General features: G+C 40.9%; 1 protein-coding gene across 1 annotated transcript; it reads right to left on the bottom strand.

The window, feature by feature from the left end:
• Positions 1 to 12,583: 12,583 nt before the first annotated feature.
• Positions 12,584 to 66,683, bottom strand: ENPEP (glutamyl aminopeptidase). The gene is made up of 20 exons (XM_077814406.1): positions 66,067 to 66,683; positions 58,419 to 58,560; positions 55,249 to 55,380; positions 50,272 to 50,392; positions 47,459 to 47,613; positions 46,698 to 46,811; positions 44,559 to 44,693; positions 32,414 to 32,479; positions 29,343 to 29,408; positions 27,265 to 27,416; positions 23,581 to 23,660; positions 21,734 to 21,870; positions 21,552 to 21,607; positions 18,007 to 18,157; positions 17,093 to 17,172; positions 16,905 to 17,006; positions 16,630 to 16,800; positions 14,965 to 15,105; positions 12,997 to 13,075; positions 12,584 to 12,721 (listed from the first exon to the last, which is right to left on the bottom strand). Exons 1-20 carry the CDS (start codon positions 66,681 to 66,683, stop codon positions 12,584 to 12,586), a joined length of 2,835 nt encoding a protein of 944 aa, XP_077670532.1.
• Between the last annotated feature and the right edge of the window lie 5,406 nt (positions 66,684 to 72,089).

Below are 72,089 nucleotides of genomic sequence, written 5' to 3'. Positions count from 1 at the left end.
TGGTGTTCTTCATCTTGCTGGCTGTATTTCTTGGAGCAACCCAGAGATATGGATAGGGAGCTGTCTCAGCACTTAACTGAAGGGGAAAATGTTTTGAATTTGTAACCAGCCCGATTCAGCAAGGTAATTAAGTATGTGCTTAACTATAAGCACGCAAATAATTCCATTGAAATCAATAGCCCTACTCGTGTATTTTAAGTTACGCTTGTACTTCATTATCTTGCTCAAATGGAGGCTCCAAAGAGCTTTTCTTCCAACTATTTGTTCAGCAAAAGAATTACGCAGGTGTTAAAACTTTATGTGGTCTGAATAAAAATTACATCCCCTCTCAACTTACTAGGTTTCAGTTCCTTGGTCTCTGTTGTCACAAACCTACTACTGTAATTCTCCAGCCTCCATAGTCATCCAGGAAAAATTGGGTAGCCAGTACTTCAACTTCATATATAAAATACAAACAATCTCAGGCCTTCTTCGTATACAACAGGCAGCAGAGGACACAAATCCATTCCCTCCCCTTTTGCAGGTTACCTTTAAGAACAGAGTGGATGCCTTAAATCTGCATTTCCTTGGGTTTGCCACACTTTTAAAATTCTTCCATAGTAGCAAAGAAAATACATTCACTCCAATCTTTAACAGAGTTAACCACTGCAGTGCTGTGCTTTTCTTCTTTCCTTTCAGATGATTATATTTCAGTCTACGGCCACCTGTGATTAATGGCATCAAGTCCCAAGACACTGACCCACAGCTATGGACCTGTGAAGTATAATTTCCTGGATCTGACACAGTATATTGAAGGAGCCCAGAAACAAGAAATGGCCATTCATACAATGAGCGTAATACCTTCTGAGGGGTAACAGGCATTTTGTGCCAGTCCATCCTGTGGAGATGTAATAGCAAAAAGTTCAATAACATTAAAAAGCTCTGATTTCTGTTCAGAGTATGGAGGCAACAACAAAAACAAAATCTGCTATGATTGCTACCACCAATTATAAGTTAGCTCTTCTATAATACCACATACTCTGACAAGATTATGATGTTCATATGTGTATAAAACATTAACACTTTTCTGGGCTCTGATCCTGCAAGCTGTTTCACATATGGGGCCACATGGAGTCTCACTGACGTCAGTGGGGCTCTGTGCGAATATAAGGATCTGCCTGTATGAATTAGATTGCAGGGCTGGGGCCTCGCAGCCTTCTCCAAACCCCATTGAAGTAAATGGAAAGACTCCCTTTGACTTCAGTGGGCTTTGGCTCAGGCCTCTAATGAGCATATGAAATGTTAATGTTCAGATAACCTGACAATTTCAGTTCTTTAGGGCCTGGTTCACAATAATATTATTTGTAAGGCGTTAGCTCATAGAGTCCTAGGTCTGGATCAGGACCCCACTATACCAGGTACTGTACACAGAATAAAATAGCGCTGAATGTCTCTTTAAATAAAAGTTTCCATGTACTGTTTTGAACCATAATAGTTTTAAAAGCCACATTTCTTTTTTAATTTTGAAAAGTAAATAAGCAACCCTTCTTTTGAGGTGGGACCTTATGTGTCAAGGGGCAGTCTCAAATGAATGTTTACTGTTGAGTCATAAACTCTTACCGTTAAATAGAGAGTTTATAATGAAAATGTTGACAGACCCTGAGCTCTGGTATCACTTCTAAGAATCCTGCTTGATGGATCTTGGAATTTATTTCCATTTACAACCCAAACAAAAAAACCCAAACAAATAAAGGGTGTGTGTATATGCATCTGTGCACTTGTGTACATAAATCTGTGTTTTAAATAAAGATGAAACTTCCTGTCAAGTTTCAGCAGGGTGACTTTTTGCAGCAGAATTGCTGGAAAAGTGGGAGTTTCTAAGGGAAATGAGGACATGCCTATGAACTGCATAAGTCTTAACAGGCCGGGAACCTACACAATAGTTTTTATATTTTGTGAATTCCTTTTCTGTTTATAAGCAATTGTTTTAAAAGTTCTGAAATCTTTCAAACTAATGCTGCATTCTCACTGAGATATTCCCTGTGTGCTGTTTGTCTTCAGAAATGTCTTCTGATGTTTGACCCCATCGGTCCTTGCTAAGTGTTGAGCTAAAACTGATTAATATTTCAAAATAAATTGCTCCCTCTAGTGAGATCACAACAGTACTGATGTCTGGCAGCCATGACTAAATTGCTTGTGTTTTGCTATAAGAGCTGATTATATATTTTACTTGTTATGGACACAATCCTGCACACCTTATTCAGACAAAACTCACAGTGATCTCAATAAGAGTTTTGCTCAAGCAAGGAGTGCATAATAGGGCTTTATACATTTAAGATTATGCTGTTTACAAAGGTTTATTCCTCTCACCTCATCTCAATACATTAGGGCTAGTTTGAAACACCACTAAAACCTTCCCTTAAATAACATGTCAATTGACTAGTGGACCTTTGAAGAACCACACTAGCTAACACCCTGCTAAAGGCTTTGCTATGGATAAACTTCATAGTAGATACAAACAGCACAGTCATTAATATCCACTTCATTTCTTTTATCATAGAATCATAGAATATCAGGGTTGGAAGGGACCTCAGGAGGTCATCTAGTCCAACCCCCTGCTCAAAGCAGGACCGATCCCCGACTAAATCATCCCAGAGAGAAAAGTATCACAGAGAAAAGGTTTTTTTTAAAAAAAAACAATTAGTTAGAATCTGGTCATATTTAACAAAACATATAGTTTGCGCTTCACATGACTTTCCCCTCAATCTTTTTTATGTAGAAAACTAATCTAGAATAATTATTTTAAAAATGCCAGAGCAAGACATTAAATTAACCAGAATTACAACAACAACAAAAATCAATTCTGCTGGGGTTTTTATTCCATGCTCACCATTGTGATACAAGAGTGCCTTCAGAATTAGGACACTTAACAAGGAAACTAATGTCTATTATAACTTTAAGAGTGTGTTGCCCTTTTGATTGGACAGCACTAATCTGGAAATGCTCAGCAGCAGCTCTTCAATGCAAGATGGGGGTGCTAGGCCTTTTGTCTGCCAGTTCTTGTAAATGAATAATTAGCAGCATTATCATCGAGTTCGGCATACGGTCAGTTATGGATGACATATAATCCCCTTCTCAGAATTGTTGCATCATGCAACCCTAACATAAGAGGCTATCTGGAGAGGGGCCCCCGAGTGGGTGTCCTTTGCTAAGAGAACATGCAGATAACTCCCAGAACTCCAGACTGTAAGGTGCAGGGCTCCACCAGGGAAGGAGGACAGTCATCACAAACTCATTGGCAGTGATAACACCTCCCACTCCCTCTTAATAGATCAGCTGCTCCATGACTCTGGGTTCAGCAGGCTCTCCTTGCTTTCTAATTTAGGGCTTGAATGTGCACCATTTCAGTGAATGCTGAGCACAATCAAACCCTGAAACTTCTTCTCCCTGGCTAAAGCTGGGCTTTGACCTTCTGGTTTTTCTCCTTGATTTCACTTCCTCTCTGTGGTGCCAGCCAGCCAGCACTGACCATTCTCAGCATTCAGGGGGAGGAGGGCACGGCTTTGTGAAGGTATTTAGTTATTGTTCTGCTTAGCACTTTAAGGCCTGAATCCCATTTTTCCAAAAGTGACCTAAGAATCAGGTGTGGACCATGGAAAAGGGAGTCTGCCCCTCTGAGGAGAGAGGACCAGGAGAAGGGGATGTGGAGAGGCAGCAATAAAGAGCACAATAAGAGAAGTGGACTTAGGGAGATACCAAGAAAGGAGAGGGGGAAGGCAGGGAGGAGCCAGGAGACCTAAGGAGATGAAAGGAGTTGGGGGGAAATGGATCCAGGAGGTGGGAAAGACAAGAGGGGACATTTGGAACAAGAAATAATTCTACTTACATGTGTTTCTGGCAGGATAAACCTGTCTTTTTTTTTTTTTTTTTTTTTCAACCTAAAAAAAGAATAGCTCACCAAGAGCAACTCATTTGATTTCGCTAAGGAAAGGTCTCCCTCCTCTGTCACTCTTCACACCAGATGTCTATCAGTGTGATAACAGTTGTGAAGCCCCACCTCCAAAGACAATATGTGAAGAGCTGAAAATCAAAACTACCACCCTGTATTTTATCTGGGTACCATTTAAGGTTAGTGAGCATCATTGTAACTGTCTTTCTGCATATGCGTCAAATGAGAGTGCTAAACAAGCTCTGCTCACCCTTTAATGTCTTACACAACATATTCAGGATTCAATTATCATGTTATGTTCTCCTTACTGAAGCTGGGCTAAAGCTGACATCAGAAACTGTTGCTTCTTCCCTCCCCCCAGTTATTACCGTCATCTCTATGGATGTTAGGAGAAGGATAGTGCAACATAAAGGGGTTTCCCCAAATGGACTGTGATCTGCTAGTGTGCCTCAAAGCTCCATTTAAACACTAATTGTAAAATTAAAATGGTATCATTGGAGTTTAAGTTATGCGTCTGGATCCCACATCAGCTTATGCATGTGCTTAACATTGCTTAGGTGAGTAGTCCTTTTAAGGTAAATCATGTGTGTGTTTGCAGGATAGAGGCCATGATTAGCAATGGGCTGAATTGCCTGCCTACCTGATTGGGTGCTGCAGGCAAAGTAGACACTCCTCTGCCTATCTTCTCCGTGTTTTTGGATCACACGGAGGGTTAGGTGAGGATATCCGCAGTAAGGAAGCAGTATGCATGCTAGAGGCAGAAACATAGGCCTCTAGGGAACTTTTATTGTGAAAATTTAGTTGTTCGAATGCGGTTAGGCACCTACAGGTTTTGGTGGCAGCCAAGCAGGAGTTTTGTGGCTCACAGTGAAGCCTAAAACTGGGACTTAAGTGCCCAACTACCTTTGTGGATATGGGCCTCAGATGCTGTTTATAAAACCCACAAAACATTTTTTTATTCAAACATTTCAAGAAATATTAATACATAAACACAGGCAGTGCTAGCAAAGCCAAGTATTATTAACTGTAATGACTTCTACCTGTCACTAGAGGCTGCTCTTAATACATAATGATGAAACATTAATAGGAGACAGTTCATTCTGCTTTTTTCACCACAAATATAGATTACTTACAATTTACTGAACATATTCTGATAAGAAGTTAGCAAAGTTAATTTGTATTTCCAAGGTGTACTTATGTGGTTATCTCTACTTATTTCCATTCCTCAAATCAGGTGCTATATACAGATCCATTCAGTCTGTCTGTTGTAACTCTTAAAAACTCCGATGGGACTATCAGTATCATAGGAAGGGATCCCATGTTCCAGACTAAAATCCACACTTTTCTATAAGGCTCAAAATAAAATGGATTATAATGTTCAAAATGCTATGTAAGTAGTGGCTTCTATGTTTTAGCAGTAGTTGGATGATATTTCCTCTAATTTACGGTGGACAACACATATCTACAATCTATAAAAATACACTGCATTAAGTTACTGGAAACTTAAATATACCAGTAAAATAATTCAATTATTTTGTCGTCATCTTCTTCCATGCAACCTCCTGTGCTTGGAATCCTTTCCAAAATCTATTCAGTCCTCCACTCTAACATTTTGCAAGGAACGCCAGAGGATCACTTCTGTAACGTTGACAAGAAAAGGTGTGTTTATTTTTCAACTGTGACTATTTGAGGTGGTTGCTGTGTATCTCTTTTTCCTGGTAATCTGATTTTTTTGAGTTAACTGGCCTTTCCTCTTGTTGTAGTGTTAGGTTATGTTAGATGTTTCACTTTTATTTTACTTCAATCCCACTGCAAAGTCATATTGTTGTCTCTGTGTTTCATCCCTGTGTCTATGGGGAGCCACAAAGGCATAGCCTCAGCTCCCTGCACTAAGTCTGGCTTTCCCCTGTGCCTACAGCCTCCAGAGGGACCCCCTCTGCTGCCTTCTTTTGTGTGCAGCCAGCAGTTTTTTTCAGTTTCCCACAGCTCACCGCGCACCTCCCTCTTGAGCCTACTGTCACCATCACTTGTTTGACTTAAAATAAAATGAGTTAACAGTTTTAAGCATAGTCCTGCACCTCTTGCAATTTACACCAGAACAAATGACTAATCTTAGTGTCTTCAAGAAAAGGACACTCACACAATATGCAACCACCTTCAGCTTCTGGGTCTTGTGCTCCCCTGCCCATCCAAGCCTACTGAGAACATACAACTCACATGTTTCAGAGTCCTGGGGCATTACAGATGGGGTGAGACCTGCCCACTGACAGAACATAACCTCTTTCTATCCTGGGAGGCTGCTTCACTGGGCTCGATGGTTCCCTGAGTACAGTGTGAGAGCAGCTGCGAGCATGAAATACAAGAGAGGAACTCTGCAGACAGACTGACCTCTCGCCTTGCTTTGGGTGATGCTCATCCTGGAGGAAACTATTCTGATGACTAGCCCTCCAGCCAATGACAATCAAAGTCCTCTGTGCAAGTGGTAGAGTGGCTTCTAGTCCATGGAGGGGGGTTCCCTGGCTGCAGGTGACAGTAATATACATAGTTGTAACATGCCTTCCAAATTGACTTATAACTCCTCACAAGTAGAGCTGTGTGAATTTTTTTTCCAAACAAACCTTTTTTTTTTTTTTTGGGGGGGGGGGGGGATGATGACAAAAAAAGAAGATTCAGCAACACCAACATATTTTGAGAATTTGTGTTGATTTTTGCCAAATGATTTCAGTCAAAAACACTTCAGAAAAAATCAACGCATTTCGTTTCAAGACACTTGCAAAAGTTTCACACTTTTTTATGCTGAATGGCTTTTTGTTCAGAAATTTCCTTTACTTTTATTTGAAAACTTTAAAAAAGTAAAAATGCTCAAAATTAAAATGCAACCTTTTGTTTGACCCAGAATGACTATTTTTGATTTTTTGATTCACTAAACATTTTTTTAATTGTTTTCAGTTTGAGCTGAAACTTTGCTTTTTTGGGGGGCAGTTGCCAGCAAACAGAAAAGCTGTTATTCACCCAGCTCTGCTTATGCGTGTTAAGGAGAATTCTGCTGTGCGCTATAAATCCTGTTGTGGGGATGTGATCACCTTTCTTACAGCCCTGAGACCAGTGGACCTTTTATTGTCTGTCCTGAGCTTGAGATTGTCCCAAGTGTTATGCAGACCTATTGCAATACCAGCTAGCCATAAACTGCTGTCAGGGGAATCTCTGTGTCTGGCATCCGTCTGTAAAAAAATGCGTGGTCAATGAAGAAGGGGAAGGTGATGTAGGGCAGTTTTCTGGGGGAGAAGCATTATCAGCAGCAGTTTGTAGGTGCTACCTGTACACAGGATTGCTGCCCTTTTGGATATTTCATGGTGGGCATATTTTGCAAGCCACCCCACCTCCCCTGCAACTTTTGGGCTAGAAACTAGAACTTCCGTGATGGTTACAGCCTCTTGTGTTTTTCTTTCTTTGTTTTTAAAATTGGGTAAATTTCAGACACTTTTTTTTTTAAATATAAATTAAGCTGCAGTAACCCAGGGAGATTTATCTCCAGACCAGCTCCCACAAAGGCTCAGACACATCAACAGCAATGTGCTCTTGTGGCTGCTTCGGTGCTATTTTTTTGGGGGGGGGAAATGATTTTACACTTGTATCATATTTTTCTATACCAATTTTTTTACCTCTTGGGACAGTTTCTTATCTTATATGTGTGGATGTAAACCTGGAGTAACTCCAGTGGAGAATGTAAAGTGGGGCCCCGTTACAATGTTTCCCAATTAAAATATAACCTTAGCTTGGTTAATGTTTTCATAACCCAAAATATACAAGGGCTTTAAAGCCAAGACATAAACTTGGGGTGAGATCTTGATCCCTGTATACTTAACAGGAGTTTTGCCATTGATTTCAGTAGGGGTAGATTTAATCCTTAGTACCTCTTTCCAATATATCTAGTACAACCTGTTGATATCTGTACCAATCACTGGTTAGCTTCTCCCATTTCACCCGGATGCCAGTGAGCTGTTACTGTACTGTTAGAAGACACAATAAGATAGAGGCAATTGCCAGTAAAGTTTTCATTCATGACCTATTTTACCATTGGGATCCTCTAATGGTGCGGTTTTTAACTGCTTTATAGTCCACTTCTCCATTGCTGCTTCTGTTGTTTCAGCAACTGACTCAAGAATACTTACACAGCTGCAACATCTAGGGCACTGCAGAGATGCTTTTCATTTCTTGTTCCCTTCTTCAGAGTAATATTTCCAATTGGCCCTTTAATAGGAGCAGCAAGAGAAAGCATCTTCATTTGCCTATAATTTCTGCAGCCTTCTGGGCCTGAAGTGTTCTCATTCTGTGAGCACTTGCATCTGTGTTTAATATGAAAATTTCTCAGGCCAGAGTAAGGCGACATTGAAACAGTCCCAAGTGCCTGTTCTAACTCTGTAAATGCCAAAGTACACTGTGGTGATTACTCCAGGCATTTCTCTTACTCACTGTATGCAATAGTTTTTGTTCTTTTGGCAACCCAGAAAATGAACCTGGTGTAATAGGAACAGCAGAGTCCTAAAGAGCTGCACAGAGCTAAAAAGCCAGCCAGTTCTGCACTCCTTCACTTTATCAGTGGAAATTCCTTCCTCGCTGATCCATATGACCAAGGGAAAATTATCTCTTTTTAAAACAGCTCACATTTCTTTGGATTCAGTTTCAAATTGTCATTCTTAACCTTATCGCAGACCATTTATAAAATGCACCAGTTCCTGACCAAAAGATTTAGCATGTACCAGATTTGTTATCCATGTATGACGAAGAGTCTGAAAGAGGTGCATGCCACAGAGTACATTCTCCATGAGCCGTTTAAAGGTTCCAAGAGGACTGCATAATCTAAAGGACATTACTTGAAATTGCCAGAGCCTTTATCCTGCTGTAAAAGCAGCTTTCTTCCTGTTTTTTTGAATCTATTTCTGCCTTTGCAGAGCCAATTCAGATCAACATACCCTATTAGGGCACCAAATGTATCTGTTTCTGACAAAGGACAGAAATCCTCTGTGACTGTAACAGAGTTGCTGGCCCTTTAAATGAAATTTGCCTCGTCCAGTCCAGGTGTGCCCTAGTTTGGTGTAATGAGCAGGGTTGGTCCGCCCTTGAGCATTATAAATGAGAGTTGAGAAAGGGCAGTTCAGAACTCAAGTCATCACAGAGAGCCTAGAGGGAGTGTTCAGAAAGGGCGAGCCCCCCAGCACTGACAATAAAGAGAGCTCAAAGGAAGAGCAGAGCTGAACTGAGAGCTTCAGGGAGAGGTCCCACTGAAGAACAGGGTGGTGAGAGGTCCTGGCTGAGCTCTGGAGCCACAACAGGCTGGTGAAAGCAGAAGCTAGGAAGGCAGTCAGAGAGTCACCTACAAAGTTCTCCAGGCTGGAGAGCTAAGCATGGCCAGAGACGAGTGGAGAGGGAGATGCCCTCAAGCTCAGAGAGCCAGCAGGTCAGAGAAGGCTGAAGGCTGGGGAACGGATAGGGCTGAGCCCTCTGATGTCACTAGGCAATAACGAGAACCCATACCTGGGAAGGAAATAAGGCAAAGAAACACTCCAGCAAGAGGAGCTGGCTTAGGCATGGTGAGAGATACCAGAGCTATAACTGGGAGCTGTGCTGGGGCATGGTCAGAGACGGTGGAGCCATGCTTGGGGATGGATGGTTGGGGACAAATGTACTGTTTGGACTGCTCTGAGGGGGATTTGGGGTAATAAATTAAAACCACAAAAAAGGCTATTTATATACTCTGAAGGGTGCAGTGAGTTTATCTGAGGAATCGAGAAGGAAAGTGAGGCAAGGTGCCACTTGTTGGGCTGCCCTGAGGCCATGACGGAGGGCTCCCAGTGACCATTTAATTTTCTATCGTCCACACAGAATCTGTTATCCATCATCCTTTTTCCCAAACAGAAACTATGGCTGATGCGAAAGGTTCAATTATCTCTTACAGACTAGTAATGAAATGGCAGGAAAACTCTTCCCTATCAGAAAATGAGAGTCAGTGAGGTACTTGCCTGAAAAATGTGCTTCTCCTCGTGTCTGTCTTGCTGTATCTACTAACGCAGTGAAACACTTTATCTTGGTTGATTGAGGGAATAAATTCAACCGGAAACTCTTGTCAAACCTTTCTACTGCTGCTTGTATCAGTGTCCAACATTGCACTGGATCAAATCTACTTAGAACTTTAGAAACTCCTCTCCCCCCCCTTCCTACTAGGTGAGCTGCCTCATATTTTCTCATTGTTTAATTAATTAGAACATAAAAATCTGTATTTTTCAGACAGACTTGAAGCTAATAGAGCTGAACCATCTTGTAAAACTAATTCTCTTCTCTTTTTGATAGGTGTGAATGTAACCCATTGCTCAGTGTATGAAATGGGTTTCCTTCTGTGGCTGATCCACAGAGGATATGGATCTATTGCAATTCTCAGCTTGAGAGGTTGGCCCTTTCTCATGCTTTTCATGGTAGCAGTCTCTGGTTCAGTTACAGATGAGACCTCACTTATATGATAGCTGACACACCAGGGATTGAACTGAGGACCTCCAGAGCTAAAAGAACAAGGTGAAGCTAAAATGCTCAGCTCTTAAGATGAGCGCTATAATAGATCTCTCTCTCCTTTGGCTCAGCTACAGAGGGGAATACACAATACATATTAGCCAGTTAGGATCAAAAACATTTGGCTAAAAATAGGCAGTGTGACTGTGTGTGTGTGTGGGGACGACAGCCTGTGCCATTGAGTATTACTACATATTCTATATTGCAGCGTGCTAACGTTAAATCAGCCCACAGGAGAAGAGCCACCATATTTATTTGCTTTATTCACCATATTGATTTGCTTTATTCAATCATAAAAATATTTAAAGGTACAGACATAAGATGATAAGACAAGGACTCCATTATAAATATGAATTTTTTTCATATGGGGGGGAGTGAAAGTTTTCTTTCATGTTCTGTGCATATTTTGGTTCTGTACAATTGCCTCACTTTCATTGCTGGGCAAAGGCAAGAGCACTGAAGAAGTAACTTGGCTCTTTGCCATGTTCCCATCACAACTGGAAGCATATAACAGCAGTGGGTTGTAACCATTGTAGGTTAAAATCCTTAAATGTTTATTTGTGGAATGCTGGCTGACACTTTCCTTTCACATAGCAATTGACTAACAATCACTAGAATTTTCTGACCTCAGTGGATGCTACCTGCACAGCCTAGGGTGAATTTGGCCTGAAACATGAGTAAGGGGTCAATAGAGCATGAGAAAGCATCAGTTCTGCTTCTCAAATCTCTGAAAGTGAAGAAACTGCTTATTCTTTAACAGCTGGATCCAGATTCACAGTTGTTCTGCACCCCCTTTTGCACCAACTAAGGTGGAACAAATGGGCTGGAGGGGTGTCATAAGGCAGGAGTAGCCCCACAGGGGCCCCCTGTTCCTAGGGTATTTCTCTATTCCTGGTGCACAGCCAGATCTGCGCCATCTCTTCAGCAGCCTCACACACCCTCCCTCCTGCTGGGGGCTTTCCAGGGTGAAAGGAGGTGTGCTTTTACTCCCCCTTGATTCTGCCCTCCTTCAGTGGCCCATTGAAATAGTGGATAAGTTTGGCCAACTTTCAGGCCTACTCAGTAGCCTGCACTGGGAGACAAACTGGCCTCCAGTTGTTCCTGGATAGAGGAGGCCCAGTCTGTTTCCCCCACGTTCCTGGGCCGGTCCTAGCTCCAGCACAGGGATGGATTTGCCCCTCCTCGGGCTGCAGGTCTCAAAGTGATTGCCAAATCTGAAATTCTTTAGAAGCAGTGGTTGATGTTTTTCAAAAAGGCAGTGGTGGCCAGTCTTTTATTTCCTAGTTAAGAGTGAGCGTTTCATAGTTGTTCTTGTTTGTTTGTTTTTGCTCTTCTTATGGAAAGAGAGGTAACAGGTACCCATTTCCTTGTCTAAAACTTATAGTGACTTCTATCCTAGGTGCTGTTACTTTGGCAGGATTTAGAGAGAAAAACAAAAAATAAAAATTACAGAATCCCAAATAATAAACTTAAACAGTAAGCTGGTAATATTGATCCCTTGAATACCAATAGTTAAACTTTTAAAGAATCAATTGAGAAACAAAATTAACTGACAAAGAGTCCTGTGGCACATTAAGCCACAGGACTCTGCCGCTTTTACAGATCCAGATTAACACGGCTACCCCTCTGAAAATTAACTGACATTTCTTTAGTACTAAGAATGCAAAGCTAAACCCACATGATGTCTTTTTTACAAGTATAAACATAGAAAATTATTTTAAAACAAGTTCAAATTATTACTTAATTCCCTTGGAATAGACGACCTGTAAAATACACTTGGAAAGGTATCCCTGAGTGTTTTAAATACTCTTAAATGGGTTTCTTTCTACATAAACAAAGGGGTGCATTTTTCAAAGCAGTAGGTGGGAGGTACAAATAGGAGTCCAATCCTGCAATTGCTTATAACATGAGTAACTTTCCTCTTACAAGTAGTCTTATTTATCTTACATGAGTAAAGTTATTCAGGTGCATAAGTGTTTGTAGGATTCAGAGACAGCATTTGTAAATGGATTCCCAAATGTTCATGTAAGAAACAATAAGTGCATAAAATTAAGACAATATCTTTTTAATTCTTCGCAACTTTGAAGTAAAACATTAAGTTGTTAGCCATGCTTCTATCTCTCCCTTGTTTTGTTTTAGCCATTCAATATTGTTCTTTACTGTTTCGAGAGCCTGTTTCCTGGGTGCTTCTCCTGCTCCAGCATTAGGGTATTTTTCAAAGAAATTTTCCATCTTGAAAAGAGAAAACAAAATGAATTCACAGGCAGCAAGTACTTCTGTTGTATTTAACATCAAGTAATTTTTATAAGGCCCAATTCTATGCTCTTGAAATCATGAAAAGTTTTATTTGAGAAAGGACTTCAGGATTGGACTGGTAGTACTTGAATAATAATTTTATAGCATCCAAAATTGTGCTAGGCATCTTAGCGAATAAAAGGACAAGTTTCCTGCCGAGGAAGATCTTACAACTTAGTGGCTTAAAATGACTATAGGCATCATCTCCATACCTGCCAAAGCTGAAGGTCAGTGTTGAACGTTTGGGTTATTGATACTATTCGACCAAGATTTCTATCATTGATAGTGTACCTGAAAAAAATAAATAGTATTTGATTGCTTTTTTGGAGTGTTTGTTCCTTTATTGTTAATAAACTCTTTTAGTTCTTAATCTTTTAGCATCATGAAATAAATGTTGCCCCAAATTTCTAGATGTTACCAGAAATATCTGAAAAAACATATATGATTTTTGTACTATTCTGTAGTTTAGCTATACCTGGCAAGGTCTCTGATGTAAACATATTCAAAGAACGGTGTCTTCTGCCCTTGAGAGAAATTTCCATTACAACACCCTCACATGTCTCTATCCCTTTGTGGAGCTACAATTGTGTATGGCCAGAGGACCTCTGTAAATTGGCAGGCTTATTGTGATTCTATGCCCTCATGTGAGTTTCAATTAGATTCCCTTTCTAATGTCCTACTCTATTAGTAGGAGTGAAAGAGCACCTCAGGAATCGGTGTGAATAGACAGGAGCAAAGCTGGAAGCTGATTTCATTGTTAGTACAAGAGGGAATAAGAAAAGTACAAGACCCCCCTCATTGTAGATTGCTGTGAATAAAGAGAATATTCTGTATTAGGCCAGATTGGGGATTGACTGCTGCAGATTCCATAGAACACTACTCCCATAACTGGAACTTGCTACAGTTTTCTCCTGGCATTGGCTGCTAGTGATCATTTGGGGATAGAAATATACCTTGTGGAATAAGTCTTAACTGCTTTTATCTACATCTTTTTATTCCCCAAGTTGATATTACAGTTCTTTACCACACAGATATATGGTTCAAAAAGCCCAAACCGTAATACAGCACACCTCTAGGAAACTGTCGTGTATGTTCTCTCTCCTTTTCCCCGAAAAATACTTGGCTTTTTATGAGTAAATATTAAAGCAAAAAGCTTCCTGACTGATTCTTCTGGTGCTGTCACAACTTAGTGTGGGAGAGATCACAATTCACTAAAGGTGATAATCAATATGCCTGCAGAAAACAAGAATGGGCAGTGTCTATGTGGGTGAAATGACTGGAAATTCTTTTTTTTTTTTGCGCGGGGGGTGGGGGGAGAGATGCAAAATCTACTTAGGGCACTGGGCTACAATGCATTTTTTTCTGTAGGTGTTGCACCAGCCTATTGGTTGTCCTAGCAGGTGCAGCCCTTTCACACCACTTGCATGGGAGTTAGTCACTGAATCCGTGGAATTATTGCTCGCCTCTGCAACAGTTTATGATGAGCTGGTGTGATAACTCCCTCTGAAGTTTGTTTAGTTATTCCACTGGTAGCCTAAATGGTATGGAGGGCCTTATACAGCCTTTAGTCTGCAAGGATCTGAGTATTGTGAAAGCAGTGGCAGATTAGGGTGTTCAGTGTCTCACAGGACCAAACGTTAATGGCCGGATTCTCAGAAAAACTGGTCTCCATAAACCAATGGGATTCTTCACATGCTTAAAGTCAGGCAGGTTTTTAAGTAACTTACTGAACTAGGGCCTTAAATGTGCTTCCTACGTTATGCAGTGTTTAAAAGATCTGACAGCTAGTTACTTTGTCCAAAAGAGAGAGAGGTAACTAACAATCAAACCAACTCCTGCATTGTGCTACTCAGCTCTCAGCAAGTTTTGATTCAGACTGGAAATTTAGTGTAGGATTTTCAAGTTGGCAGTAACTCTTCTTTTTCATCACAGGCTGCAGTAATATTTAAAACATTTTCAGCTCTCTGTCCAAAGGAGTTGCTTCTTAGAGCCATTTGCTTCCACAGAAATGGGTAAATCCAAAGATATCTGCAAGTTTTGTTTCACATTAAGAGAAATGGATTGATGTGTTCCTGCACCTAATGGTGACTGTGTAGCGAGACTTAAGTAAGGTGAGAGAAGGAAATAAAGAGCAGGAGACTTAGAATTAAGTGTAAAACGTTTGAAGGATGTTAACGTACCTGCTGACTAGGTATTCCCAGTTGAGACGTATCCAGTCCCAAGCCATGGTTTTGCCATAGCTGTTATAGGAGATGTATTTCAGGACTGTGAACACATCCTGACTTTTAATAAGACTGGTGTTGTAAATATATTTTAGATACCTAGGAGAAACCAGAGGGGGAAACAATTAAACAGACTTTAAAACCTTCTATTAAAGATTGTGAAAAGTGAGTTGTAAAGAAACTATTCAGGCTACTGAGACCAACCTACCATCTGCAGAAATATTTATATTTTCCTATGGAAAATCTAACACTAGAGACTTATTTTTCCTAGACCATTTTAAGGATGAAATAGACTGGTCTAAAATGTGATTACCTATTAAGGATAAGATTTTTTTCAAAAGCGACAGGCATGTAGACATCGCCCGTGTTTTAAAATTTTTTTTCTTCAAGGTGCCAGGGCTCAAGCAAAAACAATGCATCTTCCACATATCGTGACCTTGCATGCACCATATGTGCAAGCTTATGCCTGGCACGCTACTCACAGAAGAGGTGCTGGAGCTGAGCCCCAGCACAAAGTAAGTTCTGGGCATCTCATTGAAAATCAACCGGGCTTAGGGCCTAGATCATCAAAGATATTCAGGCATCTAGTTCCCATTGATTTCCTATTTCACTTGAAAATTTTACCCTAAATCTATCCGTTTTCTATCCCAGTGAGTGAGCTCAAAGTCCATTAGTCTAATAGGATGAAATCTTGGGAACTACAGAAGGTTTATAATGCAGTAGGTCAGGGGAGTGACCAATAGGTCCATAAAATGAGTGGACTCACTGTCTCACAGACACACATTTAAGGACAATATTAGGAAGCTACTCCTAGCTACAATGTACAGCAGCAGCTGCAAAGAGGTTCCTCTTCAGATACTGTAACTTGGGGCTGAGGGTTCTGTTCTTCAGCTCCATAAACAAGTAGCTGAGTGCACAGCCAGCTTTCTCAGTGGTGTGTTCTTTTTTTCCTTTATTTCATTAAAAAGGTTGATTCTGGGAAGGGCCAAATTCCACCTGTGAGTTACCTACAGTGTGGATTTGTTGTTTGTTGTTTTTGCTCTGCAGATTTGGGTTTGTCTGAATAATCCATGTTTTACTCATAGACGTGATGACTGTGTAGGGGTTAGTTACGAAATAACCTTAAATGATGATGTGCACCTGTGAAGTGATACACAATGCTAACCTCGGTCACCACATATCCATATTACCGTTGCCCTCGTCCCCACTCTTCTAGTTCTTCCTATTGTTAGTTATGCTCATTTGTTTAATCTTGTCTTCAATTGTAAACTCTTCGGGGCAGGGACTGTCATTTTATGTGCTAGCACAATGGTGCCCAGATCCCAACTGGGACCTTGGAGGATACTGTCCTGATAGTAGCAGTAACAATTAGGGTAGTTCTATGTTTGCAAGAGATGAAGGGCTATAAAAACCATCACCTGAGCATATTCTTTCAAACAAGGGAACAATGACTTTGCCTAGTTACTGGAGGTATAATCTCAGGGAGGACTACTCAAGAGTGATAGCAATTGACAATCTGCTGTGTTCTATATCATACTTTATATATGACAAAAATGGTAATGCACATGAGTGGGTGGGTAGATGGGAGAAGGAAAATAAGTCTTTCAGCGTATTTTCAGCAACCTGTCCAAAAGGGTGATGTCCTTCACTGATGCCAGACCATAGAGCAACTTTTCTTTTTCTTGAGCTAATGAAGTACTTTGGTATTTCTGAAACATATAGTTCCATGATGTCTCATTGCCGGAGTTCTGCATCCCATAGCGATATACCAAGAGCCGGAGATTTACAGGTGGACTAAAAAACATAAAGCAATATATTATGGTTGCCACCTTTTTTGAGTTGCATTATAATACCATACACAGTACTCTTAACTGAATGCAAAAACCATGAATATTCACCTTGAGCCATCTAACCAGGAATAAAATAAGCTAGATGCATTGTTCAAAGCATCTGGTTCGTCCATTCTGCATGCAAATCCTAAAACTTCTGCACGAAGAAGCCTTTAAAAAAAAACAGAGAGAGGAGATTTTCCAAGTGTTCAACAATCTGAGTCTATATATAATAATGTATACAATAAATTCTTAACCTCATCACATGGCTTCCAGTTTCATCATCGTTCCAACCCAGCTTATTTGCAATGGGTTTAACCAAACTGCGAAAGTATGCCTGAAATAAAGAGGTTTTCTGATTACCCTTATGGGTTTCATGATGTAACAAGGTTTTCATATTCATAGTTTGCCTTTTTAAAAATACCAGTAATAACAACAAAAACCCCTTAACCATACTCTGGAAAAAAAACTTTCAACAAAGTCACCATGTCATGAAAGGTTCAGAGTAGCAGCCATGTTAGTCTGTATTCACAAAAAATGTCATGAAAGGATGTGAACATCATACTGCACCTTTGCTTTGTACTGCTATGATGTGCTGACACAACATGAAGATGTCCCATCATCCTCAAACCTTGTGTACACTATGATAATATAACAACTAGTGTAAACTAGTACACTCTCTGCTCAGCTTGATTCCCTGACATAATGCTGACTACAATTTGTGCTGACCATTGAAGTATGTTCCACCCCAGGTCAGCTATCTTGATTGCTGACAACCTCAGTGAGACACAGTTACCTTGCATGGTGTAGGTCAGGCATCAGAAGTTTTGCTATCTTGAACAATCTTTCTTGTAATACACAAGACAGCCCTGGCACAAAAACAACTGTACGGTGAACAATCAAATAGGTGGCAACCATAACTGGGAACACTCCCATTTTATTTCCAGTATATAGTCCCAGACTGTATTTTATAATTCATGGGCCTATATAAATCAGCTCACAAAATATATGTTAAGACTATAATAAATAATACACATCTTCTAATGTTGAAATTATACATAAAACAGTTTCAGCAACTTTGAAAATCACTCAGCTTTCAATATTATCATTATTATAGCTCTGAACTGTAAGATTAATAGATTATAAACACGACTTTCATTGATTGCATCACCTTAAACTTGGGGTAGAGCTCTGTATCATCTCTAAGCATGTCTCTGAGGTAAGATACAGCTGATATAACTCTATGCCAAGGTAAATAGTCCTCTTCATTTTGTAGATATTTTGTTAGATTCAGTGGAACAGCATAATTCAAAAGTTCAGCCCTGAGGAAGGAAGAGAGACAATTGACACAACTTTACAAATCCTGCCTCGTTTGTAACTGGAACACACAGAGAAGTCTAGTGTAGTGTGTGTTAATTGTAACCATGTTCCATGGCTGCATCATTCTTGTGAGGAGGAGCTCTTTTCAGAAGGAATTCGTTGTATGCAATTTGAAAACTTGCTTGCCTATTTTGGAAACAGTCTAATATTTTTGAGGACGACAATGTATCGATCCTATTGTACAATCTGTAGGAAGCAGGACTTGCCTCAGGAGCATGTGCCTCTCTAGAAGCAAACCTGTTCAAATCCCAATTTCAGAAGAGTCAAGTTAGAAATCAGCCTTCTACTTTTTTCAGTGTCTGTTTGCCTTAGATTTAATTTCTTCTTCCCTCTCCATCTAATCACTGTCCCTTTTCTCTCTGTCCTCCAAATCACTCATCATTTCTTCCTCAATTGTGTACTACACCCAGTCTATCTCTTCTCTAATAGGAAGAGAGAAGGACAGAGTGGGCCCCCAAACAAGCAGCGTCCTCTTTTCCAGTTTTTGCAAACATGGTTGGGAGGAGAAGTTTTCTTGTCTCCCCCATTCCCCCCACTGCCACGAGATAGGGCTGATTAGGGATTCTGGAGAGCCAACAAACTGTCTCCTCTGGGAGGGAACAGGGGCAACATCTTCCTTTCCTCTCCCCAGACAGTAGGAGGTGGGGGCTGCTGTGGCTTTCTTATTCCTTTCCTCCATGGGAATGTGCTATATTATGGAACAGGCACTCATGAGGATTCAACTTACTGTCTGGTCTAAAAATAGACTAGGCAGAGCAAGCACACCACCATTCAGCACAGTGCTCTTGGGAGAGCAGCAATAAGTAAAACTGGGCAAATAGCTGATCGTTCAGTTCATTGGCGGAGGGGGAATCAGACAAAAATTCATTTCCAATCAACCAGATTGATGCTTCAGATTTTTTTTTCAATCAAAACAATTTGGCAAATTCAACCCGAATTCACAGAATGTTTGTTCACCTGAATCTTTATTTTTTTTCCCACTGGAAAAAGTTTAATAATTTTGTTCCGCTTTAGTGATAACCTGATTGACTTCACAGCCTATTCTGGAGAATACTCTCTTCCCTCCCCATTACATGGTGAAACGGTCCAGGTCTGTATAAAAGTTGGCTTCTGTACACCTGCTTTTAATGTAGACTCTCGACACTTACCACCCCACTTACGTGTATTGGAGATTTTGTGCTATGATGGGACAGCTGAAAATAACACACTTTTAATTGTGTTGCAGTCATGGAAGTGTTGTAAATTTAATTGGTGAATATGTCCCAGTGGGACTGTGGATGCGTGGCTCATCTAAGGATTGTTTTTCTCTTTTAGTTTTGAAACCTGTATATTACATCAGTGACTAAAAGTATTTGGCTACAGGTTTATCAACTCATAGTAAAATGCAGAAAATCTGCCTATACTATTCGGAGTATCTGTTAATAGAGGAGGTTGTTTCAAATCAGTAAGCAATTACAATAATATCTAGCGTTAACATTGTGCTTTTCATCAGTAAATCTCAAAGCACTTTGAAAAGGGTTAGTATCATTATCTTCATATTGCAGCTGGAGACACTGAGACATCGAGTGGTTAAAGTGACTTGCCCAAGGTCAATCAGCAGGCCAGTGGCAGATCCAGGAATACAAACTGGCTTGCAAATCTTTTTATGACCCAGAAATAAACATTGAGGATCTAAACATGGGGAAATAATTTTAATGTTGGGGGAAGAATCCAATGAATTCAGTGGGACTGCTTTTGTAACTGTTCACCAGTGGGAGTAATGGATTCATACTCTGGCTGTGAGTTTGTATTTTCACAAAACAATGGGTAGCTAGTGGTCTGATCACATGACTGAGAGCCAGAAAGCCATACATTCCAATACCGCCAATTCACTGTTTGGTCTTTGGCAAATCACTTAACACTTGTGTAGCTCAGTTTCCTTATCTGCAAAATGGGGATATTAATCCTTACCCATTTTAAAGGGTTGTTGTGAAAATTAACTAGTATTTGTAATGCAGAATATTAGTGACATAGAATATTTGTTAATGTGAGTCCCACAGAAGGGACAAACTAGCTCTAAATATTTAGCTAGTATGTTTAATAATCATGGAATCTTGTATGTTGTGGGTTTTTTTTTTATTGTACATGGTATTGAACATAAAGGGTTTGATTTTAAATGAATAGGTGTACAATTCATGCACACACTTGCTGTGATTGTGTGTGTAATTCAGTCATGTGGGAACAAATGATCATAATTAATCCTTTGCATGCACAACTGCAATAATTACAAGTAAATTGGATGCAAAATTGTGTATATATTTTGCTTATGCAATTGCATTCTTAACGGGTTTAGTAACCAGGCCCAAACCATCTTTATTTTCCTGACTTTTTATGGAACTCTTATCAACAGTCCTTCTAGTTCTCACAGTGTTTATCTCTTTTATACACAGCTACTCAACTGCACTCCCACAAGAGCCCTTCACTTCATCCTAAGGCAAAAGGAATTGTCTGTATTGTGTGATAACAGCAATTAAAGTGCTAAAGAGATTATTATAGCACCGTGTTCTTTAAAAGGGCTCCGATAATAAACTTGGGAAAAAGTTATGGAACATACACAGGAGGCACTTTCCAAAGAAAGTTCTGAAGGATTATTATGATTAGATGTCATGTACAAGAGCAGAGCAGCTCTGAAGGAGCTCTCATTACCATTCTAGGGCAATCAACATTGTGTAGTTACCTGCTTTTATTCACCAAACAAACCTTGAAAAGGTACACACAGTTGTGTGACCAACAAAGAAGTTATGTCTCATTAACTGTCCTAATGTCTCAAGATTCAGAAGGAAATCTGTTGGATTTTGGGATATCTATCGAGACATATACACAGAGGGACAGACCCCTGTGACTCTCTTTAGACACTTGGTTTCTTCTGGGAATGCTTCATCTGGAACATTTCTGTCATGGCCTTGCCATCCACAACAGGCTCAAAAAACCAAGAGTTCTTCAGGCAGAGATAGGAAATAAAATCCTTCTCCCATTGAAGTGAATGGCAAAACTCCCATTAACTTCAGTGATTTAGGATCACACCCTAATATTGGACAGGTAAGGCCAACTCTAACTGATATCAATAAGAGTTGTACCCACATTTGAATTTTCTCCTTATGGAGGAAAATGTAAGAGAAGAAAAGGCTGCTGAAGACAAACCAAGACTTGATTCTTCCTGGAGTTACAATAAAATAATAGTTTAAAAATTCTCATTACCACCATCCAAACCAAGAGAATGCCAATATAATAACCATGGGAAGACATGAAAGCTATTTTGAAATGTCTATAATGTGCTAGTTTCATTATAAAACCTACCTTGCCAAAGAAAACACATCATCCACAAGCCCGGCACGATCAGCAGAAGAGAAATACTGCACGAGGGGAGGAAGAAAAAGAAGCAAAAAGACGTTTATATTTGTAGAAGAAACAATAATTGTCAATAGATCCCAGAAACCAACCAGCTTGTAACCAAATCCAGTTAATTTAATCAGACTCACCTTTTGGTTGTTAAGCAGATTATTGGCTATGTTGTTCCAAGTTTGTGTTTCATAATTTACACGATAAAATCCAATGTGGTCTGGATTTATTTTCAGTAAAGAATTAGGGTTGCTGGGTGTTATAGTAATTCCGGTGGCTGTAAACAAATAGTAATGAAATTTTACATGCATATAAATACATGGCTGGGGGGAAATATATTCACTCCAGAAGTCATGTTTGATTTTTAACCCATATCCACAAAGGACTCAAAGCTTAATTCTAGGTTGGTTGCTCTAAAATGGCAGAGAGTAAAGATATTGATGCTACCTGTTAGCTTAGAATAAGAAATAACTGTGGTAACAGTGTGAAATCTGTATGCAAATGTTCATTATTAAAAATGGAGACTACTGATTTTAGAATAAGCATAAAGAAAATTAAGTGTTTATTGCAAAAAGAATAATCATAAAAATTATTCCTATTAATATTTATTCCAAAAGCCTCTATCAGTTCTCAGTGTTTGTATTAATCTGATTTTATATTTTACCTATTTATCCTCTAAATGTTTTTCCATTTTAGGTCTATGCATCTCTTTTTTAATTCCCCTTCCTTGATTCAGGTCCTATAGCTACAAATTAATTAAACTATAAAATAAACCAAGCCCTTACTCAAGTCTTGAGGTTCATGGAAACTCAGAATGAAGCCTAACCCTTGAGGATGATGTTCCATTCTCAAAAGTTAAACTGCTCCCACTGTGGTCAGCAGTTTTGAAAGTTCACTTAGTGCCTATTCCAGTGTCTGAAGTCAGAAGCCTTTTACTCCAATGCGTATTGACTCAGTAAATAGTATTTTTCACTTTGGATGAGCAGTGCAAGATATTTCAAGTGACTGTTCTAATTCATTGGGACAACTCTCAGTCTCCAGTGTTGTGTTGGAGAGAGTGGTGAGAGAAAATTCTTTCATGCAGTTTTCCGTTATGCATCATAACATAATGGGTAGGCTTACTTGCATTCAGAGTCTAGGATGAAAATTAAGTTAAACACAAACTTTAAAGTAATTTAAAAAACCAAAACAAACTCAACTGCAAGAGGGGAGACAGGTGCTAAATACAAAAAGAGAACAGAAGAGCTGGTAATATATTTCTGAATTTTGAAATTTTGTTGAGCAGTAGAAACTTTTCAAATTTTGAAATGTAGAATTTTGGGGAAAAAACCTAAAACTTTCATGGACATCTCCTGGGTTTTTTTGAGCAGAAAATAGCTTCAGCCAATTCCAAATATAACACAGTACTGCAGCTCCATCCACCGAAACTAAGCGACTCTAGACTTTATCACTGCAAGAGATGTATTTAGCACTATCCAGATCCAGCTTCTCCCTTAGGCTGAGATTCAGGAAAGTACATACTTAAGTCCCATTGCTGTCAGTGGGACAGCAGGCTTATAGCTAAGCAGTGTGTAGGTGCTTTTCTGAGTAGGGGTGGATTTAAGCATGTCTTAAATATTTGAATATGCAGTCCTTGCGCACACACACGCAATCATTAAAATTAAACTGAAATCTTTGTTTTAATGTGCCCCAAATTCCTCTAAACCAAATGACCAATTTTATAATAGGCTGTGTCATATTGTTTGAATAAATAAGAATAGATTTTAATTATTGGACGTAATTAGCATAATCCTGTTTATGGGAGGGGCTTATTCTCTTTCTAGGGAAGGATCTTAACTCCTTTATTCCCAAGCAGTGTGTTTCAAGCACTGAAGAGCATAAAAGTTAGTTGTTACTTTTAGTTCTTACTAAGGATATTTTTAAAGCTTTGCATGATTGTCACATTGAACCTACTGTTATTCAGAAATGAAACATTACTGAAGTTTACCTGCAGATTCTGATTTATTGTAGAATGTAACATCTGTTTCGTTCCCAGCATACCATTTCACTGGGATATTCCATGTGTAACTGAAATTATTTTAAATGAAAAAGTAAACAACTTTTGAAAGAGAACCTAAAATAACACATTTAAAATATTTTATCTATTATTATGATGATTAATAAATAATACATTTATTGTAGCACCTATAGGATCCAATTTTATTGTGCTAGGGACTGCATAAACTTACTTCTTCATAGTCAGTTTCTAAATATGTACATACCTGTGTATCTAGATATAGATATCCACTAATATATGACTAATTATCACAGATAACAAATTTTTGTTTTTTTTACCAATAGCTTGATTATTTAAATATAATATAAATTGCTTTAGGGTATCTTTCTGGCAAAAGCAATTTATAAAAATCTTGGATACAGGCAAGCTAATATAGATACTTGGTTATTTTTATTGAGCAAACCCTGCATAATTAGGACAATATTCTATTTCTAAGTTAAAATAAAAGGTTTGAAGTATCTGATAGCATTCCTCTTTTAGATATGGAGAATAGAAGTAGTTTAGTCCCTAAAACTATGAAATATGCATAATTGCTGCCAGGCCTCTGGCAGACTGAGCACAGGACTGGGAGCTATGGATTACTGAGTTTTAGTCCAAAATCTGGCATTGACTATGTGTGGTATTAAGCAAGTAACTTATGTCTTGATTTAGCAAGGTATTTAGTCACATGCCTAACTTTAGCCATAAGAGTAGTTCCATTGATCAAACCATTTTTCTGAAATCCATGGAAGGATTCACATGCTTAAATACCTTTCTGAATGAGGGCCTTAATGTCTCTGTGCCTCAGTTTCTCCATCTATAAAATGGGAATGATATTTACCCAATATCAGAGGGGTGTTGTGTGGACTAGCTAATTTCTGTACCATTCTATACTGTAAATGTGTTTGTTATAATTATACACAGTTGGAAATAGAGTCTTGTCAAGTAGTATTTCTGTATCATATCATGCTAATCTAGTAGATCACAAGGCATTTAGTTTCATGAAGTATGATTATATGCAGATGGGTGACCTTAGCATTAATGTAGAGGTTTACATGTTCAAAGTTTTGTACAGACATTAACTAATTAACCTTCACAACACCCCTGTGTGGTAAGTTGCTAAGTATTACTCTACCTGTTTTACAGATAAGAAAACAGAAGGTGATTCTTTGACAACTATACAACAAATCTGTGTCTGAGGCAGAATTAGAACTCAGGACCTCTTGATTGTTCCAATCCTGTGTTTCTTCTTTTAGACCACATTGATTCCTCCCTCCCTCACTGGGCACCAGATTGTGATATACCTTTACCCACATTAAGTAGTATCTTACTCTTTGATAAGTCTCATTGAAATCAATGGAGCAGTTGGGAAGTAAGGTACTATATAAAGTAAGGGTATCAATATCCACCCCAGAGATGTTTTTCTATCATCTTAGATACCATGTGGATAAACACCATACAAAAATTTGTGTCATTCTTCTGACTTTACTGCATTAGAACCCAGGATCAAAGGAATGATAGCTTCATTCTGGCAAGTAAGAAAATGAAGGAAGTCATGTCTCTTTGCTACCTACCAGGAGAAAGGTCAGCTCTTGTGTTACATTTTTAAATACAAAATATTTTAACAGATTTATACATATTTAACTTTTATTAGCTGTCTTTTGGAGAATTATTGCCATGGAGTTTAAAAGGGTTATTGCTTGGCCAAAAGCCTGGCTGTTGCATTTCTCCAGGAGAAAGCTGATAAAAGAGTTCCTAATACTTGTTTTGTAAATGCACTTAGTGGAGTGATTTTCCTTCAGTGTTTTAATATGTTCCTGAGATCATGTACATAAATACTTCTCTTGGGCATTAAGTACAATATCCATATCCTGTTAAGTATGTGTATTGAGGATGTGTTCCTGACATTCTATATTGCAGCCATATACTTGCCTAGCAGCACTATTTAAAGAACATGAGTTCTTGAAGTTGTATTTCTCTTTTGAGTGTTAATATACAGAACAGGACTTTCTCAGGACAGGGGCACTGTAGCCAGCTAGGGAGACCACCCCTGCAGGCTTCAGAGAACAAAATTTTATTAGACTCTGTGTCACAGCTTAGTCACAAACCCAAACCTGGAGCTGAGCTGTCACAGTTCCACTGAGGGGCACAAGGCCCCAGTGGTCTCCTCTCCCACGTCAGCACTGGCTGAGGAAGGGAGTAAAGTTTTACAGTGCACTTGGATCCTTTGCAAGGGATGAAACCTATTCCAATGAACATAATATTAGGACTTTATAATAATAATAATAATAATAATAATTAATTATATATAATAGTGTATTTTATCGCTAAGCACTTAATTAAACTTTACTTATCTAGAACTAATTTCCCCCACTACTGAGATGCAGCTGTTTCTGGAATGACTGGAGCAGTGCACAATGTACATGACTGATTAGGGCAGGACTCACGTTGGGATTTACATTAAAAGCATGATGAACACCAAGAACCTGGTGCTCTAATTCCTTTGATTATGAGGAAAGCTGGGCTTCTGGATTTGCCCACTTCTGAGCATAATGCAATGAGCCAACTTTGTGAACAGGAAGGAGCTGTTAATCTTCCATATGGCACAGAGGGAGAATTTGCAATAATGAATTTGTTTTTGGTTCAAGTCTGCACATTCTCCCCCCCCGCCCCAAATTCAAATCCAGACCAGGGCACTAGTGACCAGAAGTGTTTTTTCTGGCTGATGGCTCTTTGATCTGTGTGAAATTAGTTGTTGTCCAACGTCAAGCCCCACAAAACCACCACCACAGTTGACACCGTTTGGCAGCCTTGTTGGCAGTCTTGAGCAGAAAAGGCAAGAATTGTATCAACATGGGGACAGAACTACTCTTTTGCCTTTACAGATGGTGCTCTGTGGGTTATTGCTGAGGCACACTTGCTGGGCAGCCTGGGGAAGGCTGCATTCTTCTGTCCATGGCTGTACCTGTTTTGGTGGATAAAGTCTCCAGGGCTATAAATACAGCATTTTCAACCATCATGAAATTCACTCAGAAATATTGAAAAAAGAAAAAATATCCATATGGAACTGAAACTGCTGTGTGATCTCCATTATGCCCCGTCCTCCATACCATTTGTCCTCCCTTCCTTTTCTTCCTTTTGGATTTAGACATTTGGTGTTGTACACTGAGAGACAAAGAGCTGATGCAGTAGTTGTCCTGGGTGTGGGGAGGTATTATATAGCATCTTGTTAAGTTTTCTTGTAATTTTACTGGTTGTTGGGTTTCCCCCAAGACCTCTTCCACTTGGTCTCCCAAGAACTCAGTTCACCTCCAGTCTTGTCACTCAGGTTCCTTTTTTTGGCATAAGGCAAAGTTACGTGGAGTTGATTAGACTCAAGCAAAGGGGGTGGATGGAGTGTACCACGTATCCAAAGTTACACAGCATACCTGTTCCTTTAGACATTACATTTACTATACATTGCATTACATGTTTTGGGAGGTAACTGTACACTGAAGGTAGGGAGAACTGGTTGGGGTGTGTGTGTGTGTGTGTGTGTGTGTAAGAGAGTGAATGAATCCACATGAACATATCTATCTACAGCATCTCTCTTTCTGCTGTTCGTCTACATGACAGGCATATACAGTAAAACCTTACCCTAGTGCAGAGGTCGGTTCAGAAGTATTTGCTGAGGGGTCCAACAGAAAACGTTTCTGTGTGACCTTCAAATTAGCGTCCACACTCAATACAGGGTATCCCATCTGCCTGGTCCAGGTGTCCATCACTTCCTTCACTGGCTTACCACTTGTCTAAGAATAACAGCAGATGGTCTCACTAAGAAAGCTAAATCAGACTGAAGAGGGAATAAAACTCTCATCCTGACTGGATGGGAGACCAGAAAGGGAACAGGTTTCCCTCATTAATGTTAGGGCTTTGTTCCTAACAATTCATCAAATAAGACGGTAAGATTAGCTCAAAAATATTTTATTTGTTAAACTCTTTCATGGTGCATGTAACAAAAGAAAACTAATGAGCTGTCAACAGAGACATTTTAAATACTCTTGAAGAAAATAGGGTTAAACTAGGTCAGGGTTCAGGCAGTAGGAGGGGCAAAGAATATTCCCTGCCCTTGTGGCTTGCTCCTCTCTGTGTACTTCAAGCTCAAATGATTTTCCTCCTCTGCTGCCTTCTGAGGAGGGAGTAGAACACAGGAAGGACTAACTGAAACTCTAGCACTATTGGCGAATCTCCTCTACAGCAGAATTCCCAAACTGTGGTCTGCAAGCCAGTCCTTCCAGGTGCTCTGAAGAGAGCTGAGTTGCTGGCTCTGTCCCCCATCCTCCAGACAATTTCAGGTAGGTGCCGGTGGAAGGAAGGAGGAGGAGCCAGCACTAGGGACTGCTGTTATAATGATGGAGCTGCCCCCTCCTTTCCTCTTTACCCACAAACTCAAGTGCAGCTGCGTCTCCGACTGGGGCCATGGGACTTTACCAGTGCCCCTCCAACCCACCATGTGCTGGATGGAAAGGAGCCAGGTTTAAGGTGTTGTTCTCCAGGGCTAGAAGGTTCTGTGAGCAGCAGAGAGGGAGAAGAGAACAAGGAGAGAGCCAGGCTGGGCAGACGAGAGCCTGGGACTAGAGGGAGGGCAGGAGGAGACACTAATGCAGAAGTTGGGCATAATGGCTATCAGGAACCTGGGTGAGGGAGGGGGAGAGGAAGGCATGTGGTGTCTGAGTAAGGAGCTGGGAACTTGGAGAGGCAGAAAACAGGTGGGCCTCAGGAGGCAACTGGGGAGCAGGATAGGAGGAAAGCACCAAAACCTGGGGACAAGGACGGAACCAAGATCTGGTGGGAAATAAGGGAGCAGAAGGGATCCAGGGTAGTTAAACTGGCAGTCATACTAAGTGTTTAGATCGGTGGTTCTCAACCAGGGGTATACGTGCCCTTGGGAGTATGCAGAGGTCTTCCAGGGGGTATATCAACTCATATTTGTGTAGTTTTACAACAGGCTACATAAAAAGCACGAGCGAAATCAGTACAAACTAACATACTGACAATGACTTGTTTATACTGCTCTATAAACTACACTGAAACGTAAGTAGAATATTTATATTCCAATTAATATAATATATTATATTATAAATTATATTACATATAATTATATGGTAAAAATGAGGAAGTGAGCAATTTTTCAGTAATAGTCTGCTGTGATACGTTTGTATTTTTATGTTTGATTTTGTAAGCAAGCCATTTTAAGTGAGATGAAAGTTGGGGGTACGCAAGACAATCAGACTCCTGAAAGGGGTACAGTAGTCTGGAAAGGTTGAGACCCACTGGCTTAAATACTGTTGTGATGAGCGCTATAGAAAACACTACTATAGAAAGAATCATGTTAGGGGAGCGTGTGTGTGCATTTAAAGGAGACTGATGTGGGCAGATAGGTTGGAAGGGTTGCAATTTCTTGTGTATGTGCGTAAAGAATTGTTTTGCTCGATCAGTTTCCCCTCACTTGCTCCCAGTTCCAACCCACACCCAAGCAATTTTCCCATGCCAAAAATGAGTATTGTATTTACTAGAGGGATGAGATTTGGAGTTTGCTGTGCTGGGGGAGGCTGCCTGGGATATGATCTCTCTACTAACAAGATTCACAATATGAAAAAGTTTTGGAAACCCTGCTCTGTAGGATGAGTACAGAAACCTTTAATAGCAAGGGTATTAATTGTTACAGACCATACCTGTGCCAGGGATTCCCAGAAATCATCTGTCTTTGCATTCCGGAAATGGTATTTCTTTAGGTAGTCCTAGAAAAAGAGAGAAGAAAGTGTTTTAAATAGTTGCATGTCCTTCCTCACCTGTCAAAACAATGCACATATTGTAATGTTATCTGTAGAACTAATGTGCAGAATTCCTTCCTAAGAGTGGTGTTGTTCCTAACCAGCAAATGCTTTGAGATATATGTACATTTGTTTATTTCACTGCTTTCTGCACAGATGGAAAGTGGAAACACTTTCCAAATGCAGGGTCCACAGGTTGTTCTAAAAAGGAGATCTCAGAGATATCTACTCCTCCCTGTATAAATGCAGGGTGGGAGCAGTTGTTCCCACTCTTCTGCCTTTGGGAAAGCCAGAAACATTGAGAAATGATTGCACACTGAATTATAAGTGTCCAAAATATTAGTCCATATGACTTACAAACACCATTTACCAGAGAAAATTTGGAGGGCATGAAAGATCTTAATGTCAGCCAGGATGAAGTGTGATTTAATTTCTACACGGTCCAAAGAGAACCAACCTCTTCTTCCTTCTGGAAGCTAAGTTTGGGTCCATTGTTTTTATCAAAGTTTTATTAATTTATATGTCTCAATTTAAAAACAGACCAAATCAGCAAAAACACAGCTGCTCACTGATGAGACATTTGAAAGGGTGGAATAAAGTTTCCCCATCATCCCTGTCGTCTTTGTCTGCAATAAATCAAATGGAACCATATTAATCCAAAAGCATTTCGTACTTCCCAAAGGACAGGCCTATTCTTTAGGCGGGGAGTCAATATTTTCCAACATGATACATTAATGTGCAATATATTAATCCTTGGAGAGGGCCCTAGACTTTTTCTTTGTTTACTTGAGTGGAGAAAATGTAGTTTGTTGTAAATTTCTGTCTTATTAAATAGGTCACAAAAAGTTATTTTAGGGGTGTCTAAAAGTGGAAATCAAAGTTGAACTATGATAATTTGGACAACTGCATTCTGTGATCGAAATGTTAAAGGTTTAACTGATAACTAATAATTTGCTATTTAATGATTTGCTGTTATGCTTAAGTATTGAATGCTAGAATATGCTATCCCCCAGTTCAGTGCTACTCTGAGACTGAGACACATCAAGTAGTACGTGGTATTTTCTTTCCTAGCCTGCCTACAGAATGTTAGGTAGGTGGTGCTGTTTGTTTCAATCTCAGCCACAGCTGTTCCTGTGCTTTTATAGGGAAGTGGGTAAACAGGAAGTATTTATCACGGCAGCTTGTGCCTATAATGTGGAGTGTGATTGAATATTCCTGTCTATGTAGGACTGTCCTTACGGATTGTATGGAAATGTTTTTGCTGTGGTTTCAATATAATCAGTCAGCTGGCCAGCCAGGATGTTCTCCCAGCCCCTTCGTATCTTAGCCCTGTCAATTCTAGCTTGGGAGCAGTGATGAGAGCACTAGTGTAAACGGGGCTCAAGCATCTGGCATCAGGCATGACCATATTCTGAAGATTCACTTTGAGGACTAGCTCAATTGTGAGAGATTTCTTGAAAAATGCCAGTGTAGCAGCTCAGAGATCTTTGGGGGAAGAGGAGGAGGTAGGTTGTTTGTGTGTGTGGGATAAGAACATATTTAATAACCCAGGAAACAAAGGCATCGTGATTAATTATTTAAAGATTTCAGAGAACAGCAGTTATGCTCTCTATTTTTGGAGAGGACCCCAAGTTCTCCAATTTTCTGTTTTGTGTGTATGGTAGTTGTCATATATCCTAACAACATATCCTAGCCTCTTGGTAGGGTTAAAGTGAAAGAGGGCTGTGGGGTTATTTATTTATTTATTTATTTATTTTTCCAGGGCAAATTAGCACCATGCATCTGGATTGACAGATGTGGAGTCACTCTGTTTTCAGGCTCTGGCTTTCCTAATTGCTCTGAAAGAGGAGTTTGTAATGGCCTTCAACTTTTTGCAGGTGCCAAGTGAATCAAGATTTGTAAAGCCTTCAGACAGATTTTTGTAAACGGCATAGCACAACTGGGTGGTCTGGAGGTACTTGGTGTTAGGAAGATGCAGGAGTGCTTTGGTAGCTGGGTGACTAGGTTCTAGTTATTACAGATAAGAGCATGGGGATAGAGTATTAAGGAGGAATCAGGAGGGTATTGTTAGATATCATGTGCCTAGGGCAGGGGTTCTCAAACTGGGGGTCAGAACCCCTTGGGGTCGCGTGGTTATTATATGGGGGGGTTGGGAGCTGTCAGCCTCCACCCCAAACCCCTCTTCGCATCCAGCATTTATAATGGGGTTAAATATATAAAAAATGTTTTTAATTTATAAAGGGTGGGGGGGTCATATTGAGAGGCTTGCTGTTTGAAAGGAACAGGAGTACTTATGGCACCTTAAAGACTAACAAATTTATTTGAGCATAACCTTTCGTGGGCTACAGCCCACTTCATCAGATGTTGTAGCCCACGAAAGGTTATGCTCAAATACATTTGTTAGTCTCTAAGGTGCCACAAGTATTCCTGTTCTTTTTGTGGATACAGACTAACACAGCTGCTACTCTGAAACCTGTCATTATGCAAAGTATTTGAAAGGGGTCACCAGTACAAAAGTTTGAGAACCACTGGCCTAGAGTCATCACTGGCTGGTCTTCAAACACACATACAGCCCTGCAGTTCAAATTCCAATTCATTGTGAGTATGAATTTCCACTTAACATTGCTACCTAGTCCCACTGCAAAAGGTTCCATAACTTCTATATCATTACCAAGCTGTACCACCATGCTGGAAATTTGTTTAACCTAGCTTTTATTGTCTACACAGCTTTTTCAGATGCAGTTGAAGGAGTTAGTGTATCTATAGCCTGAAAAAATTAAAATTTATATTAATTGGAGTAAATGTTAGTATATAAATGTTAGGAATAAATGTTTTAGTACAGAAATAGTTATCTAAAATTCTAATGAGAACATCAAAAGCGAACATATCACATTCATTTTTCTGAGTAAAATCTTTCCCTTTGCCACATATGGTTTATTTTTGTTTCTGGCATGTTTTACTGTAGTTCATACCTGACATCCTTTTTGAAAATTTGCTGGTGTAATCCAATCTTGAAGCATTCTGAGAATTGATGCTCCCTACATACAAAAAGAAAGGGAATAAGGTCATTTCACACCTTTTTAAAAACTAGATTCTCATTACTTTAAAAGACTTCACTAGAGTTTATATTTCATTGAGCAAAAATAGAAGTAATCTATAGGGATAAAAATTTAGTTCCTTATTTCTGCAGAGCATTCTCTCTCACTCTCTCACACACACACTCCTGCCATGATTTCAGATCCTGTTGTGAGACTTTGAATAAGAAATTAGAAGCCTTTAAAATGCTGAAAATCTGCAGTTTTAGATTGTACATTGGCTCAACTCAAGGCTTAAATTATGCTGGAATGATGACCTGGCATAAAAATACCAGCCTCTGAAGCAGATTGACAGGCTCTGTGACACTTACTCCAAAGAAAAGATCTTGGTGGGCAGGAGAAGACAAAGTGAGATAGGGGCCTTGGAAAAGGAAGAGGGTGGGGGAAGACACCAAGGTAGAAGAGAGAAATAAAAACGGACAGAGGAAATAACAGACAGGTGGAAGAGAGAGAATGGGACAGCCACAAAAAGAAGGAAAGGAAAATAAACAAGACCCAGCATACCACTTAAAGGTTAGTAAATTTTATTTCCCTGGCAGAGAAAAAGGATAGCTGAAAAAATATTTTGAACTTTAAAAAAACAACTCACTGTCCCATGAGATTAGCACTTATATCAGTCCTCAGTAAGCCTTGACTCCATTCTTTATATTACTAGGGATGACAATTTGGACACACCAGTGTCACTGGAGTGGTCGTTAACATTGAGTAGACTTATGCAATCGTTAGGACTTGTCTATACTAAGACTTAGCGCACAGCAACCCAGGGTATGAATATACAGTGCACTAGCCTGCTGCATGCTGAATGGCCATGTGGACCGTGCTACCATGCACTAAAAGTTCCATAGCATGCTTTGATGTAGAGCAGTGGTTTCAAACAGCAATAGACAAGTCCTTAATTTGGAGACTTTCTTTTCCAATGTATTGTTGCAGTTCTCAATCTGGCCGGCAGATGACTCTTTTCCAATACAAAAATAGCTTTATTTGTTATATAAATTGGAGAGGTTGACAAGCATCAGAACTGATTACTTATACAGACTACGAGGTCACTTTTATAAACAATGTAGAACAGTGTTTCTGATCCTCATAACCCTCCTGACTGCCTTTTGCAATCCCCTTGAGGTTGTGACAATGGAGAACAACACCACAAGTTATATAAACCCAGTTGTTTGCATCACTTTTCTCTCATTTGGGCCAGATCTTCAATTTACACTAAATGGAATAGCTCAGATGAAGTAAATAAAGAGACGCTGATTTATACCAGCTGAGTAGCTGACCCTTTTTTATTTTTTTGTAAACATACATGCTATCAGCATATTTTTATCATTGCTAGCCTATGCCAGAGATATTGTGTGGTTGCACATGTGTAAATTGGGAAGTTTTGGTACCTATAGTTCTTTAGCCACAGGGTTCAGAAATGCTGAGACTCTCAAGCTCTTTCTGAAATAGTCTTATTTAAAATATTTCCTCTGAAAATTTTTTATCAATATTAGAGCTAAAAATATTATGGAAAATTCAGCTGTTATATGAAGACAATGTATTAGACTGTTAAACTGTGAGAGAGATGAAGTGTGATAATTCAAGTGCAAATCTCAAAACAACTTTAACTGTGGAGTCACTAATACCAGCTCTATTATATGGTCAAACTGTCTTTTACCTAACTAGAGACAAGTGGGCGAGTTAATACCTTTTATTGGACCAACTTCTGTTGGTGAGAGAGACAAGCTTTTGAGCTTCCACAGAGCTATTCTTCAGGAGCCAGGGATATAATTTATCTTGAATCTGAGTATCCTCACTTTGTAGATTTAACTTGGATGATTCTTATTGTCTGTAGGTAAATCTCCGATGATAAGATTAGTTGGCTTCCTTTCAGGTAACGCTCAAAATAATTAAGAAAACCTCTTCTGAGAGTGTGTGACAGTTGACAACACACCATTTGGAACTCAATGTCAATTTAATCAGAACACATAAAGAAGAACTCATGAAGAAGAACTTTGTGGAAGCTCAAGAGCTTTTGTCTCTCACCACAGGCGCTGGCTTTTGTTTTTGCCAGTGGGTGCTCCTCTCCACCCCTTTTCCCCCCAAGCAAGTGGGGGTGGGTCCTTGGGGTGGAGTGGGGGGGCAGGGCCATGGTCCTGGCACCAGGGCCCACAAAAGATTAATCTGGCCCTGCGGGTGTTCCCTGGTTTTTTTCGGTAGATACTTGAGCACACACAGAGTCAGCACCGATGTCTCTCACCAACAGAAGTTGGTCCAGTAAAAGATATTACCTCACCCACCTTGTCTCTCTGATACCCTGCAACTGACACACCTACATCCACACTGCATTTTACCTAATTTGACTTTTCTACCTATGTTGTGCCCTATCAATCAGATACTGACCAGGTATGTAATTACAGAGTGTGCTGTGATGACTCCATAGACCCTAAAAAATTCATTGCATCTTTAGATTGTATAAGCATTTATACGTGTTCTGATTAAGTTGACATTAAGTTCCAAATTGCGCGTTAATTGTCAACTGTCATACAATTTCATAAGAGGTTTTCTTAGTTTTAATATTGAAAATATATCCCTGTCTCACTGTTCCCAAACATGGCAGATTTCAGAGTAGCAGCCGTGTTAGTCTGTATTCGCAAAAAGAAAAGGAGTACTAGTGGCACCTTAGAGACTAACCAATTTATTTGAGCATGAGCTTTCGTGAGCATCCGATGAAGTGAGCTGTAGCTCACGAAAGCTTATGCTCAAATAAATTGGTTAGTCTCTAAGGTGCCACTAGTACTCCTTTTCTTTTTCCAAAATAGTGGTTTATCTTAAAACATTCAATTTTGTGGCAACTATGTAGGCACAAAGGGGAGGATGAATTAAAGATGGGAGTTTTCTATTCAGTTTCTTATACAGCACAGTTGTCATAAATATAAAGGGAAGGGTAAACCCCTTTGAAATCCCTCCTGGCCAGGGGAAAGCTCCTCTCACCTGTAAAGGGTTAAGAAGCTAAAGGTAACCTCGCTGGCACCTGACCAAAATGACCAATGAGGGGACAAGATACTTTCAAAAGCTGGGAGGAGGGAGAGAAACAAAGGGTCTGTGTCTGTCTGTATGCTGTGCTTGGCCAGGGATAGACCAGGAATGGAGTCTTAGAACTTTTAGTAAGTAATCTAGCTAGGTATGTGTTAGATTATGATTTCTTTAAATGGCTGAGAAAAGAATTGTGCTGAATAGAATAACTATTTCTGTCTGTGTATCTTTTTTGTAACTTAAGGTTTTGCCTAGAGGGGTTCTCTATGTTTTTGAATCTAATTACCCTGTAAGATATCTACCATCCTGATTTTACAGGGGGGATTTCTTCATTTCTATTTACTTCTATTTTCTATTAAAAGTCTTCTTGTAAAAAACTGAATGTTTTTTCATTGTTCTCAGATCCAAGGGTTTGGGTCTGTGGTCACCTATGCAAATTGGTGAGGCTTTTTATCCAACATTTCCCAGGAAAGGGGGGGTGCAAGTGTTGGGAGGATTGTTCATTGTTCTTAAGATCCAAGGGTCTGGGTCTGTAGTCACCTAGGCAAATTGGTGAGGCTTTTTACCAAACCTTGTCCAGGAAGTGGGGTGCAGGGTTTTGGGAAGTATTTTGGGGGGAAAGACGCGTCCAAACAGCTCTTCCCCAGTAACCAGTATTAGTTTGGTGGTGGTAGCGGCCATTCCAAGGACCACGGGTGGAATACTTTGTACCTTGGGGAAGTTTTGACCTAAGCTGGTAAAGATAAGCTTAGGAGGTTTTTCATGCAGGTCCCCACATCTGTACCCTAGAGTTCAGAGTGGGGGAGGAACCTTGACATGGTGGCATAGTGGTGGGATTAACCTGAAATCATTTTGAGATCCAGTTGAGATTTTTTGAACTAGAAATACAGATTTTAAAAAGGAATTTTTTTTTTCCTTTGGAAAGCAGTTGAAACTGAAAGCAGATTGTTTTTCTCTGCTTTGTGGCCAAGCAGAGACAAAAGGGGATTATCTTGTGAATTGCAGGTTTTCTTTGCCTGGAGGCAGGGTACTTAACTCCTGCAGGGAAATTCACAGTCTTCCAACCCAGAGGTTTTTTTTTTTTCCTTCCTAAAAGTAAATAGGGGGTGTGTGCTCTACCCATTTGCCTGGAGACAAAAGTGGCAAGGGTTGTTTTTTTTTGGATTTTGATTTTTTTGTTTTACAAGGAGCACAGGTTTGAAAGGGAATTTTTTTTTTCTTTGGGCTGGGTAAGCAGGTTTCCAAGTAGCTGGAGGTTTTTTGCTTTAAGTTGGGCCCAGAGCAGAGACAAGGGAATTGTCTTTTTCTGTAGGCTGACAATCACTATCAGAGAATAGGTATTCTATTCCAGCACAGCAAAATTTTTCAGCCAAGTTTTGTTTGTTTATTTCTAAACCTCGGGTGTAAAGTTAGTTAAAAACAGAGAGGTTAGAATGACCAAATCCTCAGCTCGACTACAGCTGGAATTAGCCAAATTTCAGGCTGAGGAAAGACAAAGGGAACATGAAAGACAGATAGAACTCATGCAGCTGAAGAAGGAACAAGAAAGGGAGGCAGCGAGAGAAGCAGAACAACACCAAGCGGCTGCTCACAGGAGAGCTATGGAAGCGAGGGACAAAGAACTGGAGGAGAAGGAAAAAGAGAGGAAGTATGTGGAGGAGATGGAGAAGATAAAGGCTCAGCAGAATATGCCAACAAACCCTAGTAATCCTTCTCCAAGTACCACTTCCCGTCCCAGAAAGTTCCCCACCTACAAGGCAGGCGATGATACTGAGGCCTTCCTAGAAAACTTCGAAAGGGCCTGCCTTGGGTACAACATCTCTACTGACCAATACATGGTAGAGCTGAGGCCGCAGCTCAGTGGACCCTTAGCTGAGGTGGCAGCTGAAATGCCTAAAGAACACATGAACAAGTATGAACTGTTTAAATCCAAGGCGAGAGTCAGAATGGGGATAACACCCGAGCAGTCTCGTCGGAGGTTCAGAGCCCTAAGGTGGAAACCAGACATGTCATTTACCCGACATGCCTACCACATTGTGAAACATTGGGATGCCTGGATATCAGGAGCAAGTGTTGAATCTCCAGTAAATTTGCCCTTCCTAATGCAAATGGAACAATTCTTAGAGGGTGTTCCTGAGGAAATAGAAAGATACATCCTAGATGGGAAACCCAAAACTGTAATCGAGGCAGGAGAGATTGGAGCCAGATGGGTGGAGGTGGCAGAGAAGAAGAAAACTGGTCGCAGTTGGAGCGAAGACCAGAAGGGACCACCCCAGACCACACCCTATTACCGGGGGCCGCCCAAGGCCCCACCTACCTCCCAAAGAACCCTCCAGACCCCTTATCGTCCTGCCACCCCGTTCTCCAGCAACCCTCCTCGCCCCAGTGACCCGTCAGCTGGACGATGTTTTAAATGTAACGAGCTGGGGCATGTAAAGGCCAACTGCCCCAAGAACCCCAACAGATTACAGTTCATTGCACCGGAATCACACCAGAGGTCCACAGGCCCAGATACCTCCCAGATACCCTTGGAGCGGAGGGAAACTGTGAGTGTGGGCGGGAAGAAGGTCACCGCGTGGAGGGACACCGGAGCACAAGTGTCAGCTATCCATGCTTCCTTAGTGGACCCCAATTTAATCAACCCAGAGATCCAAGTGACGATTCAACCCTTCAAGTCCAACTCTTTCAATTTGCCTACAGCCAAGTTGCCTGTCCAGTACAAGGGCTGGTCAGGAATGTGGACTTTTGCAGTCTATGATGATTATCCCATCCCCATGCTGTTGGGGGAAGACTTGGCCAATCATGTGAAGCAGGCCAAGAGGGTGGGAATGGTCACCCGCAGCCAGGCTAAACAAGCCGTGAGGCCTAGCTCTGTTCCGGAAACTTCTATCAGGACCCAGTCAGAGGTGATGGACCCGGACCCCAGGCCAATGTCTGCAACAGCAGTAGTGGATCCAGTCCCAGAGACCCAGACGGAACCAGTCCCAGAACCGGAACCAGCCGAACAACCAACACCAGACCCCGTGCCAGCACTGAATCCAGTACTTGCAACCTCAACACCAGAGGGCCCCACCGAACCTGAACTGGCAGCAGCCGATAACCCTACACAAGAGGCTCAGCCGGAGCCTGAATCCCAACCTAGTGCACCAGCGGAGAGCGGTTCACAGTCAACAGAAACAGCTCCATCCCCTATATCGCTTCCAGAGGGACCAAGCCTAGGTCCACAATCCAATGAGGAACTGATGTCCCCAGCATCAAGGGAACAGTTCCAGACCGAACAGGAAGCAGATGAAAGCCTCCAGAGAGCTTGGACGGCGGCACGGAGCAACCCACCGCCTCTCAGCTCTTCTAATCGATCCAGGTTTGTTGTAGAAAGAGGACTTTTATACAAGGAAACTCTTTCTGGTGGACACCAGGAAGACTGGCATCCTCAGAGACAGTTGGTAGTTCCAACTAAATACCGGGCCAAGCTCTTGAGCTTAGCCCACGATCACCCTAGTGGCCATGCTGGGGTGAACAGGACCAAAGACCGTTTGGGGGGGTCATTCCACTGGGAGGGAATGGGCAAGGATGTTTCTACCTATGTCCAGTCTTGTGAGGTGTGCCAAAGAGTGGGAAAACCCCAAGACCAGGTCAAAGCCCCTCTACAACCACTCCCCATCATTGAAGTTCCATTTCAGCGAGTAGCTGTGGATATTCTGGGTCCTTTTCCGAAAAAGACAGCCAGAGGAAAGCAGTACATACTGACTTTCATGGATTTTGCCACCCGATGGCCGGAAGCAGTAGCTCTAAGCAACACCAGGGCTAAAAGTGTATGCCAGGCACTAGCAGACATTTTTACCAGGGTAGGTTGGCCCTCCGACATCCTCACAGATGCAGGGACTAATTTCCTGGCAGGAACTATGAAAAACCTTTGGGAAGCTCATGGGGTAAATCACTTGGTTGCCACTCCTTACCACCATCAAACAAATGGCATGGTGGAGAAGTTTAATGGAACTTTGGGGGCCATGATACGTAAATTCGTAAATGAGCACTCCAATGATTGGGACCTAGTGTTGCAGCAGTTGCTCTTTGCCTACAGAGCTGTACCACATCCCAGTTTAGGGTTTTCCCCATTTGAACTTGTATATGGCCGTGAGGTTAAGGGGCCATTGCAGTTGGTGAAGCAGCAATGGGAGGGATTTACACCTTCTCCAGGAACTAACATTCTGGACTTTGTAACCAACCTACAAAACACCCTCCGAACCTCTTTAGCCCTTGCTAAAGAAAACTTACAGGATGCTCAAAAAGAGCAAAAAGCCTGGTATGATAAACATGCCAGAGAGCGTTCCTTCAAAGTAGGAGACCAGGTCATGGTCTTAAGGGCGCTCCAGGCCCATAAAATGGAAGTATCGTGGGAAGGACCATTCATGGTCCAGGAGCGCCTGGGAGCTGTTAATTATCTCATAGCATTCCCCACCTCCAACCGAAAGCCTAAGGTGTACCATATTAATTCTCTAAAGCCCTTTTATTCCAGAGAATTAAAGGTTTGTCAGTTTACAGCCCAGGGAGAAGATGATGCTGAGTGGCCTGAAGGTGTCTACTACGAAGGGAAATGTGCTGGTGGTGTGGAAGAGGTGAACCTCTCCATGACCCTTGGGCGTATGCAGCGACAGCAGATCCAGGAGCTGTGCACTAGCTACGCGCCAACGTTCTCAGCCACCCCAGGACTGACTGAACGGGCATACCACTCCATTGACACAGGTAATGCTCACCCAATTAGGGTCCAACCTTACCGGGTGTCTCCTCAAGCTAAAACTGCTATAGAACGGGAGATCCAGGATATGTTACAGATAGGTGTAATCCGCCCCTCTGAAAGTGCATGGGCATCTCCAGTGGTTCTAGTTCCCAAACCAGATGGGGAAATACGTTTTTGCATGGACTACCGTAAGCTAAATGCTGTAACTCGCCCAGACAACTATCCAATGCCACGCACAGATGTACTGTTAGAGAAACTGGGACGGGCCCAGTTCATCTCTACCTTGGACTTAACAAAGGGGTACTGGCAGGTACCGCTAGATGAATCTGCCAAGGAAAGGTCAGCCTTCATCACACATCTCGGGCTGTATGAATTTAATGTACTCCCTTTCGGGCTGCGAAATGCACCCGCCACTTTCCAAAGACTTGTAGATGGTCTCCTAGCGGGATTAGGAGAATATGCAGTCGCCTACCTTGACGACGTGGCCATATTTTCGGATTCCTGGGCAGACCACCTGGAACATCTACACAAAGTCCTTGAGCGCATAAGGGAGGCAGGACTAACTGTTAAGGCTAAGAAGTGTCAAATAGGCCTAAACAGAGTGACTTACCTTGGACACCAGGTGGGTCAAGGAACTATCAGCCCCCTACAGGCCAAAGTGGATGCTATCCAAAAGTGGCCTGTCCCAAAGTCAAAGAAACAGGTTCAATCCTTCTTAGGCTTGGCTGGTTATTACAGACGATTTGTACCGCACTACAGCCAAATCGCTGCCCCACTGACGGACCTAACCAAAAAGAAACAGCCAAATGCTGTTCAGTGGACCGGAAAGTGTCAGAAGGCCTTTAACAAGCTTAAAGCGACACTCATGTCTGACCCTGTACTAAGGGCCCCAGACTTTGACAAACCGTTCCTAGTAACCACAGATGCATCCGAGCGTGGTGTGGGAGCAGTTTTAATGCAGAAAGGACCTGATCAAGAATTCCACCCTGTAGTGTTTCTCAGCAAAAAACTGTCTGAGAGGGAAAGCAACTGGTCAGTCACTGAAAAAGAATGTTATGCCATTGTCTACGCTCTGGAAAAGCTACGCCCATATGTTTGGGGACGGCGTTTCCACCTGCAAACCGACCATGCTGCACTGAAGTGGCTTCACACCGTCAAGGAAACTAACAAAAAACTTCTTCGGTGGAGTTTAGCTCTCCAAGATTTTGATTTCGACATCCAACACATCTCAGGAGCTTCTAACAAAGTGGCTGATGCACTCTCCCGTGAAAGTTTCCCAGAGTCAACTGGTTAAAATCGTCCTTGAGATGTGGAAAATATTGTTAGTCTTTATGTACTTGGTAGTATATTTAGAGATGCATGTGTCTTATTAACTCTGTTTTTCCTAGAGCTCCAGGAAGAAATCCCAGCCAGTGTTTCACCCTAGCTGAGATTTGGGGGGCGTGTCATAAATATAAAGGGAAGGGTAAACCCCTTTGAAATCCCTCCTGGCCAGGGGAAAGCTCCTCTCACCTGTAAAGGGTTAAGAAGCTAAAGGTAACCTCGCTGGCACCTGACCAAAATGACCAATGAGGGGACAAGATACTTTCAAAAGCTGGGAGGAGGGAGAGAAACAAAGGGTCTGTGTCTGTCTGTATGCTGTGCTTGGCCAGGGATAGACCAGGAATGGAGTCTTAGAACTTTTAGTAAGTAATCTAGCTAGGTATGTGTTAGATTATGATTTCTTTAAATGGCTGAGAAAAGAATTGTGCTGAATAGAATAACTATTTCTGTCTGTGTATCTTTTTTGTAACTTAAGGTTTTGCCTAGAGGGGTTCTCTATGTTTTTGAATCTAATTACCCTGTAAGATATCTACCATCCTGATTTTACAGGGGGGATTTCTTCATTTCTATTTACTTCTATTTTCTATTAAAAGTCTTCTTGTAAAAAACTGAATGTTTTTTCATTGTTCTCAGATCCAAGGGTTTGGGTCTGTGGTCACCTATGCAAATTGGTGAGGCTTTTTATCCAACATTTCCCAGGAAAGGGGGGGTGCAAGTGTTGGGAGGATTGTTCATTGTTCTTAAGATCCAAGGGTCTGGGTCTGTAGTCACCTAGGCAAATTGGTGAGGCTTTTTACCAAACCTTGTCCAGGAAGTGGGGTGCAGGGTTTTGGGAAGTATTTTGGGGGGAAAGACGCGTCCAAACAGCTCTTCCCCAGTAACCAGTATTAGTTTGGTGGTGGTAGCGGCCATTCCAAGGACCACGGGTGGAATACTTTGTACCTTGGGGAAGTTTTGACCTAAGCTGGTAAAGATAAGCTTAGGAGGTTTTTCATGCAGGTCCCCACATCTGTACCCTAGAGTTCAGAGTGGGGGAGGAACCTTGACATCAGTACCATCTGGTACCTTTAAAAGCTGTAGAAAACAAGAATGTGTCTCTTACTCACTACATTGGTGAAACTTAAATCAGCTTTAGGTCCAGAGTGTCTGATTTTACTCTACATATATTGGCTATTGTTGGTTTGATTGAGACCTTCAGGGTTGCAAGAATGCAATTTACCTAATGGTTTATGGTTTGGCTACTGGACATTTATGATGCAATAAATACTGATTTATATTGTTGGGTACAGGCGCTAACAATTGGAAAAAAAAAACTATAAAAGAAGTAGCCTACTTGGGTGTAGGGCTAGCTAATAAAAAGAGATACCTAACACTCAAGAGGATTTTGTTCTAGACATAGCTGAGGCTAAAATCTGTGACAGATACATTTTTGCTGAGCATAATAATGGAAGTCTTGAGGCAAGGAATAGGCTGGCTGTAACATTAGCAGACGCTATGTTAGAATTTCTGCATACAGGGTTCTGAAGGAAAGATACAAAATCACAGTCTATAGTTTGTTCACTAAGGATTTAATGAATTCAACTCAAAATCTTAAGTCTACTAAATTTTGGGTGAAATCAGATTTTCAAATGCAATTAATTATTGGGAATCTCTGAATTCTTTAAGTAACTTCTCTCTTGGAGTGCAGTGTGCAAAGGAAAATTTGAATGATTAGAGGAATCCTTATCTATAGCATAAAATAGGAAAGAGCGGTAGAGTCGTACAAGAAGTTGTTAACCTAAACGAATTCAGTATACTAAAAACAGTAAATGGCAGGAATCTTTTGCAGTAAGAAGCCACTGGGTCAAATTCTTGCCTCGCTCCTACAAGTACTCCCACTAAAAGCAGTGGCCCCGTCTAAAAAGGTCCCCACTGTCATTAACAGGGTTTCAGCAACATTAGGTACCCTAGCTTAGAGGAGAAGTGCTCTCCTACAGACCTTGGGAGACAGGCCAGTCCTCGCTTACAGACAGCCCCCCCAACCTGAAGCAAATACTCCCCAGCAACTACACACCATACAACAGAAACACTAACCCAGGAACCAATCCCTGCAACAAACCCCAGTGCCAACTCTGTCCACATATCTATTCAAGGGACACCATCATAGGACCTAACCACATCAGCCACACCATCAGGGGCTTGTTCACCTGCACATCTACCACTGTGATATATGCACCATGTGCCATATGCCCCTCTGCCATGTACATTGGCCAAACTGGACAGTCTCTACGCAAAAGAATAAATGGACACAAATCAGACATCAAGAATTGTAACATTCAAAAACCAGTAGAAGAGCACTTCAATCTCCCTGGACACTCAATAACAGACTTAGAGGTGGCCATTCTTCAACAAAAAAACTTCAAAAACAGACTTCAACGAGAAACTACAGAACTGGAATTAATTTGCAAACTTGACACCATCAAATTAGGCTCGAATAAAGATTGGGAGGGGCTGGGTCACTACAAAAAATAATTTCCCTTCTGTTGATACTCACACCTTTTTGTCAACTGTTGGGAATGGGCCACATCCACCATGATTGAATTGGCCTCGTTAGCACTGACCCCATACTTGGTATGGCAACTCCCATCTTTTCATGTGCTGTATATTTATATCTGCCTACTGTATTTTTCACTTCATGCATCTGATGAAGTGGGTTATAGCCCATGAAAGCTTATGGCCAAATACATTTGTTAGTCTCTAAGGTGCCACAAGGACTCCTCCTTGTTTTTGCTGATACAGACTAACACGGCTGCTACTCTGAAACCTGTCACAGTGTTAATAAGGGTGGGGAACTTTTCAGAAAAAGGCTAGTGCAGACACAGGCTGATTGTTTGTGATCCCCATTGTCTTTTGTCTCCTCCTCAAACCCCCTTTATTATAGTTAAGATTATAATGTGAGGCCTCTCCTACCTTGCTGTATGATATGCCATCAAATACAGATGTTATTTCAGCTGGAGATGACACATTGACCACAATAGGGTGAGAAGACAACAAGGAGTCGTCCTTCAGCACAGGCAGCATGTCGTCAATTAACACCTGATCAAGCTGGTAAACAGAAACAAAACCAGGAATATAATTCTTACTCAAAGAACAAATAGTTTATAACTTTAAATGGAAGCTTCCGATCTGCCTTTGGTATATGGGATGTGGATGGAGGAGGCATGCAGACTGAAATTTCACCTCCTCTGCAGAACGACTTGTGCATTAGCACTGTATTTCTAAGATGGGGACCTCTTTCCTCTGCTATGATAAATTACCTCCTACAGAATCCTGTTTGAACATGTGCATCGCACAACACAAAAAGGTCAGCAAGGCAAAAAAGGGAGACTGTTACCAATTTCAGTTTTGAGACACAGCACAGATGGCTATATAGAGGTCGGGTTGAAGAGTACGTAGGGTTTCTTCAGGAACTGTCCCTGTTTTTTGTTTTTTTTCTTCCTTTGTCAGATCCAGTAACCTGTCATCCATATTCGCTTAATTCCTGATTAATAGATGAATGAGACTAAAGTTCTGTATAACTTTGTTATACCATTCACTAGTATACAGCTCTATGCCTTAGTTAAATACTGTGTCTAGATTTAAAAAGGGGCTACATAACTTCATGATCAATAATAACATGTAGTTATGTATGTTAAAGTAAGAGTAATGGAATTTCATACTTCAGGTTGTAAAGAGATTAATCCAGGATGAGGAAGGATTTCCCCCTTCCCTCCCCCCGCAATGTACAGCACAGGATTGCACAAATGAAAGAGTGAATAATGTTTTTTTGGCTTTGCTTTGGAGTATCAGATATGCTCTGGTCACTGCTAAAGTAAATGTGCCAGTGATCGGTATTTTGCTGAAAAGGATTTAATGTAATAAAAATCTAACAAACTAAAGCCCTCCCCTCTCCCCCCGCCCTATATATAAATAAAAGTAGGAATGCATATGATAGCTAGAGTCTCATATTAATTTGGTAGATACGGGCCATGGCATCTGTTTTTGACGGACAACAAAATCACCTAATTCATACAAGCAGTTATTAATCCTCAGTGTGTAAAATAAGCACCTGCTTTCCTTTTCTTGTGTAATGCTGACAGACCCTGCTCATTGGTGGGCAACCGAACGTGGGACCTCTGGAGCTTAGTTGGCTTTTGGCTCATGCACTATCTGTTACCTAAGGCTGTACAGCAAACTCATTAATATCTCTCTGTCTCTGTCTCTCTCGTGGTGTCAGTGCTACTAGAGGGGACAGAACACCACACCCAGGAGGTGTGTGAGTTACACTTGCACAATTGTAAAGCGAACTAATTAGTTCAGCTTCACTGTTAGCAATGTTGGGAACTTTAGGATAGACAGGCCACCTGCAGTCACTACTGTTTTAAACATTTTTTTTATTAGACTTGCTCTGAGTATGGTTCTATGTCATAGTGCTTAAAACACTTGCAGGAGCTGGATCTGGAGAACTGATTTCCCCCCATTAACCAAAGCTGTAGAAAAAGGTTTGGATCTGAATAAATTCACCCTAAACCCCCTCTTGCCAATCCACCAGACTTCAAAGGGATTCACATTCCAGGTTGCATTGTGGTTGTGTAACCACACACACACACACGCATACCCTTCAGCTCTTCTGAATCAATAAAAGGAGATGCTCCATCTTTCAGGAGTAGGACTTTTATAGCCACTTTGCAAAATTACCATGACGAGGCTCAGAATCTACGTATGATTCTTTACTGTGATAATAGGCTAATATTTTACTCACTCATCAAAACATTACTCTCCTCAGGTGAGCAGAACTTTGCAAGTCTTATAGACTAGTTTTCAGACCAAAACCTAGTTAGCAGGACAATTTAGAAACCCAGCAAGTCCTTTCACAGTCCAGTCAGTAGAGGCCTGTGGTATACAATCACACAAGTCAATTTGTTCAGGTATCTCCTTTCTCTACATAGCTGCGTGCCACAATAATTAAGTGTATGTGTATCCACTACGTGTCCTTGTTTTCAGTGTCTGTGACATGACTCTTCTTTTCATTCTATTCCAAAATAAAAAATATAGTGTAGAAATAATTACCATTTGCCAATCAGTTTCTGCAACATTTACTCCCAGGAACTCAAAGTAACTGGCAAATCCTTCATTTAGCCACAAGTCGTCCCACCAGTCCATGGTCACAATGTTTCCAAACCACTGTAATTGTAAGCATTAAATATGAAGTGTTAGCCACCGTGATAATTGTATATTATAGTTTTGCAAATCTTCATGCAGTATCTTCATTTGTTTACATTTCTTCCTGTTGCCAGGAGGAAGAATTTGTCGTAAAGCTAGGTTTTTAATGGGAATTCAGATGATGACTCACATTACTCATTTGTATTATGAAATTACATATTACAGCGGTGATTTGGTACTGATTCATATACCACTGGAAGTATTTTTAGTTTCTTCCTCTTGATTTGATTTACCTTTATAGGGACCAAATTTTCAAGCAGCTTCCAGAGTTTAGTTGGATCCATTTGCAAACTTAAATCACATATCTGCACATGTAAATGACGTGGGTGGGTGGATGTGAGAGAGATGTGGTTTCAGGCAGATTTTTCAGAGGCTGGCTGAAAACCTGGTCCTAAGCATCTAATTTTCTGAGAAGAGTCCATTTGCAATAATTCCAGTACTGTAAAACTCTAACAATAGAATTGCCTTTGTGGACTTATTTTAAAGTGAGGTTTAAACATACTTAGAAGACCTGGAACCAAATGTATGGCTGATTATTTTCATAAACAAGGTATGGATACTGTGCACTTCTAGTGCTTTAAAAACATTAAACATTTAATAAAATCTACCTGGTGAACGAGCTCATGGGCAATCACAGCTGCTACTCTCTGTTTGTTGGATGAAGCAGATTCTTTGGGATCATAAAGTAGGTTTGTTTCTCTGTAAGTGATCAGACCCCAGTTTTCCATAGCACCAGTCCCAAAATCTGGAATAGCTATTTTATCTATATTGAAAGAAAGAGAGCTGGGTAAACATTGTATTCTCTAAGATTCTTAAGTGATATTTCCTTTTTAGGTAGGAAGACATCCATCTGCTTATTCACAACGTAAGATAACAGCTTGTTTTGTTGTTCACCATTTGACAGTCTTCTATATTACATATTGCAATGACAGAGTGAACCCCAGGATCTCTGTTCCTATGTGTAAGATGCTCAGTGATACCATGGGGCAGATCCTCAACTGAATGTAAATTGTCATAGCTCCATTGACTTTAATGTAGCTCTGACAGTTTACATTAGTCAAAGATCTGTCCCCAGATAAAATGCTGTTCAAACTTATGGAAATAAACTTGTGATCCAACACTAAAATTTGGCTCCAGAAATTATTAGTATTTTCTAGGGATATGCTGTAGGCAATAAAGCATCCAAAACTGTCTGTAACATAATGAGGAATGTCATTATTTGTCACTCTCTGGAATAACAAATATTTATTGACTTATTAACTGAAGTTAATCCCCCATATGGTGATTTGCTTCTCATTGCAGTCTGTGGAATCACTTCTTCATGATCCATAATCAGTACAAGTTAAAATGAGAATTATGGACTCTCAGATGACAGAACAAGAAGCAGTGGTCTCAAGTTGCAGTGGGGGAGGTCTCGTTTGGATATTAGGAAAAACTATTTCACTAGGAGGGTGGTGAAGCACTGGAATGGGTTACCTCAGGAGGTGGTGGAATCTCCATCCTTAGATGCTTTTAAGGCCCGGCTTGACAAAGCCCTGGCTGAGATGATTTAGTTGGGGTTGGTCCTGCTTTGAGCAGGGGGTTGGACTAGATGACCTCCTGAGGTCTCTTCGAACCCTAATCTTTCATGATTCTATGATTGGCCATGCATTCTGTTCTGTGAGGGTAAGGGTAAAATAGAAATTGATTCAAAATTGGACAGAAAACCTTACACACATCTCTAATTGCAAATTGCAGGTGTTTATTCTAGCCAGCTCGGTCACTGGTCAGAGCTGTCAACCTGGCAAGGTCTGCGGGACACTTTATACAGTCTGTCAAAAGATCCAAAATGAGGAACACAAGAAAAATTAGTGATGCCAGAAGCTTTGATGTGATAGTAAATTAATTTATTTAAAATAATCATTTTGTTAAAACCCTCTTTGATTCATTCATTTCTGATTTAATCAATTTATAATAATGAATGGACAATATCATAAAGATAAGAAGGAAAGATGGAATTTTGGTTTTTAACTGGAGAGTTGAGATGTTTGTCTCCTACAACTTGGCGCTTTGAGGAGCACAATATAAAATCTATAAGCTGGTCTACTTTACAAATATTATTAATTCAGGAGACAGAGTTTGACTTTGAAATGTAGATGGAACCTTATCAGTGTCCTTTAACTTGGCATCAGACATGTTACAGAAATATGCACTTGGTTATAGATCGTTAAGATTCGGTCTAAATGGATCCACAAATTGGAGCCAGCTTGTAAACAGGTAAAGAGACAACTGTGTTGTAGCTAGGTCTCCTGACTTAGGGTATGTCTGTACTACCTGCTGGATCGGCTGGCAGCGATCGATCCCGCAAGGGTCAATTTATCGCATCTAGTCTAGACACTGCGGTGAGTAGATCGAAGTACGTCAGCTTCTGCTACGGTATTCACGTAGCTGAAGTTGCGTAACTTAGATTGATCCCTCCCCCAGTGTAGACCAGGCCTTAGTTGTAATTTGTAGAGTAAATGGACATTTATAGTGACTCAGTTGATATGTAGCGGTGAGGAAGAGGAAGGTCAAAACCTTCAGAGAATTTAGCATGTCATGTTGCTTTACATGGGTAATCCATTAGAGAATGCATAGCATGATTTTTTTTTAAAAAAAAAATTCCTCTGGCTACCTTAACTTTTTTTTTTTTAATTTCCATCCTTTTCAGTTAAGTTTATAAACCTTAATAAACTGTACCTTTGGATTTTATAGCAGAGGCTGCTTCTATAGCTTTTTCACAGCTCTAATTATATCCCCAATTAGTTCTAATTTCACAAATCAGATCCAGATTTCAAACACCCAAATTTAGGGATGCTCAGATCCAACGTTTTGCTTTGGGACCTTAAAATATAGGGGCTACAGGCAAAATTTGGTTCCCTAGCAAGGTTGGTTTTGGTTGAATCTGGGCTCTTCATTCAACCCATCTACAGAAAATAAATTATAGTCATGGGTCCAAACTCTGCCCTGGTGGAAATGGGTGCACCCAGATTGGAGCAAGTCACATGACTTGCATCATTTGTGTCACCGGTGACTCTGGTCGAGAAGTGTCCTTGGGAGCTGAACCAGTTTATCTCAAGATGCATCTGGCTGTTTCTCTGTTGATGTCACCAACGTTTCTTGTTGTTTAAAATTGGACAGTCTAAAATAGCGGTGTTAGGGCCCGTGTTTGGATTCAAGCTGCCAGAATGAAGGGAGGAGAATGTCCTAATTGGGTCTGAGCCTCCCCTCTTGACATACGAGAGCATCTTGAACTATAAAGTCTTAATCTCAGCAGATTCTGGCATAGCTAACAGCAACATTTCTATATTCTCACTCTCCCATGAAACAACGATGACTCAGAGCAGAAAACAAAACCGTGATAGTAAATTAAGAGAATGAAGAATAAAATGGTAACAATCACCTAATTTTGGAAGAGAATACTTCATATCAAAATACCGTTCAAAGTAGTCAAATACAACTTTAGTAACATTTGCTGCATAATCTGCTGTGTGTAATTGCTTTGGCTGTGCATATATCCGGAGCTGTAAAACAAAGCAGAGAAATACAATTAGAGCAGATCCCAGTTGGACAAAACAAATCAAATTATATTTAGCACTGAGGAATCATTTAGCAAAGACAAGGATAATATGGCTGACTTTTCTTCTCTGGAAGATTAAACCTAACACTAAAACCCTTGTCTAAACCACTTATATGAGGAGGTTTATGAAATGTCAACTTTATATATAGATTAAATCCATGTGTAACCCCCCCAAAATCTGTGCACTATTCATTCTTGAAACATTATGAGCTTATTTTCTTCATTCCTCCCAGCCACTCTCACTCTATCATTTCCTTTTTTTGTCCAATCTTAGATTACAAGATCTTTGGGTGGGAACTCTGCCTTTACTTATTTTGTAAGGTACCATTCACATCTATGGTGTTATACTGTATAAGTAAAAAGTAACACTAAGGAACAAACCTAGCCTATATTTTGCTAAACCATATTTCTGTCTGCTCCTCTGCTTTCAACAAATTCTATCTGGACTTTTGACCACAGCTTAAATTAGTTAGGATTTGACCTTTGACCTCATTTCCCTGTAATTAGTGGAAGCCATCACATCACATATGAATAGATTTAGAAAACTTATTTGTTGGAAGATCAGCTATGCTTTTCAGTTTTTTAAAGGGATAGCTTCCCCAAATTAACACTCTTAAGCTTTGCCGCTGTTACTGATAGACACCCTCTAAGAAAGAATAGGCATGCATGCTCTCCTAAGACTAGTGCGTGAGACGGGAAGTACTGCAACTCACTATCAACAAAACAGCGCAACTGACCCTATAAACATTCAAAGAAGATCAGTTGGAAAAAGGGTGGTTTTTTCCCTCTGGTCTTTTGATATCTTTAGAGTTTCCTTGTAACAAGAATGGGTACATAATTGTATTCCACAACTCTCTGCTATAGAAGTGCACTGTATAGGGAAGAGGAGGTAGGGAACGCCTTCCCCACACAGATGTACCAGTGCAGGATTGAAACCTAGTATTCCAGGGCATTGGATCAAGGAGCTGGCACATTCTGGGCCCAGGAGGGTATGGTCAAATGGTTATACTTCTGGAGCCAGCAGAGAAGGAGACCAAGACAGACTGACAGATGCAGAGGGAGCTGATAGACATACACTCTCTGCTGTGGTCGCTTTATTGTTCTGGCAGCAAAAGCTTTGCAGTTGGGGTTGGAGAGCGTGGGAGGGAGGAGAGCACAGAGTCCACTGAAGATTTAAAGGGCCAGGACATCACACAGTCGTTGGTCTCTCTATATATGCATGTTTCATTTAGTGGATAGATATTGTTCCTTTTTGAAGTAATAGTAAAGTGTGCTCTGTTTCTTTCACCTTCCTCCCCAGCTCTGGTTACCCCTAGCTCTCCTATTCTGCACTGACAGTTTCTCAACTTGTCATGATTAGAAGAATATCAGGGTTGGAAGGGACCTCAGGAGGTCATCTAGTCCAACCCCCTGCTCAAAGCAGGACCAATCCCCAATTTTTGCCCCAGATCCCTAAATGGCCCCCTCAAGGATTAAACTCACAACCCTGGGTTTAGCAGGCCAATGCTCAAACCACAGAGCTATCCCTCCCCCCGCCCCATGGTTCAGGTAAGTGTAGGAAACTACTTTTAGTAGACTAAACTCTGTCTGACTGTTGACATTAATATTATAAAAATAGAATGGCAGTGTAGTAAGGTAGGCATAGGCATGCGTGATAGCTGCTAAGCCATCTGCAAAGTATCATGCTTAGAGCTTGGCTTGCAAGAGTGATATTTGAATAGAAAATTCCAAAGCTGGTATGATGAGGATAGGCTCTTGGCTTTATGCGTGTTCTGTGATATTTCGTACTTGGATTTGTTTATTATAACCTGCAAACTACAGACCAGTCAATTAACTGAGCAGTATGGTTGGATATTAAGGTGTATGCATGCACATTTTAAATCTAGAATTACATTTTTTAATGAAGAGGAGAAAAGTGATATGTCAAGTGCTGATTTTTCATGCCCCCACCATCTGTGATCAGGAACTGCCGCTGCCACATGGTAATTAATTTTGTATTACTGTTTAGCAATGGAATATCCCTCAGGCTTAAGAGACCAGGGACTTTTTCCTTCAAAAATGTACAATTAGAGCTGGATGGGCATTTTTTGGTGAAACAGTTTTCTTCAGAAAATGCAAATTTGTCAAAACCAAAACTTTTCTGAGAAAAGTATTTGTGCTGACAAAGCTTTCGTCTGGAAGGTTTCTTGGGTCCAGGATGGAATTTATGGTCAAAACTAAAAGAGAGAGAACCCAGAATAAGCAATAGTCCAGTGGTGAAGACACTCACCTTGGAGGTGGAAAAACCTAGCTTCAAATTCCTGCTCTGAATCAGGCAGGGATTTGAACCTGGATCTTCCATATCCCAGGGGGGTGCCCTGACCACTGGGCTTATTAGTTATTCTGGTGTCTGCCCCTCTCTCTTTTGCACTCTCACACACATACCATAAATTCCATCCTGGATCCAAGAAACCTTCCAGTTGAAAGTTAGTCAAAAATTATAGGTGTCCACAAAAACATTCACTTTCAATGAGTCTGAATCTTCTGATGGAAAAAATATTCCTTTGAAAAAAATCCTGACCACATTTAGGCTTTGAACTGGACAAAGGAGTTGGCCTGCGGTGAGGAGCCGTGGTTGTCAGCTGACAGGCTTCAGTACAATGAAATTAGGCTTTCTCCAGGAAAAAGTGGTGAGGAATACAACTGAAAGGAAAAAAAACAGCTTCTAAAATTTAATTGGGTTTTCATCAAGACCAGGGGATTTCCATGAGGGTTGGTTTGCAATTACTGTCTGTAACTTCCCCTTCAGTAATCTCTTTACTCAATTTAGTGTGCTTCATCCCCCCCCCCCCAACTGGAATAGTTATACTGGTGAAAGGCCTAGGGTGGGCAAAATGATATTGGTAAAAAAGTGCATTACATTTGTGTAATTTATTCTGTTTCCAGAACTGAAATAAGCTATTCTGGTATTGGCACTTTTTTTTACCGGTATAATTGCATCCACACTAAGGGGGTGCTGCTGCTTTAACTACATCTAAGCAGCAAAACTTTCTAGTGTAGCCAAAACCTTTAGGCATTCTTATTGACTAACATAAATAAAATGTGTAAGAACTATAGCCCAAACTAGATGGGGATTCTTCATGCAAACTCTGTGCTGGTATTAACATCCCCTCCCCTAATATACACACTTTAAAGTGCTATATAAGAGTGAGGTATGTATTTATTTATAACTTGTAGATATTCACTTTTATTCACAAAAACTACAATTGTACTATATCTTTTCTGCCTTTAATATTCCCTTTTGAAACAACCAAGGTCAATCCCTAACTCACAGTCTAGAGTGTGGTAGCTGAACGTAGAATGGGAGGGCTTTTGTGTATACAAAAGAATGACTTCGTGTGCAGTTGCAGCATTCCATTTCTTTTTCCCTGAATACATTTTGCAAAAGACCCATGCAAATTCTGATCGTGTACATGATTAAGCTCTAGAGTGTATGTGTCTAGGCTAGATAAACATAATCCTGACACTGAAAACAAGTGGAGCAGCCTATCTGAGAACCACAGTAGCACCTTGGTCGAAAGGTTTGGAGGCCCCTTGCTGATTATCACAGTTTATGACTTAGATTTGCAACTAAACAAACAAACACAAATTTAAAAAAAATCAAGGATACTGCTTCACATCGCAAAATGTACTCTGGTCACGTATTTAGACAAACATAGTGCAGTTTTAATTTGTGATCCAACACTGCATGCGCAAAGATGGACAAATACATAACGTTTTAGAGCAAGGAGACCTCAGCACAGCACTGTGCTATTAGATCTTTGCTAAGCAGTGGGGTGAGACCTCTGGGATTTTTGTGAAAACCCTAAAACGTAGGAAGGATTGATCTGCAGATTGGGACACTGAGGCAAAGTACTGACTTACCCACAGAAGGTCACACTGTGAGTCAATGGCAGTGTTGGGAATATAATCCAGAAATCTGGATTCCCAGTCATTACACAATATTTTCTCTTGAACAGTAATAAATTAGCCTGAGCAAATTGTTAAAACATCCTTCCTGCAAAGTGTGTTCTCTGATTCTTAGAAGAGAAGGGAACTAACAACAGCACCCCACTGGAAGAATTTTTCTGTCTCACATTGAAAAACTTAGACAAATAACTAGTTAACAGGGGTTGAACATTCCAGATTAAGTTCAGGCTCAATAAGGAGGTTGAGTGAAAGGCTAACTCATGGCTAGGATTTCACCTTCAGATTCAACAACTCTGGTAAAATCTTGTGAACTCTTCCCACAAGTTTTCGAATAGTAAAAATCTCATGAGACTAGCCATTCTTGTAAGATTTTGGCTGAATCCAAATCAAAACTGGAAAACAGACTTCTTACTCTTTTGGATACAATCTGGAACCAAAATTGTAGGAGCCAGTTCAGATTTGTGGATTCAAATCCAAACATACTCAGCTCAGAGGACTGAAGTTCCAGCCCTTCAGGGCAGGGACTGTCTCTTTTTAACATGCATCATTCCTACTCTGGTTGGGGGCATGACTGTAATATAATTAATAACTGTACACTATGCTTTTTTATATAACAAAGCATTGCTATGACTCAAGTTTTTCAACGTTGTTGATTAATAAGCAAGAAAGACATGAGGTCCACATAGATTCACAGCTTTTAAGGCCAGAAGGGACTATTTTGATCATGCAGTTTGACTTCCTGCAGAACACAGGCCATAAGAATGGGAAGATTAAGCAATACAATATGAAAAGCTGATTTATGTTTTTTAAAACTTGCATCTGGAATGTGTTCAGAATGAAAATTGGACTTACAGGAATTCCACTGGCAGACTTTCTTTCTACCCAATCAAACTGGTGCACAGCAAAGCACACCAAATAAGTGCTCATTGGGACAGATTTCTGAAAAGTTGTCCTGTTCCAGCCATCAAGCAGTTGAACCGTTTGCTGAAGAAGGAGAAAAATAATTCTTACCTTGTGAAACTGCAAACATGTGCATAAAAGAGTAAAATATTCATATATAAACTAGAGCTATAGGAATGACGAATTGTGTCTCTGGCTTTACACAGCTCATGGAATGGGAACATGCAAAGTGATTTTTTTCTTAAAGGTGGAATGCATATGATGGGGCTTTGTTTTTATGCACTAAGAATGAGTTTTCTTATTTCTAGCTGTTTGCATTAAGAAATCAAACCGTGCATGTCTTTGCTTATATACTCTTGTTTGGATGAGTTTTTCAATATGCTTGAGCCCTGGTTAATGTGTTTTCTAGCTAGCCTTCTTGAAATGGCTTCATAAAACCAAAATGTTGGAGAAATTAAAGAATGGGTCAAACTATGCCCTCCTTTAAACCTGTGCAATGTTCCTGAAGCTAGTGAGGTAGTACAGATGTAACTGAGGGCAGAATTTAGTCCACTGAATCCAGTCCAATTTCTTTCAGTAGTAATTAGTGCTGTAAACCTTGCTGGGTTTGCTTTGCAAGGGGTTGTTCAAACACCCTTTTGTTTTTAGAGCTGGCCAGATTTTTGGTTTGTTAATCCATTGCAAGCCTGTCCTGATTTTAGCAAATGTACTTGGTATTCTTAAATATTTGCTGAATAGTGTGGACAAATTACTTCAACTGTTTGTTATTTGTTACTGGTCATGTGGTATATATATCCCTGGTTGGATGCCTCTCTATAAAAGTAAAATAGCCAATGACAAATAATAGATACTATACCTATAAGTACAGTGGTTCTCAACTGTGGTCCACCGCTTGTTCAGGGAAAGCCCCTGGTGTGCCAGGACGGTTTGTTTACCTGCTGCGTCCGCAGGTTCGGCGGATCATGGCTCCCTGTGGCCGCGGTTCACTGCTCCAGGCCAATGGGGGCTGCAGGAAGGGCGGTCAGCACATTCCTCGGCCCGCGCTGCTTCCCGCAGCCCCTATTGGCCTGGAGTGGCGAACTGCGGCCAATGGGAGCTGCGATCAGCCGAACCTGCAGACGCGGCAGGTAAACAAACTGGCCCAGTGCGCCAGGGGCTTTCCCTGAACAAGTGGTGGACCACAGTTGAGAACCACTGCTACAGTAGAAATATAATAAACTTCTGAGATTTTTGTGAATAACAGCCTTTACATGAATAATAGATGTTTTGATAGCATAAGCAAGAGTGAAACAAATTAAAGTAAATTATTTATATAGTCACAAATCTGTTTTTTCCCATTATTCAAGCAGCTCTGTTCTGATATCTCCAGTCCCCAATATCCCTTTGAGTTTTTAAGACTGAATACACCCATAATCTCAAAGAAACATTCAAATGAAATCACCGTTTCCCCTGTTCTTTCAAAAGTAAATTTCACAGATTCAGTGCAAAATAATTGATCAGTCAAATCCTTTTGTAGAACCTTCCATTCAGTCTTTTATGCTTTGAACACTTTTCCAAAATATGTTAACTGTGCTTCTACTTTCAACTTACTCAAATTGCTCCTAGAAACTCCATCAGCATTTCCTACAAAAATGGAGTAGTCCATAAAAAACATCAGTAAGTTTCTAAGCCATGTCTACACTCAGAAAAAAAGGTGTATTTTTAGCATATAAAAACACAAGAGCTACCATACTGGGTAAACCATGGTCCATTTTGCCCAGTTGCCCGTGTCTGCTGGTAGTCCATACCAGAGCTTCAGGGAGAGTGTACAGAACAGGGCAGTTAAGGGTGGATCACTCCATATCTTCCACTCATGGCTTCTGGTAGTCCGAAGTTTAGGGTCACCCTGAAGCATGAGGTTGTGTCCCTGTCCATTCTGGTTAATAGCCATTGATGGACCTATCCTCCATGAATTTATCTAGTTCTTTTCTGAACCCAGTTATACTTTTGGCCATCAAAACATCCTATGGCAATGGAATTCCACAAGTTAGTTGTGTGTGCATGAAAAAATACTTCCTCTTGTTTGTATAAAATCTGCCACCTATTAATTTTATGGGGTGACCCCTGGTTCTTGTATTGTAGGAAAGAGTAAATAACATTCTCTATTCACTTTTCTACATCATTCATGATTTTATATGCAGCTATCATATCCCCACTTCGTTGTCTCCTTTCTCAGATCAACAATCCTAATCTTTTTAGTCTCTCCTCACATAGAAGTAGTCCAAACCCTTGCTCATCTTTGTTTCCCTTCTCTGAACCTTTTCCAGTTCCACTATATCCTTTCTGAGATAGGGCTACCAGAACCGGACACAGTATTCAAAGTGTGGGTTCATCATGGATTATATAGTGGCATTATCATATTTTCTGTCTTAATTTCTATCCCTTTCCTAATAGTTCCTAACATTCTGTTAGCCTTTTTGACTGCTGCTGCACACTGAGTAGAAGTTTTCTGAGAACTATCCACTGTGACTCCAAGATTTTTCTTGAGTGATAATAGCTAATTTAGAACCCATCATTAAATATGTGCATTACTTTGTACTTATCAACACTGAATTTCATCTGCCATTTTGTTGCCCAGTCACCATTTCTGTGAGATCCCTCTGTAGCTCTTTGTCAGCTCTGTGTAAGCTCGAAAGCTTTCTCTCTCTCACCAACAGCAGTTGGTCCAATAAAAGATATTACCCTTCCCACCTTGTGTCTTGAATATCCTGGAACCAACATGGCTACAACACCACTGTGTATAATTTATATATGTCCAGTAGGGGAGGCAAGTCTACAATATCTGTGCATGTGGAAGCTCAGGGATAGGCAGCTAACGAGAAAATGGTGATTCTCTCCTGCATTGGGATTGGCATTGCTGTGTTATGTTCTACTGTTAAAGCCTTGGTGGCCAGTAATACACAACTAGGAATGATAACTAAACAACCAGTCCTATTTTATATAAATCTTATTTAACCTAAAGCTGTATAACTTCTGAAATGACAAATGATCTGTTAACACACCAGGGTGTTTAGATTTGAATTACTCTTATGTTTGTTTTACAGAATCATTATACTTATGTAGTACATTTGTGAAATACATACCTCTACTGGCATGTTTGCAAGTGCTTTGTATGGTTCTTTATGGACTATAGATATGGTGTAAGTTGCCTTTTTGTTTGGCTCATCAAAGCAAGGAAACGACTTCCGTGCATCTGTAGGCTCATGATCAGTAGCTGCTATGCTCCTTTAAAATAAACAAAAAAATTGTTGCATTGTCCTAAGCCTTCATGGTAGCCATTCTTTGTTATTTCCATGTATTTCAATGCATAATCGTTTGTTAAGACTGCAAACTGTAGTAGAACTAGCAAGTTTTATTGTCAGTGGTCTTTTTATGAAGATACAACTTAAATATTTATAACCCTCAAATATTCTAAGGCTCCTAGAAGTCACAACCAGTACTTGTTTTTTAACAAAAAACAAGTAAAACTGCTAATCACAAATGGAGGACGTGCTTAATATTTTTTAAGAGTAGGAAAAGTAAAACACAAGTAGTTCCTCCCATAGTAAGGGGAAATCCTGCTCAGTGTGAGTAATCCCATTGACTTCATATTAGTAAACATTAGTAATGTCATCAACTAAAAGGAAACTCAGGCCCTAATCTAGCGATGAGCTCTGAATGAATGGACTGCTCTGCCTATAGGAAGCTTCACTGATTGGGGCTTCCTGGAGCTCAATACAGGTTCGGGACCTGAGCTACTCCTGGAAAGACATCTTCAAAAGCTTCTGAGTGATTGCTTAATCACACCCCCGCAAAATAGTGAAGCTGCCTGCACAGCACTTTCTTGTTATAGGCATTTATCACTTGGAGGTTACCCTGTACACCTGCCTGCCAATGCTGCTAAACTTTACTGACTCCACTGATGAGTTGTGTACTGACATGAAATGTTTGAAATTGGGTAGAACATCTAATGACAAATCAGTGCCACAGTGTGTTTGCGTGTTTTAGCTTGGAAGTGAAGTAGGCTCTCTTACATAGACATGACTAAGGGAATTGTTGCAAATTGGGATCATTTAGAAAACATTGCCAAGGCTTGTATGAAACATCCTCCTACATGAAATCAAGTTTTCTCCTGTAAGCATGCTGTTCAGGGATGGAGCATGCTCTTTGTTCTGATTGGTGGGGGAATGCATCTCTGATATCTCTTCAATTAATTTGGAATGTGGTGCATTTTCTCACAGCATTTCTACAGCTGCTCAAGCTACATTAGGGTAAGGAATGGATTTTTTTGTTTGTTCTTTCCCAAAAAAGTAATCAAAAATACTCATAATAAATGATAGATCTTTACCACCATCACAAGTTCACCTGACAGCCAATTTTTCAGCGTTTCTGTTGCCTTTGGCTTTCCCCTATGATGGTTAAATACTAAAATGGTCATTAAAAACTGTAGTAGCAGCAAGGTTCATGTAGAAGTCTGAGGAGATAATACATCTCGATTTTTACTATTCATATTCATTTGGACAGTCACTTAAATGCCTTGAATTCATGGTCTTGGGGGAGGAAGTGTCATGAACATCACCTTATTTAAACCTCTCAAAATAGCTTAGACTTAATGTAGTTTCTTCTGCTTTGTAAGATGTTTGATGTCCTGTTCTCCTCTTTGTAGGGTTTAGAAGATATTTAACAACCAAGTTAACTTCAATTCCCTGGGCAATGTTTTACAGTTGTTGCTTTAAAAAATTGCTGTATATTTAGACACACTTCTATCCATGTTCCTCAAGACTGATAACACAAGAAACTTTATAAGGTGATAAACCATATATCCTCATGCATTTGTGGTGGGCAGACAAACAACAGTGACGCAATGTCTCAATGCCACAATTCATGGGGATTGATTCAGAGATCTCTAGACCAGGGCATCCTCCTGTGCAAACAAGTGGTAATTAAAGAAAAAATGAAATATTGTATAACTTGGTTTTGAGATAAAAACCTTCCCTTTTTTATAAGGTGGATTGTGTCCCTGCAATTTCTGTTGATCTCCAGGTTTTTAAAACATGAACCAGAAGCGACAAAGTTGTAAATATACCAGGAATATTAAGAGATCTGTCTGACCACATGCAGCTGTTGTTCCCAAAATAAAACATTGCTACATTTAGAGTGATGATAAATTACCATTTTTTGCCAAGCATACACAGATTTTCATTAAAAAGGGAGAAATTTTTGTCTCCCTCAGTTAAGTAATGGATTTTCATCCTTTTTTTTGCAAACATAGATTCATCACTTTCCCAGGGAAATTTTGGCACTTTAGCAAGGGATACCCAGTCATGGCAAAATGTGTTTTCTGCCTGCAGCAAATGCCTTGGCTTCCTTTTTAAATAGTTTTCCATTCTCTCCTTGAATTTTCTCTATTTCACATCTGTGCAATCAACAAAACCAGGAATACCAGCTTCCTTATCAGCTGGAGATGTGCCCAAACTAGCACCATTTGAGCCCCTTCCACACCCACACAATGCTTCACTTCAGTGGTTGGAATAAAAGGGAACTCACATTTGAGCCAGATTTTAGTTATGCAAAGCCAAGACACAGCTGCCTTGCCCATCTGTATCCTCAGTAATACCAGAAGAAAAGAAACTGGAGTTATTTCACATCTCTTGATGGCAGCTGAGGACTGAAAAATCTGTCACACTCTAGTCTGACGCTTATTTGGTACTTTTATGGACCTCATTATCCTCATATCTGAGCACCTCACAATCTGTTTGTTGTACTTATCCTCACCACAACCCTGTGAGGTTCGGAAGTGCTATTATCCCCATTTTACAGATGACGCGCAGAAAAGCTGAGTGTCATAGTGGAAGTCCATGACAAAGAAGAGCATTAAACCCTGGTTTCTCAAGTCCACAGGCTAGTCCCCAAACCACTGAATCATCCTTCCTCTGGGACCTAACAGTGCCCTCTGGTGAATGTATAAAACCAGAGACGGATCCAAGGGACAGTAAAATCTGGACCAGTGCCCAGTGTATAAAGAAAAGGGCCTGCGGCAATGCTTAAGCAATCCTTTACCCTGGCAGAAACAGCTCTCCAGACGGCTTTTTCCACTCCACCTCCTCCTCCTCCCTACCAGTCTTCCTCTTCTCCATCAGCAACCAGGTCCCACAGCTTCTGAGACTGTTCAAGAGGAAAGCTAATTGCCAGCTGGCTGAGTCCCCACCTCTCTCTCTCATAATATAGGCTGGGCTGGTAGCATTGCCTATTATTAATGTTGCCCAATTCTTCCCAGGATAAGAGGTGTTTTCACTTGCTTCTAACATTGCCAAACTTTTATCATTTGAGCTAAAATCTTCCACAACAGGTGTCTACCTCAGGCTGAAGTTTTACTGAAAAATTTCAGTCAAAATAGTTCAGTTACTTGCTTCTGAGAACAAGGTGAGGGGAAAATAAGTTGTTTGCCCATGTTAAACAATTCTGGTGCTTTTTCCTTCGTGAATCTTTAGTGCCTGCATTCTCTGGAGGAGGGATTTGAAATTTTGGTAGGGGGTGTCTGGACTATGTCTGGACAAATTTTGTGTCTGGACTGTGCCATGCCCATGAAAATCTTCCCAAATTTGGTCAAGTTTATAAACCTTTGAAATATCACACTTTGCCTATGTTCCATAGTGGTTTGTTAGAGTTTGGCCACTAAATTCACTGAAGATTTCATCTGCATTGGGCATGCTGTAGCCAAGGGCTGAGCAGAACTTTCCCTGCAATTACAGCTCTGGGCTACTGAGGCCCATGTGGAGGTTGGGTACCTGAACTTAGAGCAGGAAGCCTGTCTTTTGTGTGCTCTCAATACCCACTCAAACCCTTGACCCCACCCCCGGGCACAGTTGACATGGAAGAGGAAGCAGCCTGATTTGAATGCAGAGGGGACAAGAGTTGGACCTGAGGGGAAATCTGGAGATTATATTGGGCCAAGGAACCTTTTGTGGTGAGACTGAAACTGTAGGCTTATGGTGAGGGGAGAGGAGAAAGAAACTGGGAGTTGGGTGGGTAGACTGGGACTGGCTGGGCCGGGGTGGAGGGATTGGGACTGGCAAGCAGTGAAGCTAGTAGGAGAAAGTCAGGGTGAGGAAAGGCAGATCTGACTAGAAACCAGAATGTGGGGGAATAACTGGGGCAAGGATAAAGGGGGATATGAGTGGAGGGACACTGAGATTGAACTAGGAGCCCAGGAAGAGAGACTGGGACTGAAAGCTTATGGAGATGGAGAAAATGGAGGGAGAAAAACAGATTAGATGAGGAACCAGAAGGGAGAAATGGGGAATTGTTGGGTCAGGAGACTGGAACTGTTCATGCTATGGGAAAGACTGGGAGTGGAAGTGGAGAGACTGGGATGGGGAGTGCAGAGAGAAACTAGGACTAGCTTGGCAAGGAGACTAGGACTGAATAGGTGAAGAGAATGAGACTGGTACAAGAGGCCATGGAGAGGGGGAGAGACAGCACTGGGACAGGGACAAATTGAAGAGGACAGAACAGAAAAAATCCAGCGAGGGGGAGATAAACAAAAGACTGTGTACCCACGTGAGCACGCTTCCCTCCAGAGCCTGGAATGAAACCCAAGATCCCTGAGCCTCACCATTCCTCTGCCATCAGCAAATATCTGTGAAAGCCACTGGTAAAATGTGTCTCATCCCCCTCTAGTGCTGGTCCACATAAAGGAGGACAATCTACTACTGCGATCAGTTATTCGGCCTAAGTGGCAGACATCTGTGTGGTGGATCTAAAGCTTCCAACCCTGCTGATTGAACCATGTGAGTGTCAATATGATTCCACATGTTGGAATTTCTGTTCACTTGCTTTTCAATTTGCTTTTTTAAAAACTTAGGAGATTACACAGACAAAGCTACATTAAAGAAATATTATTAAGGTTGCAAAGTCAAGTACACAAAAGTTAGGAAATGCCAGAATTAAGATTGCCTGTGCAACCTATTTCAGATGTCTTGTTCATATGCATTATGATCATCTTAAATTACATGCTCAGATACTATTTTTTCCGGAGGACCTCTGCCTCATTCAGTGCACAAACAGATCTGGAATGAACCAGGGTTGTATAATGAAGGAGACTTGTCTGTAGGATCCCTGCCTGATTTATTGCTGATGTTGGAAGGTATATAATGATTGAGGCAGAGAGATTGTAAGAAGAGGATGGACGGTCTTGTGGTTAAGGCATGCTGCCCTAGAGAATAGAAATGTATCCCTTCCTCTGCCACAAAGTTCCTGGTCATGCTAGGAAAATCAGTTAAACCAAACTTTTCACAGGTGTTCAATAATGGTGCTTCACTTGAAACCCTGGTATCTAATGTGCAGAAGTGCTGAGAACTCCCAGCTGCAACTGAGGTCACAGGGAGCTGTGCTTAAATATATATAAAATGCAATGTAATGCTACATACACTGCAAAAAATCAGATACTGGTATCACCTCAAAGTAGTGAGTACTTTTGACTTTAATTTCTCTGTGCCTCAGTACCCCATCTGTAAAATTAGAATAGCAATATCCCTTCATTTACAGGAGTGTTGTGAAGGTAAACTCATTAATGTTTGTGAAGCCTGTGGATACAATAGTGATGAGTGCCATAGAAACACCTAGGAGGAAATTTAATAATTCCATCTCTAGAGCAGGGTTTGAATAGTGTGCAATAAATAAGGCCCAGGGCAACACCTGGAATGATGAGAAGAAGACAAAATAATGAATAACTGCTCATTAATTGAGCACCATCCCCACTGTCTACTGAATGAGGCAGTGGTTCTGTGGAAAAATAGTATGTAATGCTGTAATTAAAGACTATCCTAATGAATACAAACAAGGGCCAGAATTAAGGTTATGCAGGCATCTTTAGTTTAGGCATTTCTGAACATGTTAGTGTTTGACTTTGCAACCTTAATAATGGCCTTTTAACAGTTTTTTGTCTCCAATATCCATACACACACATACACATATCCCCTTCCCACCATTTGCTACACACACTTGCTATGAAGACAGGATGCCTCCAGCTTTCACGTTTGAGCTGCTGTTCCACCTTTCCCTCCTATTTCTGAAACTGAGGCCTGGTGGCTGACAGAAGGGTGGGATGAAAGATGAGCTTGTGGTGAAGACCCTGAACTGGGCTTTAGGAAATCTGGGTTTTGTCCCTGATTCTCTGACAGATTTCTTGTGTTACCTTGGGCAAGTCACTTTTCTCTCTCTCCCGCTCAATAAACTAGAAATAACAATGCCCTACTTTACAGGGGTGTTGTGAGACTAAATGTGTTAATGATTATGAGGCTGTTAGATGCTAGGGCCATAAGAACCTTATCTAGATTGCAAAAAGAAAAGGAGTCCTTGTGGCACCTTAGAGACTAACCAATTTATTTGAGCATGAGCTTTCGTGAGCTACAGCTCACTTCCACGAAAGCTCATGCTCAAATAAATTGGTTAGTCTCTAAGGTGCCACAAGGACTCCTTTTCTTTTTGCGAATACAGACTAACACGGCTGTTACTCTGAAACTTATCTAGATTGATAACAGAGGAGCTGCATATGGTTGGTAGCGAGGGAATAGAGCTGAAGAGCCAACTGGGGGCTCAGATGCTCCCCATATGGCTCCCTCTTAGATCAACTTGCTGCTGCAACCCATTTATATAGGTATGGGGCAGGGACCCAGTTGACCTTTGCTCTTCTCTCTGCCCTTGCATCCTCCCTTGCCAGTGCCTGCCTCTGCTTTTGCTCATGGTATTGCCAGTCAGCAGCAGAGTGAACGTGACATAACTCTTGCCTGTTGCACCACAGGGTTCTGAATAGCAACAATGAAAACTGACTAGAGTTGTTAATTTCATGCTGCTGCTGTTCAGGAAAGCTAGGAGGTATTCCAACAGCCTGTCTGCATTTTCCAGGTTATCTTCTACGTATCAGGGCTGGAAATGTCACTTTTTTAAAAAATTAAGTCAGAAATGTAAAAGAAAGTGATGGTTTTAGTGCCCCTCTCCTAACACATACTCACCAGGGAAAGTTTGCCACTTAGCACTGGCTAGCAGATTTTTCAAGCCCTACCTTTGAAGTAGTGGAGATCTCAGGCAGGGAAAGGGTTAATTGAACCATGAAAAGTACATACATTTTGGTTCTTTAATTGTGGCTAAACCTTTGCAACCATTGGTCTCGTTACAAGGGATGTGCTGGAGGAGAAATATGTCAAATCATAGATATCCTCCAAATTTCAAACCTGCATATGTGTAATTTAAACCAGCCGGGAAAGGAAAAGTGGAGCTCTGATTCTGACATTCCTTTTGCTTACAACATCAAAGCGGTTATGTCAAAAAAGCTACCACAATCCTAGTTACTTAGCATTTCACTGAAAGGCTCTTACTTTGGGGAATGATAGAAAACAACATACAGAGCTGCATGTTATGTACCAGACTACACATATAAAGCAACAGATAGGACTCAGTCCCTGCATACAACTCCCAGATGTGAGTTTGCAAAGATCAGGGATAGACTATGCGCAGTAGAGTTCCAAAATGTTTTTCAGAATAAAAACTCTAACCCATATTTCCTTGTAAGCAGCCGCCCAGAGACTGCTTTGGCATTCTTAATGCTGTACCTTCCTGGGGGAACAAGGAAAATTAAAAGAAAGCCCAGAAATATAGCAATTTGGTGACAGAGAGAAAGTGAGAGAGGGAGAGAACAGGTCTGAGCAAGTAGAAATAGATGTGCAAGTCAACGTTTGAAAAAAATTGGTTTACTTGGTCACTCCATTCTCAGTGTAGGTGGTTCTATAAAATCCAACCAGGGAGCCATTCAGCCAGCCTTGGAACTTCAGGGTTAGTAGATAGGTGTCATTTTCAGTAGTAGCAGAGAGCATATCTTTTGCCCCCATCACCACATATTCGTGTTGTTCATATTCAAAACACTCTGTCAGTGCAATCTGCTGCCCCGAGGCTTTCCAGAGCATGGGCATCTCTGTGATCTTGATCGCTCGGAGGTGAAGCCACAAGTACTTGGTAGGTTTATCCAACTTGATGGAGATGTTGACTGTCCCTGTGTAGATATCTGCATCCATCTCAGGTTTCATTTCCAGCTCATAGTGTTCTGGGTTAATGTAAGTGGGTAGCCTGAAATTTATCCATTCTCCACTTGCATCATTTTTGGGAGGGCAGTGGTGTGGCTCTACTGTCCCCGGGGTAGTGGTTGCTGGCTGTTCTGTCCCTCCGGAAGGTTGGCAAGGCTCAGGTCTGCTTAATCCCACGCCAAGTCCCACAGCTAATCCTATTGCAGCCACTACTGCACAGATGATGGCCACATGCTTTTTCTTCATGCAATACCTCTTGGACTTCTTATCCTCAAAATCCATTCCCTGCATCTTTGCTCCCCTGTCTTCTTTCAAAGCTAAACGTTAGCTGTAAAAAGGCTTATTAAGCTCCTCCGCGCTGCTTGTTTTTAGTAAGCCCAGCAGATTTGGTTTGTATTTTAATGGTGTATTTATAGCCTTTCAGTCTGTTTCTCCCACCTCTCCTTCCACCAGGCACTCAATTAATTAAAGATAGCACTCATCTGAACCAGAGGAAAAGTGGCTGATCCAGAGGAGTGCAGCTGTGGAGGAAGACAGAGGAAACTGACACAGAAGAATACTGTTACTACTCTACTCTCCTTATAAGCAGTTCAGCCCCACCCCCTACTCCTCTTGCTCTGCTCTGAGTTAAATATAAAACAGCACTGTGTTAATCAGCAGTTAGGAGATGATCATATGCCAAAGCTCTGTCAGCAGCTTTCAGAAAGTTCACAGATAATGGTGTAACTGCTAGGAAGCCTCAACTTTTGCTATTACCTCTTATTTTTTCCTCTTGTTATTGTTGTTTGTTTGTTTTACCAACCAAGGATTTCCTTGAACTTCCACCACAGATTTTGTGCAATAAAATTTCCAAGGTTTTTAAAAAAATCTTTGTAGTTTCTTTCAGTTGTTTTCCCTCAGTTATAGAGTAATTGTTTTACCGTGTTACTCCATGTGGTTATAGGCAGAAGAACTGGCAATAAAATTATATATCTTCACTTTTGTTTCAAAATTTATACCTTTAAAATTTTGCTATTTTCACACATACAGGACCAGTTTTCCAAGAGATCTTTTAGAACTGCACATACAAACTGGTAGCCAGGGATGTATTTACTTCCTTAGCCAATGCAATTAGTGTTTTATGTTGTATGAGCCATTTGAGATACTTCTAAAAATGTGGCTTACAATATGATTTAGACACTAGAGAACTTTCATTTCCATAACCAAACATCAGGTAATGTGAATCAAATAGAACCTGCTCCTGCAAGGGCAACTTTTGAGAGTAAGGTCTACTTCTGTGAGCAAGGATTCTAGTTTCAGGCTCAATGTATAATCTATTTTCTTGATATCAAAGTAGATGAGAACTGAACATAGAAATCTCCAATTTGTTTTAAACTCATAATGGAGGAATTTAACGGGTGGAACAGAAGCATTCAGTTTTCAGCTGCTGTGACTCACCTGTTTTTCACTTGGTCCAGAGGCAGAACTTGTGTCTCCTGTGTTTACTTATTTCATCATGACAGTGTCTGTATTCAGAATAAGGTGCAACAGTTTGGCTGCATGACTCCTGTTTAAATTGATGAGGAGCTGTATGGCTTAACTCTTGCTGTTACAATGGATACACTTCAGTGTTTTTTAAAGAGAATTGGATACAGTTTCACCTGGATGGCTGGTCCTCAGACCTAAATGCAGCTGTTACATGCTCCGAAAGATATATGCACAGTGCTGTGCAAGAGGTTCTTCTGGGGTAATCTTTCCCCACCCTGTTTAGAGATGGCTCTGACCACAGCTTTACAAATCACTTTTGTCTACTCACTTTCAAATGTCACAGCCTCCACTCAGACACAATGTTGTGTGACATTCCTAGGCACAAGATAACAAAACTGGATGGTATTGAAGTAACTTAATATCTTGTGTCCAAATCAAAGATTTCAAATAGAAGCCAAAGAAAGAGAAGGTTTGTGTGTTGGCGAGCTCCAAGTTAACTCTTACTCAGATGTTTTCAGGCAGCTCTAAAAGAAAGAAACCAATGTAATAATCAAGTGTACAACTGGAATCTGTTTTGCATTATGTCTGGTTTTCTTTCTTTTCTTTTCTTTTTTGTCTGTTGATCAAAATTAGACATGATTTGGAAAAATCAGTGCCTTTGAATGAACTTGGTCAGAGCATAAGCTCTGGTTATAGGGGCCAACATTGCAGATCATCATGGTCTTAACACTTACAATTTACTTTCTCTTTTTGATCTGGTTTAAAGATACAAGGAGAGTGAGAGAGAGAGCAGATATAAAATAAGATGCCTTGAAACAGAGTGGCTTGTTAAACACTTATAAAGTGAATTATTAAATGTGTCTGGCTTTTTCTTTGCTTCTTTAGCCAAAAAAAGTGTTATGATTTCAGCCCACTCTGAGTGTTTTTTTATTTAAAGGTAAAAATTCTATCAGTTGAACCTATTGAAGATGTAGCAGAGTGGATTAGTTATTGTAATTATGAGAAGATTTGCAGATTTCTCTATGGGAAGTGAAAGTATGAGTATTTATACCTTTACAGGGAAGGGCGGGAAAGCATATCTGGGTGAGATGGTTCCAAAAAAAATGATTTGTGCTAAGTCTTGAAAACAACAGCAGCAGCAAATATCATAAAAAAAAACCAAACAAGCAATGACATATTTATTAACATGACACATAGCATAGATTGTTGCTTTCTATAAAGCAAATACGGTAAAGCTGTTACCTATGCTTGAGCATTGCTTTGTCACTGATCATCTCTTTACTGAAAAGTGAGTGTCAGGTGTAGTTATGGCCCAATATGGGTGTACATTTTTTTAATGGGGGGATTTAGGGCTTCTGGGCAGGGCCATCCTTCCCATCCCAAAAATAAGCTTTGTGCCCTGTTGACATCTGAGGGGGAATCTATAGTAGAAATAGCAGGAGATGGCACCAGGAGGCAGCTAGGCTGCTGAGCTAGCCAGGGACAAAAAAACAGAGACCTCTCCACCAGTCTGAGGCAGAGAGGAGTGTTACAGGATGACCTCTGGTGGCTTTGAATGAAGTAGGTCCAACTCCTCTGTGCTGGTGCTCCCGTTTGACCAATGAAGGAGGCAAGGCAATACCTGGGGCTACAAAGAGACTCGGTGACCTGAGCAAGAGACATGGGGAGTCAGAGCTGCCTGTGTCATTCAGGAGAAGGGCAGGAGATGAGAGCTGCCAGAGCCAGGAGATTGATTGTGGTTCCAGGCAGAAGGCTGAAGGTAGGAGAGCAGCAAGAGGTATTTGATAGTTGGCATCCCCAAGCCAGAGAGCTAGGGCTGAAGGCCAGTGAGCAGTAGAGGGAGATGCCTGCTGGCTGTAATCTAGAAAGCCAAAGCCAAGGGCCAGAGAGAGCTTAAGCAGGGGGATCAGTGGAGGAGCTTATCTGCTGATGTTTCCAGGACTGGAGAGCTGGACCCCAAGGAACTGTGAGAGGGCAAGGAGGAAGTGAGGGATGCTTCCCTGGTAAAGATGATCTCCCAGTAGAGAGGCTTTTGGGGTTCATGCAGGGAAGACCAGGGTTTTAAGGACTACATGCACTAGGTGTGGATATGGACTGTGTTTGGGGACTTTGGTTATGGGCTGATTTGCAGTATGTTTTGTAATAACCTGGCTCCCAAGTGATGTATTATTCAAGCAAGAGAGCCTGGTGTACAGTCTTTAGTTATCTGAATTGGGAACCGGAGGCAGGCATGCTCTGGGCAGGGGGTGCTTCCAGGAGAGGCAGCCTTATGACAAGGGGGTAGTAACAAACAATTCCTACCAAACAGTGCAGTAATTGGGTGTGGAGGACACAAAGGCACCTGTGATGCCCTCACTGCCAAAGTGAGTCAGACGGGAGGGCAGGGATACCAACACCGCCATCCCCACACCAAAAGACACAGGCCCTGTCCTCCATCTCTCCCTGGCCTAAGGGAGATGGATCTCCATAGAAATTAAGTGGGGAGGGAAGGAAGTGCCCAGGTAGCTCGCTCTCACACCCAGGTAGCTGCACCTGTACGAGTCCACCCTTGAACTCCAGGGAAGATTTGAGTACCAGACCAGTTTGGGAGGGGAAGGGGGGAAATGCATGTCAGATTTTTGTAGTATGATCAGTTTTAATTTTAGAAACCTAAAAAGGAATGAAAACTGATGAACCAATTATTTCACTCATAATCATAGAAATGTAGGACTGGAAGGGACCTTGATAGCTCATCTAGTCCTGTCCCCCGCGCTGAGGCAGAACTAACAACATCAGGCACCCACAAAATGATGCCGTTTGCCAAAGATCTATCCAGTGTAACAAGCAAGGGTTAGATGGAAAAGGAGCAGAGAAGGGCAACAAAAATTATTAGGGGTATGGAACAGCTTCTGTATGAGGAGAGATTAAAAAAGTCCGGGACTGTTCATCTTACAAAAGAGATGACGGATGGGGGATATGAATTAATAGGCAGCAGGTTTAAAACAAGGGGAAAGACGTTGTTGCTTCACACATTGCACAGACAACCTGTGCAACTCATTCCCAGGAAATGTTGTAAAAGCCCAGAGTAAAACTGAGTTAAAGGAATTGGATAAATTCGAGGATAGGCCCATCAATGGCTATTAACCAAGATGGTCAGGGATGCAACCCCATGATCCAAATGTCCCTAAGCCTCTGACTGCCAAATGCTGGGACTGGATGACCGTGATGGATCACTCAAAATTGCCCCGTTCTGTTCATTCCCTCTGAAGCATATGACACTGACCACTGTCAGAAGGCAGAATGCTGGGATAGACTATTGATCTGACCCAATATGGCAATTCTTATGTTCTAAGATTTATTTTTTATTTCACCTTAATTTGGGACTTAATCTACATTGGGATCTAATCTACACTGAGAAGCAGTGCAATAGCCCCAGCGCTAGTTAGCCATCCCGCCTTTCCAACTGCCCTAACGTGGTGGGGCGGAAAGTCACAATGCTCTAGTGTTGGTATTGGGTGGCATACACGTGTGAGGGCCAGGCTTGTGCTGCATACAGTCATAATGCTACTGATAAGGGCTAGCTTCTGTGCATGAATGGTAGGGCTGTTCTATCCGTATTCAGTGCTGCTCACATGATACTACAACGAACATAAACACTTCCAACTGTTTATTGATATGCAAGGATTTCAGAACAGTTGATCACATTTTGCCCACAGCTTCTAATTTTACTTAAAAATTCAAAAAGAAATGAATTGCAGTGAGTAGCTGAGCTGTAATGCTGGTCAGAGCTGGATGGAAAGGCCTGCTGAGCTTATTCAATATGAAAAGAAGTACTTCCATAAGATCCTTAATTGAAGCTGACAGTAAACAAGAGCTGTTCTGGGAAACGTCAAAGACATGGAAATAAAGTGTAAAAAAAGGAAAGCGTATAGCTAAACACAACAGACACAAACCTAGTGAGCCAAATTCATACCTTGTGTAACTCTACTGAACTCACTGGAGTCAGGCCAGGGATGTATTTGGCTTCCTGTTCCTAAAATGTAAGAGCACCAAGGAATCACAGAAACAGCAGAGTCAATGGGCCCAACGTTCTTACTCTTTTGTTATTCTTCAGACTCCTGTATGTTCTCTGTGCTATCTATATAATGAGATTTGGGGGTATCTCACAGTGAATTCAATCCTTGAACATCTATCAGGCTGAGTTTGGTCCCTAGTCTCTGAATCACTGTTAGAGAGCTTTGGTTACAAGAG

This window comes from Eretmochelys imbricata, chromosome 4, assembly GCF_965152235.1.
Source record: "Eretmochelys imbricata isolate rEreImb1 chromosome 4, rEreImb1.hap1, whole genome shotgun sequence".
In the NCBI taxonomy this organism is placed as follows: Eukaryota; Metazoa; Chordata; order Testudines; family Cheloniidae; genus Eretmochelys; species Eretmochelys imbricata.
The sequence above is the reverse complement of the archived record's forward strand: the minus strand, read 5'-3'. Positions and strand labels throughout refer to the sequence as shown.

Bases quoted from the DNA above. Each gene is read 5' to 3' on its own strand.
- ENPEP (XM_077814406.1), bottom strand. From the start codon at position 66,683: ATGCAGGGAATGGATTTTGAGGATAAGAAGTCCAAGAGGTATTGCATG. The intron at 27,417-29,342 runs GTATGGTCTGTA...TGTTATTCTTAG, and splicing joins TCTGGGAATCCCTGGCACAG to ACAAGTGGTAAGCCAGTGAA. The intron at 15,106-16,629 runs GTTGCTGAAAAT...GGTTTCTCCTAG, and splicing joins GACATCACCCTTTTGGACAG to GTATCTAAAATATATTTACA.